The sequence below is a fragment of the Chiloscyllium punctatum genome, chromosome 45 (assembly GCF_047496795.1).
Source record: "Chiloscyllium punctatum isolate Juve2018m chromosome 45, sChiPun1.3, whole genome shotgun sequence".
Classification (NCBI taxonomy): Eukaryota; Metazoa; Chordata; class Chondrichthyes; order Orectolobiformes; family Hemiscylliidae; genus Chiloscyllium; species Chiloscyllium punctatum.
In genome coordinates, this window is record NC_092783.1 from 45,809,120 (window position 1) to 45,881,208 (window position 72,089).

The 72,089-nt window shown below is 38.9% G+C and overlaps 1 protein-coding gene across 3 annotated transcripts; it reads left to right on the plus strand.

Moving 5' to 3' along the window:
* Nucleotides 1–2,565: 2,565 nt before the first annotated feature.
* LOC140467342 (uncharacterized) lies at nt 2,566–27,751 on the plus strand. Of its 3 annotated transcripts, none has more exons than XM_072563640.1 (4): nt 2,566–2,847; nt 8,255–8,436; nt 18,559–18,763; nt 23,723–27,751. In XM_072563640.1, exons 2-4 carry the CDS (start codon nt 8,332–8,334, stop codon nt 25,162–25,164), a joined length of 1,752 nt encoding a protein of 583 aa, XP_072419741.1. In that variant the 5' UTR covers nt 2,566–2,847; nt 8,255–8,331; the 3' UTR covers nt 25,165–27,751. The 3 variants fall into 3 exon arrangements, with proteins under 3 accessions (XP_072419741.1, XP_072419742.1, XP_072419743.1); XM_072563641.1 differs by having other exon boundaries at nt 2,566–2,770; XM_072563642.1 differs by lacking the exon at nt 2,566–2,847 and adding an exon at nt 2,984–3,025.
* The last annotated feature ends 44,338 nt before the right edge of the window (nt 27,752–72,089 follow it).

A 72,089-nucleotide genomic window follows, 5' to 3' on the forward strand; every position in this document is an offset into this window, starting at 1 on the left:
CTCCAAATTAACTGAACTGCCCCCGGACAATTAGGGATGGGCAATAAATGCTGGAGTGGCCAATTATGCTGTCACCCCCTGAATGAATTAAAAAAAACTTCAATTGGCTTAATCCACACTTGTCCATCTTCTGGAAGATGGCTGTCCAGGAAGCTTCTGCATTTACCACCTGTCTCCAATTATGGAAGGAGCTGCCAGAAGAAATGGTGGAGGCTGGTACAAATGCAACATTTAAAAGGCATCTGGATGGGTGTGTGAATAGGAAGGTTTAGAGGATATGGGACTAGATTACGTTAGGATATCTGGTCGGCACAGACGAGTTGGTATCGAAGAGTCTGTTCCTGTGCTGTACATCTCAATGACTCCGGTGTTAAAAGCCAAAATTAAATCAGCTTTGACCAATTTGAATGAAAAGTGATCTCAAAGGGTTGCATCATAAGATATAGGAATAGAATTAGGCCATTTGGCCTATCGTGCCTGATCTGGCACATTTTTGCATATTTCATATACAACTTATTCCTACGCGTAGTGCTAATTTTCTTTAGTTGAGAAACATAAATCACCTTCTGCCTTTTTTTTTGCCCCTGCCCTATTCAGACAACAGAAATTTAAAAAGAAACAAAGTGCTGGAAACACTAAGCAGTTTCGACAGTATCTGTGAGGAGAAATACAGAGTTAACATTTGAAGTCCAGTGTGACAACTCTTCAAAACTGAGCTGGAGTCATGCTTGCCACTGTTTAAGATGGGTGGTAAGAACAAGCTAGGGAACTAAAGACCAGTGAGCCTGACCTTGGTGGTGGGCAAGTTGTTGGAGGGAATCCTGAGGGACAGCATGTACATGTATTTGGAAAGGCAAGGACTAATTAGGGATAGTCAACATGGCTTGGTGCGTGGGAAACCATGTCTCACAAACTTGATTGAATTTTTTTGAGGAAGTAACAAAGAGGATTGATGAGGGCAGAGCAGTAGATGTGATCTATATGCACCTCAGTAAGGCGTTCAACAAGGTTCGCCATGGGAGACTGATTAGCAAGGTTAGATCTCATGGAATACAGGGAGAACGAGCCATTTGGATACAGAACTGGCTCAAAGGTAGAAGACAGAGGGTGGTGGTGGAGGGTTGTTTTTCAGACTGGAGGCCTGTGACCGGTCGAGTGCCACCAGGATCGGTGCTGGGTGCTCTACTTTTTGTCATTTACATAAATGATTTAGATGTGAGCATTAGAGGTATAGTTAATAAGTTTGCAGATGACACCAAAATCGGAGGTGTAATGGATATCAAAGAGGATTACCTCAGATTACAACAGGATCTTGACCAGATGGGCCAAGACGTGGCAGATGGAGTTTAATTCAGATAAATGCGAGGTGCTGCATTTTGGGAAAGCAAATCTTTGCAAGACTTATACACTTTAATGGTTAGGTCCTAGGGAGTGTTGCTGAACCAAGAGACCTTGGAGTGCAGGTTCATAGCTCCTTGAAAGTGGAGTCGCAGGTAGATAGGATAGTGAAGAAGATGTTTGGTATGCTTTCCTTTATTGGTCAAAGTATTGAGTACAGGAGTTGGGAGGTCATGTTGCAGCTGTACAGGACATTGGTTAGGCCATTGCTGGAAAATTGTGTGCAGTTCTGGTCTCCTTCCTATAGGAAAGATATTGTGAAACTTGAAGGGTTCAGAAAAGATTTACAAGGATGTTGCCAGGGTTGGAGGATTTGAGTTATAGGGAGAGGCTGAACAGGCTGGGGCTGTTTTCCCTGGAGTGTCAGAGGCTGAGGGGTGACCTTATAGAGGTTTACAAAATTGAGGGGCATGGATAGGGTAAATAGGCAAAGTCTTTTTCCCTGGGGGTGGGGGAGTCCAGAACTAGAGGGCATAGGTTTAGGGGGAGAGGGGAAAGATATAAAAGAGACCTATGGGGCAACTTTTTCACAGAGCATGGTATGGGTATGGAATGAGCTGCCAGAGAATATGGTGGAGGCTGGTACAATTGCAACATTTAAGAGGCATTTGGATGGGTATATGAATAGGAAAGGTTTGGAGGGATATGGGCCGGGTGCTGGCAAATGGGACTAGATTGGGTTGGGATATCTGGTCGGCATGGACGGGTTGGTCCGAAGGGTCTGTTTGCATGCTTTTCATCTCTGACTCTGACTCGTAATGTTGGCTTCTCTACTCAGATCTGCTTATATTCTTCAATACTATTTTAACATCAAAACTCCCCAGCTATATTGCATTTATTAAAATATGTTACACTATCAGCAACATTAGAAATTTTCTGTGGATAGTTTTTCTCCAGTGGGGCTAGCATGGAATTTGTAACGGTTCATCCTGATAAGGGTAAGGTTTCCACAACTTGACTAAAACATCCACATCTGCCAGCCCCGTTTCTAAAGGGGTATGTCCTAGTAGAAAGAGGCGGACATTCCCAGCGAACTGGTCGGGAGGTATGCTACGAGAAGCGCTGATTGGTTGATGAGCTGAACGAAACTGGATCTGGTTGGATGCGAGTAAGAGAGAGGCGAGGCAAGGTTTTGTTGACTAAGGTGAGTGAGCGGGATGCGTTCGACAGGTTCAGTAAAAATGAAGGAATCTGATTTGTCACCATGTGCAGAGATTCGAGAGGGCTGGTATGTTTATTGCAGGTAGAAAGCCAAAGTTCATTGGCTGGCGCGGAAGGGTGCATCTCTGAAGCTGTAAAGGGAAGGATTAAGCAAAGAATTTAACCAGCGGACGCACTAAAACACGACAATTTACCGGAAGAACCCGCGAGAGTGAGTTTCATTTGTTTTGAATTGTCTATGAGCTCTTTCCAAACGTAGTTGGATTTATCGAGATTGGTTGTATTCAGGTGAGTAAATGATTAAACTGGGAGTCCCTTTCAATGTCATTGAGAGCGCTAAAGAAAACGCTGGGTGAAGTTCTCTTGACTCCGCTCTAAATGAAAGTATGATCGGTTGTCAGGGATAGAAGGCACAGCGTTGTCCGGTGTCGAGGCCAGGGATTTCACAGCAATCAGCGCGCTTCAGGTTTAGTTAAAAAGTTGATGAACTGTATCCCAGGCTGTGCAGCGAATCCGTCGCTGACCTGGGACACTCGATGCGTTCAAGCTTTCCGCGTACTTTAATCTAGCCTAAATGAATGATCTGTGATTAACACTGGATTCTCGATGAACGAGCTGATTGTGTATCGGGGAAAGTTGATTTGCCACCTACTTGAACTATCTCCCGGAAAGTGTTGTACCCAAACTAGATCAACGTCATTCTATTCCAGAGTTAATTTTGCTTGCTCCGAAGTCGTTTCCAGGCTCTTTTTTTTTGTTTCTGTTTAAAAACCCTCAAGTTTCGTTACGATTTGTTGGGCAAAGACTGAGATTTTTGAAACGATGTGGTGGGAAAGTGTGCAGAATGTTCTTGACTCATTATTGTTGGGATCTAAAAGTAACCAAAGCATTAGCCTGAACTATGTATTAATACCCAATTGGTGTATTGTGTAAAGTACACTTCCAGTACTTCGTTTCTACCTTTTTTTAAAAAGCAGATATTCTGTGTTGCAAGGAGTTTTTTTTTAAGAAGGAATGTTCAGTTTGAGCTGAATCTTATCCCCACCTTTTGTCAATACCATCACATGACCTGACATAGTGGGTTGAATACTGGCGGCTCGACTAACCTGATATTGCAGGAGCAATTTGCGTTAATCTTATTGGCTAAAAATGCTGCTTTCTTCGTGCATACCTGAGCATACTTTGCCCCTTCGTTTATTCTAGTGTTCACTGAAAGGAAAGAAGAGGTGTAACCGTGTGGTGGACAAGTTAAATCATCGCGCGTCGTGGGGGAAACGCTCATTTGTTAAATGTTGAATTTGAAGTTCAGACCAAAAGGAGAACCTCTGTTTCTCTCTTCCTCCCTTTTACGTTTCCTGGTGAATAAACGAAATTGAAGGGCTGTTTTAAAACTGGATTCTTCCGCCCTGTTCCCTTTTGAAATTTACAAAGCGATGTTCAAACTGCTTTTTGAAAAAAACATGATAGTCTGATTTAAAAAAAAATGCAGGGGCCATTTAGAATTTTAATAGGATTTTTGTATATTTCCAAAATCAGGTTTGGAGAAACGTGCTGTACAATGTTAATTACAGTCTCCCATAAATGCTCTTTCGTGGTTTGTAAAGGGTTTTCACGCAGTCAAAGCTTTCTAAATCTTTGCATTTTAAGTGGTGTGCCCATTAAGGCAATTCCACGTTGCCCTTCTAATGACTCTCCATTTTATGGCAAGTGCACACTAATCATAGCAGAGACATTTTGATGTATAAATTTGCTGATCTGAGTGTATTTAAATGAGCTCTGATTTATAAGGAGATGTACCCTTTTCAGGTGAATAAAACATTGGTACATCTTTTGCTGTTGAAATAAGCCTTACCAGTATTTAGAATTAGAATTAGCTTTATTGTCACGTGCTCACATGAGGACAGTGAAAAATTTAGATGTTGCCACTTAGGGTGCTATGTTGGCTACAGAAGTATCTAGGTACAGATTCATAAGTACAAATTCTTCGGAGTTGGGGAGGGGTGGCGGGGAAAACAAAAAGTCCAACATGGCAGACCTTTTGTGTCACCTTAGTACAAAATCATATGAATAAATCTGAAAAATAATGAATTTTAAAAGTTCAGAATAACAGTCCTTCCAACCCAATCCGTGCTGGCATCTAGCCTATAGACCGTGCTGGGCTTCACCTCAAGGGCAGAAGTGCGAGGATTCACCTCCAGGCCAGAAGTCTGTGCTGAGGCCAGGAATCTGCACTGGTTCCACCTGAGGCTCTTAAGGGCAGGAGTCCATAATGACTTTGCTTTTAAAAGGACACAAGGTCAGAAGAAAGAAGGGGGGGAAAAAACACAAAAATGGAGGGAGCGGTCAAGCTCCAGTTGAGCAGTCCTACTCTGCTGCCATCTTGGAATTAATTACACACTGATGCAGCAAGCGTAAGAAAGTCTTTAATTAAACTGAAAAATCTAAAAGCCGCTATTTGAGATTTTCATCATTCAGACATTCATGGCTATGCCTTTGGCTGCCATGGCCCTAACTTCTGGATTTCCTCCCTACTAAATCTCACCACCTCTTTAACACTCCTTACTCCTTCAAGACATTTTTTAGAAATCTATCTCTTTGACAAAACCTTTGGCCACACTCCTTTGTGACTTATTGTTAAATTTTATTGTATACTGCTCCAGTGAGGTTACTTGATATTAAGTTAATACAATAAATTGTTGTGGTTAGCTTTATGACATGGTATATTCTGTTGGGCTCATAACCGAAATACATTGAACTTGTGCCACCACTGAATTTACATAGAATATATAAGCAAACTAAACTCCCCAGTGAAAGTTTAGTGCTGATTTGAACTACTGCTGACAGGGAGTCATTTAAAGATTGCATATAATAAATTAAAAATAAACAAATATTGGAAATGCACAGCAGCTTTGCCAATCTCTGAAGAGAAAATCCGAAATATAATTTCCAGTCAAATATTACTTCAGAAAACTGTGTTTTAAGAAGCATGCTATTTGGGATTCGAAGAGGAATCTTATTTGAATCAAGGTTAACCCTGTTTCTCTCTTGAAAAATGCTGACAGTCCGAAGTATTTTCAGAACAAAGAAAGTTCAGAGGAACTGAATAGGTAATTTGCTTCAGTTTTCACAGTGGAAGACCCCAGCAGCATATCAGAACTTCAGAAGACAGGGGTCAGAGGTGAGTGTAGTGGCCATCACTAAGGAGAAGGTACTAGGGAAGATAGAAGATGATCTTTCAAGAATCACAGGGGTCAGGGAGAGTCCCAGAGGACTGGAAAATTACTAAAGTAACACCCGTGTTTAAGAGGGAAGGAAACAGAAGATAGGAAACTGTAGGCCAGTTAGCTCAAATTCAATTATTGGTAAGATTTTACAGTTCATTGTTAAGAATAAGATTGCAGAGTATTTAGAAGTGCATGGTCAATTAGGATTGAGTCAGCACAGCTTCATCAAGGGGAGGTCATGACCAACAAATCTGGTAGAATTCATTTAGGAGGTAACAAGCAAGTTAGATAAAGGAGAGGCAACAGATACAATCTATTTGGGTTTCTAGAAGGCCTTTGTCAAGGTGTCATACAGGAGGCTGCTAAATAAAATAAATTATTAGGGACAAGTACTGATATGGACAGAGGGTTGGTTGTATGACAGAAGGCAGAGAGAGGGGATGAAGATGTCTTTTTCATGATGGCAGCTGGTGACTAGTGGAGTTCTGCAGTGGTCTGTGTCAGGACCACAACTGTTCAAGTTATACGTTAATGATCGGATGAAGGAACTGAGGGCATTATTGCTAAGTTTGCAGATAGCACAAAGATTGGTGGCAGGACAGATGGTACTGAAGTAGAGAGGCAGCAGAAGGATGTGGGCAAAGGAGTGGCAGATGGAATATGATATGAGAGTCTGAGGTTATGCACTTAGGAAGAATAGAGGTGTAGACTATTTTCTACATGGGGGTGCAGCGGTGGTTCACGAGATCAATTCCTGGAATGGCGGTATTGCCACACACTGAAGGACTGGAGCGACTGGGCTTGTATACCCTTGAGTTTAGAAGACTGAGAGGGGATCTGATTGAGACATATAAGATTATTAAAGGATTGGACACTCTGGAGGCAGGAAACATGTTTCTGCTGATAGGTGAGTGCCGAACCAGAGGACACAGCTTAAAAATACAGGGTAGACCATTTAGAACAGATGAGGAGAAACTTCTTCACCCAGAGAATGGTGGCTGTGTGGAATGCTCTGCCCCAGAGGGCAGTGGAGGCCCAGTCTCTGGATTCATTTAAGAAAGAGTTGGATAGAGCTCTCAAGGATTGTGGAATCAAGGGTTATGGAGATGAGGCAGGAACAGGATACTGATTAAGGATGATCAGCCATGATCATATTGAATGGTGGTGCAGGCTCAAAGGGCAGAATGACCTACTCCTGCACCTATTGTCTATAAAGGCTTCAGAAATCAGAAATGCAATGGGACTTGGAAGTCATAGTTCAGGATTCTTTTAAGGTGAATACGCAGGTTCAGTAAACAAGAGCAAAAGTATACTGCTGAGGCTGTTTAAGGCTTTGGGCAGACAGCATTTGGAATATTGTGAGCAATTTTAAGCTTCGCATCTAAGGAGGGATGTGCTAGTGGGGAGGGTACCAGAGGAAGTTTACAAGAATGATTCTGGTAGTGAAGGGCTTTTCATATAAGGAGAGAGTAGGGACTCTGTACTTTTAGTTTAGAAGGATGAGGGGGAACCTCATTGAAACTTACAGATAACTGAGAAGCCTGGATAGAGTGTATATAGAGAAGATGTTTCCACCAGTAGGAGAGACTAGGGCCTGAGGTCACAGCCTCAGTGAAGGGAAGGCACTTTAGAACTAAGATGAGGAGGAATTTCTTCAGCCAGAGGGTCATTAATCTATGGAACTCATTTCCACAGAGGGCTGTGGAGGCCAAGTCATTCATTCTATTTAAGACAGAGATATGTTCTTGATTAGTAAAGGAATCAAAGTTTACAAGGAGAAGGCAGGGCAGTGTGGTTAGAAACATATTTGCCATGATTGAATTTGCTCCATTATTCAATTGGCCAAATGACCTAATTCTGCTCCCAAACTCCTGTGGTCTTATTGCCAGCATCCACAGTATTTTTCTTTAATACAAAGCTTTAAAAGAATCTGTTAAGGCCTCTTGTGGTGCCATGGAACTTTCCTAACCTTTTGTGGATAGTTTGACATTGAGTTCATCTACTCCAGTCTATACTTTCTTGTCATCTTCTACTGCTTAATTCACAATCATTCTCTCTAATCAACTGTGCATAATAATTATCCTGTTCACCCCAATCTCAGATGTAGTTTCCCTCATTGTGCCATTATCAACTGCACTTCTTGGAAACTGGACCACAAAATATTGATGATATGAAATCTGCAACTTTAATAGTGGGTGTTCTTATAGTAAATCCATATCTTATTACATGGAATGGTATATCTAGTTGTAAAACAGGGTGACATTTGATATACTGTACAGTACACAATGGCCATGTGTTAATTCATCTCCAATGTTTTCCTGGCTTTTCTGTTAACAGGAAGTAATATAATTAGAACATATTGTGACTTAACATAATGTGATTTTTAAATGTTTGGTAATTTCTTGTTGAGTTTCTTTTCTGATTTATTCTTTTTACGATGATATTTATATGTTCTTGTTTTCTGATTACAGTGTTTATTGGCTTTTTCTGGTTCTTATTCAAAGTATACCCTTGCCAGGACTAATCCAACTAAGAAGGCCCTAGTGCGATGCCCACAAGTGATACGTGGGCTGGACAATTTCCCATGGATTCCATTGCCAGTGTCAGTATTGTTGGAAGCTGCAACAATGTAATCAGCACTAACTCTGCTTTTGTAAGTCTTTCATATTTTAATAAGAGATAGCAATTTTCCAAGATGGGTGTGATAATTGTATAAAGGAGACAAGATAATCTGACAACAAAATCTCACCACGCTGAACAATTATTACTAATTTTTTTAAGTTGGTAATTTATTTTGTAATAATATTTTCTAATTTAAAAGATTGAAATTTCTGATCTCTTGACCAATTTTTGTGTGACCAACCATAATTTCTGTAGATGTTACATTTAATCCAGTGTTTCATAATCAAAACTGTTCTCTGATTTTTCTTGGGTGGAGCTTCTTATTTCTTTCTTATATGTTTGTATTTTGGGACCTGAGTACAATTGCATAGTAGTAAAAAACTTAATGTGTTTGAATATCTAGTCAACAACATTTGCATGGGTGGCACGGTGGCTCAATGGTTAGCACTGTTGCCTCACAGCACCAGGGTCCCAGGTTCAATCCCAGCCTCGGGTGATTGTCTGTGTGGAGTTTGCACATCCTCCCTGTGTCTGCGTGGGTTTCCACCCACAGTCCAAAGATGTGCAGTTCAGGTGAACTGGCCATGTTAAATTGTCCATAGTGTTGGGTGCATTAGTTAGAGGGAAATGGGTCTGGGTGGGTTACTCTTTGGAGGGTCGGTGTGGTGTTGTTGGGCTGAAGGGCCTGTTTCCACACTGTAGGGAATATAATCTAATGTGTAACATTGCAAAACAATTATTTGCCTAAGCAAGAGGAAAATATTTTTGTTTTGATATCCATAACCTCTCCAACTCCAATTTTGTTGTTTACAACTTCCAAATTCTGATTGGACAAGCCATGTAGCACATCACTGAATGCATGCTATATCAAATACAGAGGAGAGAAAAAGCCTGCAGTGTTTCATCAATACCAGAATTAAGATTTACTTAGATTACTTACAGTGTGGAAACAGACCCTTCGGCCCAGCAAGTCCACACCGACCCTCCAAAGAGCAACCCACCCAGACCCATTCTCCTACACTTACCCCTTCACCTAACACTACAGGCAATTTAACATGGCCAATTCACCTAACCTGCACATTTTTGGACTGTGGGAGGAAACCGGAGCACCCGGGGGAAACCTACGCAGACACGGGGAGAATGTGCAAACTCCACACAGACAGTTGCCTGAGGCAGGAATTGAACCTGGGTCTCTGGTGCAAAATTCCTTAATGTAAAGGAAACTTCAAACTCATCAAGCTAATCAATGTGGAATTGAGATAGGATATAATTTTCAATCGCTGTAAGTCTATAACACAGTTGGACAGATCTGACAGTTTACACACCCAGAATACTAAATCCATATACTTTATGCAAGTCATCTCAATTAATTTTATGAATTGGCCAATGTTTCTACTAATAAAATACACATATTGTCTCTCTTGATTTTTCCAAGTCTCTCTTAATTACCTTGAGTCATTTGGGAGGGAAGCAGGGAAGTTTCAGGGTTTAAAAGTAACAGCTGAGCTGGGGTAGTTGTATACACCACATTTTTGTGTTTGTGAAGATGGTTGTGGTTTTCAAGTACAAAGGGGATTTGTTTATATTATTAAGTTTGTGAATATTGTTTAATTTTCATGCAGAAATAGGAGTAGGACTAATTGGATAGCTCTGTGGAGGTGTCAGCGCAGGTCCGATGTGCTGAGTGATCTCCAATTGTGATTAGCATGAAACGTAAAGCAATCAGTATGTAAAACAGAATTGCTGGGGACTGATTGGTTTCCTTGCTTGTGGTAGCTATTTTTGTGATAACACAAGTTAAAAATGGAACCCTGTTAGATAATTTTGAGAAAGAGATATTAGGATATCCTGTATGTTTAGCTTTTTATTTGGGGCAGTTGGTGATTTCTTACTTTTCACTTGAAGAATGTAGAAGAACCTGTTTTTACTGACCTTTTAGATCATTGAAACTGGTACTTCCAGTTAGGATTTACGTTTGTAGATTAACTGTGGTTCATCTGTTTAACTCCTGGGTCAGCATTTGTTTTTTTTTGTGCTGATTTAAACAACATAATATTCACCTTTTGTAGTTTTTTAAAAAGTGCATGCAGCAACCTGCATTTAACTTTAGCGAATTAACCTATTCTCTTGTACAAAGGTAAAAATCACACAACACCAGGTTATAGTCCAACAGGTTTAATTGGAAGCACACTAGCTTTCGGAGCGACGCTCCTTCATCAGGTGATAGTGGAGGGCTCGATCGTATCACAGAATTTATCGCAAAAATTTACAGTGTGATGTAACTGAAATTATACATTGAAACATCCAAATCATATTCTCTTGTATGTTTCTATTGTAACAAATAGAATCTCTTATATAAATTGTTTCAAATTTGAAACATATCTGAAGCAGAAAGATCAAATCTGATTTACTGAGCAACTAAATTATTTTTTAAGTTTACCAGGCTATAATCAAATAATATTAAAGTCTAACAGATCAGTCTATGACACAGAGGGAGACCACTCAGCTATTGAAACTATATGAGCTCACTCAAGATCCACTTGCTCCAAAAGTATGTAATAATGTCCCTGAACAGATTGGTTAGAAACCATCTAGAGCAATTTCGCCAGTCTGTACTCGAGCCCTGTAATCCTTTCTTTCATACCCAATTCAAGTAATCAATCGCCTGCTTCCACCACATCATAGGTAGGGAGTTCCAAGTCATTGGTACATTTATATTTTATTAAATGGTATCTCTGACTCTCACATCTCCCAGGTGAAAGTGAGGACTGCAGATGCTGGAGACTCAAAGTTGAAAGTGTGTCACTGGAAAAAGCACAGCAGGTAAGGCAGCATCTGTGGAGCAGGAGAGTTGATATTTCGGGCATAAGCCCTTCATCAGGAATGTGGAGGGGAAAGGGGCTGAGAGATAAATGTTGGACTGGGGCTTTAGGGAAGATAGATGGGATGGTAATTGATGGATGCATGGGGAGGTGACCTGTATCCACCTATTCACCATCCCAACTACCGTCCCACCCCACAGCCCCAACCCCACCCCTCTATTTATCTCTCAGCCCTGTTCCCCCTCTATATTCCTGATGAAGGGCTTGTGCCCAAAATGTTGACTCTCCTACTCCTTGGATGCTGCCTGACCTGTTATGCTTTTTCCAGCATCACATTTTTCGACTCTTGTATGCCCCAGAAAAATCTCTTCCTCCAATGTCTGTAGAAGGATTCCTCTTCCTCCAATGTCTGTAGAGGGATTGTCTGTGTCCCCAATCACTTGTATTCTCAGCTAATTGTAACAGATCTTCTTTTGCCCCTGTAATGAAATATACCATAACTTTATAAAACAAACGATGTTGTGAAACTTGGAAGGGTTCGGAAAAGATTTACAAGGATGTTGCCAGGATTGGAGAATTTGAGCTATAGAGAGAGGTTGAATAGACTCGGGCTGTTTTCCCTGGAGTGTTGGAGGTTGAGGGGGTGACCTTATAAAGGCTTCTAAAATCATGAGAGGCATGGATAGGATAAATAGGCAAAGTCTTTTACCCTGAGGTGGGGGAGTCCAGAACTAGAAGCCATAGGTTTAGAGTGAGAGGGGAAAGATATAAAAGAGACCTAAGGGGCAACTTTTTCAAACAGGGTGGTGTGTATGTGGAATGGGCTGCCAGAGGAAATGGTAGGGGCTAGTACAATTGCAATATTTAAAAGGCATCTGGATAGGAATATGAATAGGAAGGGTTTAGAGGGATATGGGCCAGGTGCTGGCAGGTGGACTAGATGGGGTTGGGATATTTGGTCGGTATGAACAAGTTGGACTGAAGGGTCTGTTTCAGTACTGCACATCTCTATGACTCTGTAAACACATGCCCCCTTGCCTTGTTTGCTCCACAGAGACTAACAGCTTCCCTAAGCTAACAGTTCAAAGCTCTTATTCCTGCAACTACTTTCGTAAATCTCCTCTGTTCCTGTCAAGGATCTTCCGGAAGAATATTGACCAGAAGTGGTCACAAGCTCTCCGTGTGATTTAACTTGCGCTTTATAAAGGTCCAGCAAACTTCCCACCTTTTGTAATAAATACCTCTATTTATGAAGTTCAGAAGTGATATGCGTCACTAACTGCTCTCTTAATTTAGTCTATTGCTTTCAAAGATTTATACTTCTCCCCGAGCAGGAAGATTTGTGACAGCCCGTTCACAGTCTCCACTTCCTTTTGTAACCAGGATCAAAGGAACCAGACCAAATCATTTATCAATTCTTAAGCATCATCAGCCTTTCTACGACAGGTTTCTTATCAATTTTTACATTGCTACCAGTATTTTACCAACTTTCTCTAGTATTCTAGATCCACCCTATGCCTGCAAGTATACATTATGTTCCTGTCTTTTAAAATCCATTATTATTCACATGCTATTAAATTATTGGATTCCCTTATGTTAATTAGAATTCTCTCATTTAGCCTTTGGCAATTTTATTTTCCTCATTTCCCAACTAATCCCACAACTGCCCTCAGCAATGTTTTGTTTGCTCATGGGACATGGCTACATGCTTATTGCCTATCACTAGTTGCCCTTGAGAAGATGGTGGTGAGCTGCTACCTTCAACCACTACAGTCTGTGGGCTGTAACTAGACCCTTAATGCTGTTAGGAGGGGAATTACAGGATTTTGACGCAGTGATAGTGAAAGAACAGCAAAATTTTTCCAAGTCAGAAAGGTGAGTGGAAAATTGCAGATGTTTCTTTCCATTTATCTGTCTTTCTAGATGGGTGGGTTTAGAAGGTGCTGTCTAAGGAGCTTTGGAGAATTCCTGCAGTGCTTGGAGACAGTGGCTGCAATGTGTATTGAGTGTTGGTAGTGTGGATGTTGGTGGATACAGTGCCAATCAAATGGGCTGCTTTGTCCTGGCTTATGTCAAGTTTCTTGAGTTGCTGGAGCCCACACTCATCCAAGCAACAGCGGAGTATTCCATCACACCCTGATTTTTGCCTTGTAGATGGTGGACATGATTTGGATGTCAGCGGGTGAAGTAGTCACTACAGAATTCTTAGAATGTGATCTGCTAATGTAGAGACAGTATTTATATGGCAGGTCTTTTCACTTTCTCATCAGAGATAACCCCCAGGATATTGACAATGGGGAATTTGTGGATGGTAATGCTGAATGTCAAAGGATGATGGTTAAATTCTCTTATTGGAGATGTTATTGTGTGGCATGAATGTTACTTGTGACTTGTCAGCCCATCCTTCATAATGTCCAGGTCTGCTGCATTTTGACAGGGATTGCTTCAGTACTTTAAGAGTCACCCATCACCCACTTCTGACCTCATGATGAAGGGAAAGTCATTGAAGCAGCTAAAGTTGGATTGTGCTAGAACACTACCCTGATGAACTATTACAAAGATGTCCTGGAGCTGAATTGACTGACTGACCTCCTACAACCACAACCATCTTCCTTTGTGTCATGTATGACACTAACCACTGGAGAGTTTTGCCCTAATTTTCATTGCCTCCAGTTTTGTTAGAGTTCCTTGATGCCAACTTAGTCAAATGTGGCCTTGGTGTTAAGGGCAGTCACTCTTAGTCCACCTTTGAAATTCAGCTTTTTGGTCCATGTTTGATCCAAGATTGTAAAGTAGTCAGGAGCGGAGTGGCCCTAGTGGAACCCAAACTGAGTGTCAGTGAGCAGGTACTGCTTGATATAACACAGCTGACAACGCCTTCCATCATTTTACTAATGATTGAGAGTAGTCTGATTGTGAAGTAATTGGCTGGGTTGGATTTGTTTTTTTTTGTCAGGAAGTACCTGGACAATTTTTCACATCAGGTAGGTGCCAATATTTAGCTGTAGTTGGCCAGGGCTGTGGCAAGTTCTACAGCACCAAATCTTCAGTACAATTGATGGAATATTTTTCCAGGCCATGGCCATTGCGGCACGCAGTGACAGTGCCAGACAGAATGATATAATGTATCCTCAATGTGAAGACAGGAAATTGCCTCCATGAGGACTGTGCAGTCACTGTTACCAATACTATCATGGACAGTTGCATCTGCAGCAGGTAAATTGGTGAGGATGGGGTCAAGTGTGTTTTCCCTCTTGTTTGTTCCCTCACTACCTGTCACAGTTGCAACCTAGCAGCCATGTCCTATAGGGCTTGACAAGTAGTGCTGTTGCTTAGCCACTCTTTGTGGTGTATATTGAAATTCTTCACTAGGGTTTTTTCCCCTTCATTCTCCAGCTTCCTTGTTATCCAAGGATCTTGGACAATGCTTTCCTTGCCTTTCACTCTTTTGAGCTATACCTAGACTATGCCTAACACTCTTCTATGGAGATCACCTGTTGTTCATTTTGCAGTTTTTCTATCAGTCTTTTGATTTTTTTTTTACTTTGGCTACATTGCCTTTCATCCCAATAAAACTAGCCTACTTCTTATTTAGAGGCCCTAATTTAAGTTATTCTTTGTTGTTTTCCGTTGTTAATCTACACTCTGGAGTGATTATTATTTCTTTATTCACATGTTCTCTCACTGACACTTGAGCCACCTGGCTCACCTCATTCCCCATTGACAGATTCAGTAAATTTTCCTTTCCAGTTGGACTGAGAACATACTGTTAACGGAAATTCTCTTGCATATGTTTCAGAAGTGCCACCTTCCCCTTGCCCTTTATTCTAATACTTACCTAATTGATATTTGGGTAACTAAAGTTGCTCATAATCATCACTCTTCATGATTTTTGCTCATCAATGTTTTCCCTGCAAATCTGCTGCTTGATTTTATATTTATGTCACTATTTGGAGGCCTAGAAAATTTACCCTAATGTTATGCACTTTGTTCAGATTCATTGAATAACTTTACTGTGCTACATAAATGCAAGTTATATATAATAAGATGTTTGTCAGGTGCATTATCAAACAGTCAATATGGATATTAAGCCAGACTGGTACGTTTTTAAGGGAGATTCTTTGAGAAAGAGAGGTTTAGAGAGGGAATTCAGAGCTCATGTTCACCACCAGCTGAAGGCAGAGTTACCAATGCTTGAGCAGTTATTTTCATCAATTTTGCAAAAGGCCAGAATTAGAGGAGTGTACGTATTTCTAGTGAATTTTATAGAGATTGGAAGTGTTGAGGTCCTGAAATAATTTGAGAATGAGAATTCCCATTTGAAATGTACGATACCTTGTGAATTTTTTTTAAGTTCAAAAAATTACGAACAGTTATTTTAAATCTTATAAATTTAAGATATTTTAAGCTAACAGGTGGTTGGGATTGTAATTGTGCTTCCTCTTTCTTTAAGGACTGTAAACACAGTGTTTTGACAATTGATAAACATCTTTCATCCATTGTATTAGGAAGACTTTTAATCCCTTATGGCTATGAATTGGAGGCTGATAAAACACATGATTCAATAGAGCTTTTATTGAGTTAAGCTATGAGGGATTTTTTGCTAAATGTAAGTTTAAAATACAGTATTGAAATGATGTTGGAGTGAAGTGAAATTGTGCCTCATAATGTATGTATACTTTATTGTGCAAACATGAAATGGACTGATTTGAAAGCTGCTCATTATATTAATGTTTGTCTACTTACTGCAAAACAATGTGGCTTAATGCTTCCTACCTAACCTTATCACTCAGAATTATTTACTTAGTCCACCTGCTGAGAGATTGAAGAATCATCTATTTGAATGACTTGAATATTCAGTTCAGATCACCGATGGGGTAGTATTGTGATACCAATGGATTACACTATTGTACAGCTGACATTGAACAATGCAAACAAATACCATATTTATAATGCATTTGGGCAATTTACAAGATTGAGTTACTGTACTTGGATAGACATTATTTTGTATTGGACTGAGGTGTAAAAAGTTAAAAATCCACAACAACAGGTTATAGTCTAACAGGTTTATTTGGAAGCACTCGCTGTCAGAGAGTAGCACTCCGAACGCCAGTGCTTCCAAATAAACCTGTTGGACTATCACCTGGTATTGCAAAGTTTAACTTTGTACTTGACAGAGTAAGGCAAAATCCCAATCTTATTATCATACTTTGTGTTTTGATGAAGCCTTTTAACAACATTTCCTGAGAGAAACAATGAATCCAGTTGAAACATCTGACTGGAAATCCAATTAAAAGTGTGCATTAATCATTTAACTTTGAATTGAATTCCAATTACTCTGAGAAATTTGTAAAATTGTATAAGAATTTCATTTTGATTAACTAGAGAGAGGCAAATGCTCCTTTTGCAGGTGAGTGTCACCAAAATGTTCATAGATGGACAATTCATTATGCAATTCCCTAAGTTGTAAGATTTAATCATTGCTTTGTTCTCCATGGCTGCTTGGATCATTGTTCATAACGATTGAATGCAGGAACATAATCAGACTATATTGAACAAAGTACCTTTTCTGGCTTTATCCCCAAAATGTCATCCATCTCAGTCTGGTAGATTTGGATATTATCTCAAGATAAGTCTTCTCCATGTCTGTGGCTTGGGAGAATCTGCGTGTTCTTCCTATTGACAACAAGCAACAGAAGTATTTTTGTCTATCCCCGTTGAGGTTTAACATTTCTGAAAAGTAAATGAAAATCAAAGGACAAGGAAACATCTGTTGGGCTGTAGTTCCTGGTGACCTGCACATACTTAAAATACTTTATGGAGCATTGCTGAATCTTGAAGACCATATTTAATTTGACGCTTTTCCCTCTATTTTGCTGGTGAGATATGTATTTCTAGCAGTTAGTGGACAAGTAATTTTGTCCATATGAATATTTTGACATAGTTATTGAGTAAATCTTTATTCATGTTAGATTTGTTAATACTTGGGAAATTTACAGGAGGAAATGATAAACCCTGAAAAAAGGAAGACTTGCTCCATAGCTACGAGAGATTATATTCAAACATACAGGATTCCTGTTTATGCTGACCTAGAACTTTAATTGTATCATTTCTGTATGAGCTTTGTCCATGCCTAGCGATGATAATGGGCGAAGCTGTTTGTCAATTAAATCTTTACATAAATTCATCAAATTTGACTCCATATCAAACAAAATAATTTGACTCTGATCCTTCTGGGATGGAACTTCTGCTTCATTTAGTTTAGTCCTGTCTATATTTTCTCTCTCCATTTCATCATATTATGAAACAAAACTAGCTCTGTATCATTGGCAAACTTGCAATATTAATGTACCCATAACCCTTTTCCCCCAGACTTGATGTTGACCCAATTCATTTTGTTTTCATTTCTTTAGGATTTGTGAACAGCTTGTGGGCTGTTCCTCAGATATGGTCTGAGTAGTTCATGTTGTTTGTCAGTATTTATTCTAAAAGGATTGGAGGTGGAGGAAAATGTTTTAGGTTATACAAGTTATAAACTGGAGAATTGCAAGCAAGCAAAATTCAAGGGTGGGAAATGACCAACTGGTCCCTCAAATCTGCCATTCTGGCTGAACCATCCCACTCAACCATTCCTTTGACGAAAATATTTGAAAAGAAATTACCTCATTCTTCCTGTCAGTACAGGAAAGGATTTCTATTGCTCCATGTACTTGTTCACCCATGACCATACAAAATCAGTGTGACAATGAATGTATACAAAGAGATATGTGTGAGGGTTTTAATATCTCTGTTCAAAAATAATATTTCTAAAAAGTTTAAGACCTTGAACTCCTGCAAGTCTTTGTGAGATGTTGGCTTTAGTTAATGATATGAGATGCATATAACACAGAATGATATTTTTTTCAAAATCTCCAATTTCCATGGTTTTTTTGGACTTGCTCTGGCACTTGACTAAAACATTTGATTAAACCAGTTTAAAACAGTCAGGGGTGAGGAGATAGATGAGAGGTATATTTGTTTGGGGTGAAATTCAGGCTGCTCATGCAAAGAATAGATATGGAATTGAAATGTAGGATTTCAACAAAGTCCAATCAAGTTTAATTTGAGCCAGTTTGGATAGGCTTTGTATTGTATGAGAGTTGCTGCTGTTAAAATGTCGAAGTCCTTTATAATGAGCATAGGATCACTGTTTTTCCTTGTGAATAGCAGTAATTCATAAAGCCTGCTTTGGTCAGTGTGGGTCAGTGCTTTTTATCCCTGACTCTTGAATTTCAAACTTAAACAATCCCATACAATGGCACTAAATGTTTGCCTTGATTTTCCTTCAACAGAACGATGAGTACTTGGACTATCTTTCAGCAGAAGAGAGGGAATGTCTCATGTTTCTTGAAGAAACTATTGATGCATTAGATATTGAAGACAATAATGGGTTATCTACTGATGAATTGGAGCAAACCAAACATTCCACTAAAACTGAGAGTGTGCCAGAAAGACCTATCCTGTCACACCCTGAATTAGGATATCGTCAAAGTCCAGGTGAGACTCTGATTTTAAATAGTTATACATGTCTTCATGCAATTGGTGGCACCTTCATTGTGGTTAGAAATATGTTTAAAATAAGGGTAGAAATAGAGTCTTGAGTGAAGAGAGACCAGTGGGATTAGGTTTAGATCATTCCAGCAAATTGCAATAAATCCCTAAAGGGCTAAATGGCTTTCTTTTCTACTGTATATATCCATTTCTGTGGTATGAAATAATTTGGATCCAGAACCTGCATCCTGGAATAATTGCACTTGATAATTATAAACATTTTTGTCATTTTTGTTAGGTTGTACACAACAAGCAGAATATTGATTTTTGTGCACTCTTAAAGGCTATTTCTCTAAGCACTGTATTGTATAGCTGATGAGCAAGACAAGTAATTTCCTTTGACACTATAATGCAGTTATTATTGTCATTGGATAGCTCCCTGGAATTCCACTCCATCAGTTAGATTTTGTTCCTTGACTATTCTATTTCTATATAATGACTCATCCAGCATGGTTATCACTTCTGATGATTCCACTTTGCCACTTCCTTTATATCTCAAGCCTTGCTTTTGGCAGCTTTCACTTCTTCTTAAAAGGTGCTGTTGCTTTATTATAACATCCTCATTACCTTCAATGTGGCAAAGAAAATTCTAGTTCTCATGTAGGTCTTTAAATATGTGGCTCATGACACATACATCTCTAACCTACTTTCCATAGTTTTGTCTTTGTTCTTTTTTTATCATGCTGATATTTGTGACCTATAAATCCTCAGATAATTTAAGCCTGCTAAAGATAATTTTCTGTTCTCTTAATATCTGCAAACAAGCAATTTTTCCCCCTCTCCTCCCCATGGTGCTTTCATAAAACATTCAGTTTGCTATCTTCAGCTTTAACTGGGATCTTGTTTGTTAGCTATAAATTAATTACCACTTAAGTTAAAAGGGTTGTGCATGTCCCAAGTCCCATCCAATAACCTACTCGAGTGTTTAGCCGAGGTACTGAGGTTGTGCTTTAATGATCAAACGGGCTGTGTTTTGAATGAAATGTTAAACTAGTCATGCATACCACTTTAGGCGGATATAAATTATTTGAATGGCTTTACTGTGAAGAAAAGAAGGGGAGTTCCCAGAGTGTCTTGATCATCACTAATGGAAATTAAATGATCATCACATTGCTATTTGTGACATCTTGCTGAGCACAAATTTCCTGCCACATATCCCACATTCCCAAACTGACCATATTTTAAAAAGAACATGAATTTTTTTATTTGTTCATGTGTGATTGTTGCTAGCAAGGCATCATGGATTGCCCATCTCTACTTATTCACTGGTGATGAATGCTAAAAGTGATATTATGCCAATCAAGTGGACTGCTTTGTCCTGGATGATATCAAACTGCTTGAGTGCTGTTAAAGATGAACTTGCCCAAGAATGTGGAGAATATTTCACTACATTCCTATCTTGTAGATGATGAAATGTCTGAGGAAATGGGAGGCGAGCTATTTGTCACAGATTTCCCAGCCTCTGACCTGTTCTTATAACCACAACATTTATGTTGAACATAGAAGAGTACAGCACAGGAACAGGCTCTTCAGCTCACCATATAATATGGAATATGACACCAAATTAAACTAAATCTTTTCACCTGCCCGTGGTCCATATCTTTCCATTCCTTGCTTATTCATGTGCCTATCTAAAAGTCTCTTAAACTCCCCCCATTGTAACTGCCTTCACTACCACAACCCCTGCCAATATGTTCCAGACTCCTACCATGCTGCATTTTTAAAAAAAAATTGCCCCTCACAACTCCTTTGAACTTCCCCTTCTTACCTTAAATGCATGCCCCTTAGTATTAGACATTTCAACTCTAATAAAATGATTTTGACAGTCAACCCTACCTATCATAATTTTATAGACCTCTTTTAAAGTCTCCCCTCAGCCTCTGCCACTACAGAGAAAATAACCTGAGTTTTTCTTGTCTCTACTTCTAGCTCATACCTTCTTATCCAAGCAGCGTCCTGGTAAACCTCTTTTGCACCCTCTCCAAAGGCTCCACCTCCTTCCTGTAATGAGATGACCAGAACTGAATACAATACTCTGTGTGACCTAACCATATGGCTGGTCTGGCTTACTATTTTGAGGGAATTCTATAATGGTAATAACGTTGTTGAATTTAAAGGGTTAGTTATATTTTTTTTTGGGATAGCCACTTCCACCATTTTTGTGTGACATGAACGGCATTGCTATTTTATTCATCAGCAAAGCTTGAATGGTACTGAACTTTGTTAAATCACCAGCAAACATCCTTATCTGACCTTTTTTTGATGAGGGAAATGTCATTCAGAGCCATCTGAAAATGATTGGAAAGAGGGTACTGCCCTAAGCAACTCCTGTGGTAGTTCTAGAGCTGAAATGATTTGCCTCCAACAGCCGTGACTATCTTTCTCTTGTGCTTGGTATGACTGCACTCAATGGGGGAGTTTGTCTTTTTTTTTTAACTTCTATTTCCTTAAAGTTTCTTGATACCATGTGTGATTAAATGTAAACAGGACACACTAAGCAATTTATTTCATCTCTTGAAGTAGATGTGGGCGTTGAAGCTTTACTATAGGCATGGCTAGCTTTGGAGCATTAATCTTCACTACCACATCCAGGATATTGTCAAGGCCTGTAAACTTTTGATGTATCACCTACCATCAGCTGTGTTTTTGAGTGGTTTCAAATTTGGTGAAGTCTGGCAGCTGTGGCACTGTGGGCCTTGGAAGGAGGTAGTGATGGATCACCCATTCAGTATTTCTGCTTGAAAATGGTGGCTTTCTCTTTGGGACTGGTTTTCTGGTCTCTGCCATCATTACAAAACTTCCTTTTGCAAATAATTGTTTAGCAGACCAACACAAACCCTGTCTGGATATAGCAGGACTACCATTCAGTAGTTGAGTGATCACTCAACTATGTCTTTTACAGCATCACTTCTTCTGTTTAGAATGGATGCACTCCTACATAGCTTCACCGGGTTGGCACCTTTCATTTTTAAGTTTGCCTAATGCTGCCTTACATAGCAAGGTGGTAGCCTGGCTTGGTGCTAATGGTAAAGTAAGGGACAAGTCATATCACAAGGTTACAGATTGTAGCTGAGTACTTTGAGCTGTGAATGATGGCCTGTAGCATTTCGTAGATGACTGGTTAGTTGACAGCTGCTAAATCTGTTCTTAAAGTATCCCATGTAATACTGTGTGGTAGTGCTGCACAATATGATGGAATATGTCAAATAACGAATGAGAAAGACTTGCAGAGAGAAATAGAAAGCATGTACTTTTTTTTTCTTCCAGAGCTTTCTTCAAATAGTTGGGTGGTCAATCCAGTTTGATTCTCAAGATTTTCTGGTGTAGCTTAAGTGACTTGCTGGGCTCTTTCACCGTGTAGTCAACAGTCAGCCACACTGCTGTGAAGCTGGAATTATACCTAAGCCAGACTGTCAGGATGACCAATTTCCTTATAGAAGGACATCAAAGATTAATGCAGACTAGGTGACTGCTTTACAGAACACCTCCAGTCCTTGCACAACATGACCCCGACCCTGTAGCTGGTTATTTTAACAAAGTATCCCCAGTTGCCTATTTGTCTGTCCTCAGCATGCTGCTTTGTTCCAGAGGAACAACATCTCATCTTCAGACTAGGCACTTTACAACTACTGGACTGAAGATTATGTTCAGCACCTTCAGGTTGTGAACCCATTCCCATTCCTTCCCTTGCTTTTTCTTTTGGATTTACTTATTGCATTCTCTGTCACCATGTACCCTATACCCAGCAACCCCATTAAATACAACATATGTCCCATTTCCAAGTTTGTTCTTTTCCTTCACCTCCGGTCATCTTCTGTTGTCTCTCTACAGGATGAGTCCTTCTGTATGCTTCCTCAATCCTGTGACATTTAATGCCCCAACACTAACTGTTTCTACATACTGCTACAAACCCATTCTTACAACACTGTCCTTTCTCTTAATAGGAAGAGTAGGCATCTCCATTGTTTTAGTTAAAAAAGTAAGTTACTTTTCAGTACTAATTTAGGTTAAGGGCTAACTACATAATTGAACAATCAGTGTGTTGTTTTAGAGTGAATTGAATGCCAGTTTCACAGGTTAATCTAAAGCAAATGGTGGATACTAATCATAAAATGTTGCGGAAACTAATCAAAAGGGAAGACATTTAAGATTATGTTGATAAGATATAGCAACACCTGAATGGAGACAGTTTAACCTTCTACAAATTTAATTTCTGTAATTGTGAGCCATGGAGCAATGATAGACCATGTGTAAAGGTTTCATGCACTGTATTTTAATATCAGAAATATATTTTTAAACGAAAATGGAAATTGGTGGAAATGCTCAACAGATCTGGCAGCAGCTGTGATGAGAAACAAGAGTTAACTTTTGGATAGAGTGACCTTCCTCAGAATCGTTCTGAGGATGGGTCACTCGACCCGAAACGTTGTTCTAATTTCTCTCCACAGATACTGCCAGACCTGCTGAGATTTTCCATCAATTTCCGTTACTGCAGTTCTTTCATATATAATTTTAAACATTGTTTTGTTTTCTATCTGTGATTATAAATTCCAGCTGCATCTACCATTTTCGTTAAGTAAAATAAATGGTCTTGTTGTCTATTTACAACAATTACGCTAACTTTAAAGTGATAAGCTAGATAAAATATAGATGTGCATTAGCAGCTATATGATGAATTGTATGGTGGAACACTTTTGCCTATATAGGATGGGATATTATCTAACTCGATAGCTCCAAAGGACTATGTGTTAAGATGTTTAGCTGTGCTGAACTTCCAAAAGCTTTTATCTACATGCTAACAGTTATTTGAAATGGTTGTTATATTTAGCTACCATTTAAGTTTTGAAGAATTCTGAATTTATTTAAGTTCTCCTAATTTTGATTTATTTTGAATTCCTTTAATAGAACCTGATGGAAAAATCCCAAGAGCAGTTTTACCAAACAACAAGAACAATAGCACTGAATTCATCTCCCCACAGACAGTGCAGGAAAAATCTGGAGCATATAAATTCCCACGGGCAGTTTCACCACACAGCAATAAAAACTGTACTGATTCCACATCCCCACAGATGGTGCGAGCTAAAACTGGAGCAAATACTTTGCCTAAGTATACCCAAAAACCTAGTGCTGAAAGCAAAAGCATGATACCCAATCAAATATCAGAATCCAGCAGAACTCCCATGCCTTCTGAAGATACAAGGCGAAGATCCAATAGTGCAATAGTTCAGCGTGAATTGGTGGAGTCTATTGAGGAAAAGACCAAGTTAGGTCCTCCCACGGCTCCAAAACCCCGGAAACTGCCATCCAATATCATACTGAAAAGCTTCCAGAAGAGTGATAATCTTATGGTACCTAATAGAAACTCTCAGAATAGCTTTAAGGTACAAAAAGGTGCTGCACAAAATGATGGATATAATTTATCTAGGGACAACAGCACAGATGAGGAAGTAAAACAAGTAAGAATGCAAGCTTTGAGTAAGTTAGGATTGCTGTCAGAGCCAGATGGCCAGAAAACCAATTCAGCAAGTCCTTCAAGTCTAAAAAAAGAGGGGACATCCATTGGTCAGACAGTCACAGCGAGTAATGAAGTTAAACGGAACCAACCAGAAATGTCAGCGAGAAACACCAACAGTCTGAAACGTCCAATTGGAATTGCACCTCCTCTGAACCATTCAGCAGCCACTGCTGCTGACCTTGGCGTGAGTGGCACAGCAAATAAAATGACAAATGTGACTGTGGGGAATGCAAACAGAGTGCAGTGGCAGCTGGGTTCCACAAAATCGAGCAGTTTAAAAAGGTTTACCACAGCCAGTGAAAACGCCCCTCCAACCACGAGCATAGGTTCAGCCCGAACCAGCATGCCAACCACCACGGTCCTTAACCCTGGCATGAGCAAAACACTCCCTCTTGCAAGAAGACCAGCAAATGCAAGCGAGGGAGAAGTGAAAAATATAAATGCAGCACAGTGGCAGTTTGGTGCCACAAAGGCAAGTAGCTTAAAGAGGTTTGGCACCGCTAGTGATCATAATCAGCCCACCTTGCATTCTGATGTTGCTCGAAATACTTCGATTGGTGCTGCCTCTGCTTTTGGTGTGAACACAAACAGTAGGCCCAGACCTGTGTCGATTTGTTCAGAAAAGGATTTGTCAGTCAAACATGGATCTCCATTCGAAGTTTTATCATCTGATAAACCAGGAAGGAAGTCTTTTCCAATTACAATAAACCATATTTCGGCCAAATTTCAGAAATCTCCACCAAAGGCACTTAATGTGCAAGTTGCGCCACCAGGACCATCCAGCAAAGACCACAGAGAAGCACTGAGAAAACTTGGCCTTCTAAAAGAATAGAAATGAGTTTAAAAGGCTGCACAGGATCTCATGGACTTAAGACAGTTCCATCAACATGCTGGAAACCAATTTATCTAAAACAGGCAATAACTTACTGCCACATAAAGCCATAGAGTCATTGCAATCTCTGACATGGGAATGAAGCTGTAGAATTAGAATATGGTTAAAGAGATCAATTTAAAATGAGCTGTTTTATTTTGTGTATTTAAATTAATGTAACTACTGCAATTTTGCCACCTTTTGATATATAAAGCATTTTTTTTTTGCATGTTGACCTTATTCATTTTGTGGGATGTGACCTCTGAATGCTTAGTACAATGCAAGACAGCTTTCCAGTTTTTCAATAGTATGTGTCCAGGGTTGGACTGTTGCCCTATTTGTTGGAATCAATAACCAAGACTTCATGAGAGATTCTATTAACTTTCTTAATGGGAGCAGTCCTATTATTAATGTCAAAGTACAATGAAAGACTTCTGTGTTTTGCAGTAGAAATAACTGTTTCAAAATGCTCTCCTTTTAAAACAATGACTTATGTTGTATGACTCTTCAGAGAAATTTTAGTTTTTATTGAAAGCATTGTTTTAATTATGACACTGTGTAAATGTATAATTAAGTGCATTCTGACTTTTTGTATGTGTGGAACTTTCTGTATAGATACTCTGTGTCTCATTAGAAAAAAATATTCCAACTCTGCCCCATTTCTTTCCAGTATCACTTCACATTTTTTTAATTAATTCTATAATATACCACTAAATCTATCTAAAAATTGACTAATTATGATTATAGTAATTGTCATATACAAATGCTAAATCTAATATGTATTAAGACATTATTTCAGTTTGTAATTTGTAAATGAACTAGTAATTCACTTACCTGCCATAAGTCATGAATTTAAAACATTAATTTCCAAGCAGTACTATAAATCTTTTAGCATAAGTTCCAAGTATATTGTTTTTAAATATTTCCAGCTGATTTTACAATAAATGTTCAAATTTGGTAATAAAATGGTACAGAATACTGTTATCCAATGCTGAAATTTGCTAGATTTCAACAAGGAATACACTGGTGTTGTTTTCTTGAGTTTTCTCTGGCCTTAACTCAAGCCTTTCTACATGACAGCTGCTAAGTGCACAGTAGGCCCTTCCTTTTTCTCTTTTAGCATCTAGTTTCTGTTCTCTTTAGGTAATTTCCTATCCACTACCTGACAGGATGATATTTTGTCAGAACCATAATCTCTTGTCCAATCACCAGGAATAGATTGCATTGGTTTCTTTGAGTATTTAACTAAAATGAATCGCAAATTGTCTGAAATCTGTTTAACTGCTGCAAAGCACCATTGACCACATATATATGTTGCGTTACTGTAACTACATTGAGTTTGACATTGGAAAGCTTGTAGCCATTTATATTGGATATATAAAACAAAGAAATGAACCAGTTAATGTGCAATTGAATATTTGAAGTGGAGGTGCAAGAGAAAATACTTCTGATTAAAATTGCAAGAATTGGCTTGTGCGAGAACCGATTTCTTCTAAAATTTGAATAGCTTTTCAATTTATACTACAGAAAATTAGTGCATGGCTGCATGCCAATAGTGAACGTTCATTTATAGTTAACCAGTTACAATGCTCAGGGTCCTTTTTTTTGTGCTTGATTTAAGGTAAGAATAAGATTGTTACAATTAGCTCTGTGCTTGAATTAATGAGGGGAAATTAAGCCAAGACATCTGGTTACTATCTAACATCTCCCTGAAAGGATGTATACTTACTGCAATTCAATGGCTGAGCATCTTATTCGACAATGTACTCTCATGGTCAAATGGCCTCTGGTGCAGGTGCTGCTCAAGAATGAACAAGTCATTTAGTTAGGATTCCACAGGAGAGCAACATCAAAGGGGAATTGCTAATCTAACTTCATCTGATGACACTTCTCCTCCAGGCTCTCACCATTGATAACTTGGCATCTCCATCTTCAAGATACTCCACCTTCATCTTTTGGAGAGTAGTGTCTTGATTATCTGAATGCTAGTCACAAAATGCCAATTTATTTCTTCATCAAATCCTTATGCAATGAAAACACAGCTTTGATTAATTTCTGATTTTCGTCCTGGATTACTTGTAACAGTGTCTGAAAGAGTAATCTTCCATTCCTAGAGACTCCAAGGTTGTAAGCTGTACATTAAGGAGGAATTAAAATGATTTAAAGAATACATTTTAATTAGTTTAAAAATAACATTTGTGCTTTTCTTAAACCCCCCTCTCCCATTAGTATAGTCACCAAGAATCTTAGCTACATCTAATTTACCTAAGCTCAAAGTATCTAGTTTAATGCAAAATGCTTTAAGTGCTGGGAGGTGGAGGAAGTGAGGTGAAAGTTTAGTGTTTCAGCTTTTTTGATCATGCAAACAAAGTGGTTTTCTGATGAGAATCTTTTTATTGTTTCATAAACCATAACGTTTGAGATTTCTGGAGTCCTTAAACAAAATAATACAATTACCGTGTTGAGTTTTATTCAAGATTTGTCCTGATAATTTACAAGGAAGGGGTGATTATAGATGAATGAGTGACAATTTTCAATTGTTTTTCAACGTAGCTTTATACAAAAAAAACGTGCTGTGACATAGATATGATTTTCAAGTTTTTAATTTGACACTAAGTTGAATGAAGTGTGTTTTCGTGGATCAGACACTTGTTCAAAATAAATCCCAATGGAAGTGTCACAAGTAATTTGTTTTCATGTAAACCGTTCATCATGTGACTTCTGTTTATACAATATGTTGATTGAGATCATTATTCAACAAACTGGAGCTACAATGGTTCCAGTAATATTTGGGGGGAAAAGTGCAAAATACTTATTCTCCTTTACACAATAGTTGTGTAACCTTTCAGTTTCACAATCTGACTGGGACATTGATGATCAACCCCCTCAATATGAAGCAAAATGCTAACTTTAGGAGTTGAGCACATTTTACATTCACAAATGGCTATTATTGCTGCTGTAAAAGAAAATCATTCCCAAGTGTAATTTTAGCACAATGAATATGGTAAAGTGATGGTCTACAGAGATCAAATTTAATATGATTATAAATGGAAATTTGCCTACTGTAAAGTAGATCACTAACCCATTCAGGTTAGGTTCAGTATTTTTCTATTCCCTTCCTAGTACTTTAAGAGCACTTGGATATGGGTAAATGTAAATAGTAAATGTTGCCATTAAACAAGGGTGGGACTATAATTGGTGAGCAGTAAAGCTTGTTGACAGAAGATAACATGGTGGATCTAATTTCCACCGTCAATGGCAAGACCTCTGTTTGAACTTGTAAATTTTCCATTGATCCTTATCCGAGGCCTGCATGGTTGAAATTAGTGAGTCTATTGATAGTTGAATGCCCCACCCATGTTTTTCTATCAACAGTCAGGTGAAGCAAAAACATTTAAAGAAAGCAGGATTTCCCATTCCCAGTAACAAGTAGATGCACAGGCCAATAAATTGCATAATGGGTAGTTCAAACCGTGGATGAAATTAACTAAACCAGACAGAAATGGTATGTAATTGGTTTTTCTGCTCTTTGATATTTGCCCTGTTACAAACCCAAACTAGATTTGTGCTTTAGAGCACTGTTCAATGATCCCCAGGAATAAATGCAGATTAGTGTGGAGTGAAGATCTTCCATGATACTACACAATATCCTAACCCACCAGTTCTTGTTGTATAAGAGCAATTGCAGTACTACTATTCTCATTTTAGTTATACTGTAAGTCTGTACATGATTACTGAGTTTTGATTTTTTGCTTGAAATGTTTTTCCAAAATCATTTATGAATCATAGAATCCCTACAGTGTGGAAACAGGCCTCTTTGGCCCAACAGGTCCACACCAATTCTCCAAAGAGTAACCCACCCAGGCATATTTCCCCTACCCTATTACTCTACATTTACCCCTGACTAATGCACCTAACCTACACATATCCCTGAACATGATGGGCAATTTAGAACAGCAAATTCACCTAATCTGCACATCTTTGGACTGAGAGAGGAAACCCACACAGACACGAGGAAAATGTGTAAAGTCCACATGGACAGAATTTATATTGACCTAAATGTTTTAATATTTGTTTCCATGGCCAAATAACTTTGATTTGTTCTTTTCTCTTGTTGTCATTTAAGACCTTTAAATCTGCATAAATTTAAATCTCCTAAAGATAATTTTCTGTTCTCTTAATCTCTGCTAAAAAGCAACTTTGTCTCCACTCATCTCATTCAGATCTGATATACTCATGATGTACAAATTTAATACAAACAGTACAGTCATTTAGGGATGCTACATTTAATGAAACCAATGAAAAATATTTCAGAACTCCTATTAGAGTATTTTTGATGATGTGAGACTTGACTCATATCCCTCTTCTGCTACCATGTGCAACTGAAACAAGGAGTAAAATAGCAAAAAAGATCCTCCTTTATGAATAACTTATTTAAAGCCAGAGAATATCATTGCTAAATGTTTACTTGATATACACATGCATGTTTAGTCATTTGTTGTCACGTGAGCATTATTGACATCGCTAGCCTTTGTTGCTCACCCCTTGTTGCCCTAATGAAGTTGCTGCTCTTTCTGAACTGTTACAGAATGAGAGTTTAAAGTGCTATTAGTGAGGAAGTTCCAAGATTTTGGTCCAGTTATGAAGGAGAAATAATTATATATTTCCCAGCCAAGGTGATATTTGACTTGTTGGGAATGTGTGGAGGAGATGGTGTTCCTTATTTTCTAAAGTTTTTGAGTTTGGGTTTTTGGAAGCTGCTGTCAAAAAAAGCTGGGGTGAATGCTGCAGTGTATCTTGTAGGTAGTATACATGACAGCTATTTTGTGCATGTGGTAGAGGGAGTGAACATTTAAGGTGATGGATGGACTGCCGATTAAAAACTATGTGGTCAAGTGACCACAGGCACAAAATAGGAAAAGTTGGCCAAATGAAATTAAACAGCAGCCAGCAGTTATCAGCAACACAGAACAGTGGAAACCAAGGTCTAAGAGGTCACAAAAACACATGGGGAGCATCCAGTTACAACTAGCCTGAGGTTGTGTATTGGAGAATTTTCAATCAGACTTCCTGGCACCATAACTTCCAATCAGAGCCTGAGGACATGCACTTTACACCTCACCAATATGGCAACAGTAGCTCAACCCCTTTGGATGCTTGAACCATGCTCATGACCCATTGTTTTGTAACCTTTAAACAATCAGGAAGGTCTGGGGGAGGGGGTGGAATTTAAAAAAAAACCTGGAGCCCTCAGTCAGCAGGGACTCACAGCAGGACTTGTGACAGAAGATTGCGTGCCAACCCAACAAGGTCCAGGGAAAGTATGCCCTGACTACAAGACCCACTATCGTGGAAGACTGCCAGCTCTATATTGGAGAGGAAGGAGATTCCAATGGCCTAAGTCAAAAACGTGGATTGCTGTGAATGATATATTTTCTCAGATTGATAGAGACTAAATATGACCGAATTTGGGAAGTGCTCACAAGGTGTTTTTAATAAAGAATATTTTGTTAATAAAATTAAGTTAAACTGCAAACCAAATTCTGTGTCTCTTTGTCCGCCCCACTGACTTGAGCACTTAACTAAAGTGTTTTTAATACGTAAACTGGTCAAAGTGTCCAAAACACACATAATAAATCTCCTTTGCACTGGATGGCTGTTGGGCTTCTCAACTGCTATTGGAACTGGTTTGGCAAGCATTCAGGATGGTGGGTTGCCATGACCACCTCCAGGCTAATTAGGGCTGGTCATTAAATATTGGACTTGTATATTATTGAATTAAAGACATATCATACAAGCACTGCACTTTCCAACAGCTATTGCAGCAGAGAGGAAATCAAACTTTAATTATGACCAACAATTGCCACGATGAAGTGAAAATGAGTCAGAAATGTTTTCAATTCCTCTTTCGCTATGACAGCTGATGAAAATGCAACAAGCTACTCTGCACAGTCATGTATCTACTTACTGCTATGATAAATTTCAAGAAATAGTTGAAGGTGCTTAATCGTGCAAAGACTATGGGCCCTGATTACATTAATTAGAAATAAATATTTGTGCTCCAGAACTTGCTGCACCACTAGCCAAGCTTTCAAGTACAGATGTAATGCACTGGTGTTTACCTGACAATGTGGAAAACTGCTCAGTTGTGTCCTGTACACGAGAGACAGAGCAAATCTAACTTGGCCAACTACCAGCCAATCAATTTCTGATGAAGGGTTTTTGCCCTAAACATAGATTTTCCTGCTTCTCAGATGCTGCCTGACCTGCTGTGCTTTTCCAGCACCACTCTAACCTTGACTCTAATCTCCAGCATCTGCAGAACCCACTTCCACCTACCAGCCAATCAGTCTACTCTGGATGATCAGTAAAGTGATGGAAGGTGTCATCAACAGTGCTATCAAACTGCTCTGCAATAACCTGCTCAGTGACACCCAGTTTGGATTCTACCAGGGTCACACAGCTCCTGCATTCATTACAGCCTTGATTAAAACATGGACAGACAGCTGAATTCCAGAGTTGAAGTGAGAGTGACACGTGTTTTGCCAAGTGTTGTATCAAGGACCCCTATCAAAACTGGATTCAATGGGAATTGATGATTGGGGCAATACCTGGCACAAAGGAAGATGGTTGTGATTGTTGGGGATCAGTCATCCCAGTTTCAGGAAATTTAGAGTCATAGAGATGCACAGCATGGAAACAGACCCTTCGGTCCAACCTGTCCATGCCGACCAGATATCTCAACCCAATCTAGTCCCACCTGCCAGCACCTGCCCCATATCCCTCCAAACCCTTCCTATTCATATACGCATCTAAATGCCTCTTAAATGTTGCAATTGTAACAGCCTCCACCACTTTTTCTGGCAGCTCATTCCATACATGTACCACCCTCTGTGTGAAAAAGTTGCCTCTTAGGTCTCTTTTATATCTTTCCCCTCTCACCCTAAACCTATGCCCTCTAGTTCTGGACTCCCTGACCCAAGGGAAAAGACTTTGTCTAATTACCCTACCCATGCTCCTCATAACTTTGTAAAGCTCTATAAGGTCATCCCTCAGCTTCCGACAGTCCAGGGAAAACAGCCCTGGAGCCTCTCCCTGTAGCTCAACTCCTCCAAACCTGGCAACATCCTTGTAACTCTTTTCTGAACCTTTTCAAGTTTCACAACATCTTTCCGATAGGAAGGAGACCCTTAGGCCCAGCCAACTTACAGCTGCTTTCCTCCATCACAAGGTCAAAGAACTGGGATGTTCATCAATGATTCAAGATCAATATTTACAGAGAGAGAACTAAATTAAATAATAAGTAATTTGCAACACTATCTCTCATTCTCATAACTGATCTAAATATGAGTGATAGTTAGGACTGCAGATGCTGGAGGTCAGAGTCAAGAGTGTGGTGCTGGAAAAGCACAGGTCAAGCAGCATCCAAGGAGCAGGAGATCAACATGATGTTTTGGACAATAGCCCTTCATCAGGAATGAAGTTTGTGGGCCGGGTGGACTGAGAGATAAATGGGAGGGGGTTTGTGGCTGGAGGGAAGGTAGATGGGAATCTGATAGGTAGGTAAAGGTGCGGGTGGAAATGATAGGTCAGAGGAGAGGGTGGAGCAGATGGGTGGGAACAAAGGAAGATGGACAGGTAGGACCGGTCAAAGGTGCGATGTTGAGTTGGAGGCTTGGGACTGGGATAATGTGAGGGGAGGGAAAATGAGGAGACTAGTGAAATCCACATTGATCCCGTATGGTTGCAGGGTCCCAAAGCAGAATATAAGGCGTTCTTCCTCCAGGCGTCGGGTGGTAAGGGTTTAACAATGGAGGAGGCCCATGACTTGCATGTCCTTGGTGGAGTGGGAGGGGGAATTAAAATGTTCAGCCACAGGGTGATGGGGTTGGATGGTGTTGGTGTCCCAGAAATGTTATCTGAAATGATCCGGGAGTTGGTGTCCTGTCTCCCCGATGCAGAGGAGACCATGTCGGGTGCAATGGGTACAGTAGAGTATGTGCATGGAAGTACAGGTAAATTTCTGTTGGATGTGGCAAGGTCCTTTAGGGCCTTGGATGGAGGTGAAGGGGGAGGTGTGGGCGCAGGTTTTGCACTTTCTGCGATGGCAGGGGAAGGTGCCGGAGGTGGAGCGTGGACTTGTGGGGGGGGTAGGGTGGGGTGGATCTGACGAAGGAGTCATGGAGGGAAAGGTCTCTCCGGAATGCAGATAGGGGTGGGGAAGGAAATATATCCCTAGTGGTGGGATCTATTTTCAGGTGGTAGAAATGGCAGAGGATGATACGATGTATGCGGAGGTTGGTGGGGTAGAAGGTGAGGACCGGGGGGGTTCTGTCCATGTTCTGATTGGAGTGGTGGGGTTCAAGGGTAGAGGAGTGGAAAGTGGAGGATATGCGCTGGAGGGCATCGTGGGGTACATGGGAGGGGAAATTGTGGTCTCCCAGGATGAAGAAGAAGGCAATTTGAGATGTTCCATGGTGGAATTACAGCTGTTTTCCTCCATCACAAGGTCAGAAGTGGAATGTTCATCAATGATTCAAGATCAATATTTACAAAGAGAGAACTAAAATAATGGGTAATTTGCAACATAGTCTGTCATTCACATAACCGATTTTACTATGGATGACAGTGAGGACTGAGGAGGTTGAACAGTTCATGAAATTCACGAACACCAATCATCCTGACCTCAAATTCACCTGGACCATCACGGATACCTCCCTCCCTTTCCTGGACCTCTCCATCTCCATCTCCAGCGACCGAATAGACATGGACGTTTACTACAAACTGAACAGCTCCCACAGCTACCTGGACTACACCTCCTCCCAACCTTGTAAAAACACAATCCCTTATTTGCAATTCCTCCGCCTCTGCTGCATGTTCTCCCAGGAGGATCAATTCCTCCATAGAACATCCCAGATGGCCTCCTTCTTCAAAGACCACAATTTCCCCTCCCACATGGTTGACGATGCTCTCCAGGCGTCCTATCTACCTTCCCTCTTGCCCCACCCCCCTCCCATTTATCTCTCAGCCCCCTGGCCAACAAGCCTTATTCCTGATGAAGGGCTTATGCCCGAAGTGTCACGTCAATTCCCCGCTCCTCAGATGCTGTCTGACCTGCCTTGCTTTTCCAGCACAACAATCTTGACTCTCAATACGCCTGATGCCCATTAACTATTAGAGTGTTATTCTGATCTTCTACAATTAACTATCTGTAACTTAATTAGTTCTGCACAGGGAGTATTTTCAAATCAGCTGCCACACATTTTAATAGAAAAATAGTTCTTTGAAGCAAAATTGAGGGAAAAAAGTTTAATTTCTCTCAAGAACAATGACTTTCATTTACATAGCATCTTTAATGCAGAAAGTGGTACAAGGCACTGAGTGAGGAATAAGAGTGGTGGACTAAATAGTGGAATAAACATCAAGCCAAGTAGAATGTTATGACAAAATGCCTTAGTCTTGTTTTGGTTAGATTTTTGCTGTCTAATCATTAAGAGTTGAAAAGAAAATTAATTCAACAATGTAAGCTACATTTCAGATTTAAATAATTTAAATTGTAATAATATGTTATATTTGTATCCTGTTTACAGAATGTATTAGAATAGACAAAAAGAGGTAAGGGCAATTCAACCGCAACACTTAGAAACAGGTCCAGTCAGAAACTATGTCAGATATTCTTACATTAGAATAGTGATACACTTCAACATGTTTCATTGACTGGGAAGTTCTGTGGAATATTTTGAGGCTTTTTAAGTGGAATATGAATGGCAGCTATTTATTTTTGTTTTCCTTTTTTATTAGTTGGAAATAAAATTGTATTTGTAAAAAATAGACTGTACAATGTAAGATATATAAATTCTAAAAATTCTATTGCTCTTTGGAACATTGAAAGTATACCAAATGTGGCTCTCAATATCTTTCTTACTATTTATGAGTTCAGGGTCTGTTCCTTAAGCAAGGAGTTTTTTTTAAGATAAAAAGAAGTGAACATTTGAAACTTCATGGAAGCTTAACAAATATATTATTTGAACTTGGTGTACTTCTTTTCTGTTGCTTTTGCCAGTTGAAACTCAAAATGGAATGTATATTTGTAAGTATTGTCATAGAGACAGAACAAACATTCTATATACCCTTGTCTTCAGTGAAAATTGTTCCTGAGTTCAGGGAGCAGTATTGCTGGTAACTAGGGTAGTTGCAATGATTGTTATATATTTCTCTTTCATCATACTTTTCTTCCTATTTATTTATAAAGTTCATCAGTTCCAACAAAAGATGTTGCAGAGGCAGCAAAATTACAAATCAAGCAAGATTTAAAAAATGTAGGAATTTGAAAATAGGAATTGAACAAAATTCAGAACTGAAAGTCACAGAAACAAGAAATTTACTACTAAATGCCATCAGCGTGAGGGATATACCATTGTGTCGGTGAATAACGAGTATCTAAGATGCAAATAATCCGACAAAACTACTCAGATTCTCAAGATATAATGATGTAAAGCTGGATAAGGACTCAGAAAAATATCCACTAAGAATGAAGAAAGAAACTCATGAAAAATGAGAAGAGATTGAACCAAAAATCTACCTGTAAAACCACAAACATAAGGAAGTGCTGAAAAAGAGGAGAATTGTGTTTTCAGAATGTTGAAACAATGAAGAATATTTTATCATAATAATTTGACCTTTTCTGCTGACATTGGTTTCTATAGACAGTTTCCTCTTCACTCAGTAGGCAGGGAGATGATGTAATGCCACTGATGAAATTTGTTTGAAAATGGCACAAATGAGGGAATAGATTATGCTGCAACATTCTTGTTTCTTCACTTTGCTGAGATGGTTGAAAAATTTGTATCATTACTGTTTATGGTGTTGATTCACTTCACATTACAGATATTACCTGGGATTTCTACAGAAAACAAAACAGCATTTTTAAAAAAATGTTACCTGAGCTTCACCTTAATCTCAGTTTTAGTGGGTTTCATCACGTAACATAATTAGTTTTTCAAAAAGATCATAATTCTAAGTTCTGATTGTGTAAAGTCATTATTTCCTTTAACTTTTAGTATAAGCATGCCTGAATTGAAAGGTAACACTGAATTTAGAGACATCTTGAAAAGTGGTTAAAAAAATCAAATGGAGGCATTTGCGTGATATTTGATTTACCGTGAAGTTGTTTACCCACTTCTGTCTCATGCTATTTAACATAGACTACCTGTGAAGGTGGAGTTTGAATTAAACTCACATTGAACTCAGCAGAATCAAACCGTGGTATTTCCTCACTCCTTTAAACTTGTCTTCAACCTAAACCCAAGGTTCTCCCAGATTAGTTAAGTTCTTATTATTTTCTACAACTTTGATTATTTCCTTAGCCTTGTTCTAGATGACTAAATAACAGAAATAAAGTGTGGGAGTGCTAAGTAACATGCTCACTTTGCAAGACTCAACAAACTGCCCGAACAAGTGGTGTTGAAATTTAACAAGAATTCTTTGAAAATATGAGTTAAAATGTGCAGATTCCAAAATTAAATGCCAGAGCTTTCAGATAGAATCTGAAAACACAGAAGGCCGTAGCGTATCATGCCTGTGCTCATATGTTTTAAGAGTCCCGCACATACACGATCATTTCTCCCATTCCTCTCGTTGCTTGACTAGATATTTGCTGCAGTTACTGTCACAGTTCCTTCCAAAGATTTCGCTTCCTTGTGAAGATATGAAATGTGTGGTTATATTTGTATGGAACCAGATTTATAGGACAATTATGTCCCCATTTGGTCGATATCAATTTGATAACATCTAACTCCAGTTTGGATCTGACCTGAATAGGTTTAACTTGATTACAACTGCAAGGTGATTATAGCCAACCAGACCTCAATGGCTATTAAGAGAGAAAATTGATTAAATAGATTTAACAATTCTATCTTGTAATCATTGTTATTTACATATTTTTTGTAAATTAAAAAGTGACATTTAGTAAGTTACTGTGCGCATGTTAGTATGATAGGGACTTACTTACATTATTCCAAAAATTGCATCCCTTAGTATTTATGGCCACATCTACCATTGCAACTCCAGCTATCAAAGTACTTCAATAAATAACTAAATTTGTAAGAGTTTTAACTCTCACATTCCAATGAAATCAGGACATGTGAAAGTCACAGCACATGGCCATTGGCAGGAGACCAACAGGAGAAGAGCCTAACTAAGATCAGGGACAGTGCTAATGAAACTCTATGAGAAAAAAGCCCATGAAATAGTGACTGAAGAAATTTGGTTCAGTATGCCGAAGGAGTGGACTGATTTGAAATTAAACTAAATTCAGGAGTGTTGCAAGAATATTCTGCTGTTTAGTCATTGTTTGTGCTGCAAATGCATAATAAAACATTTACAGAGTGTTTGTTTTGCTCAAATGGTGTAAAGGGTAAACACAAAACCTTGTGTGGAGCTGAGCCTAAATCATCAGCAATGATACAGCTCCAGTCCCTGGGCTCAGTAGAGTTAGCGGATCTGAGCCAGGGTGGCTTTCATGGTTTTTACATCTGGAATATGAAAGAGCTGGGGAAATAAGTTTTCATTCCTCCTCCTGATTGTAAAGACAGAACTTCCAATGGAAACTGAAGTTGGTATGAACTTTGGGTAAGGACAATATTCTAGAGTCTTTGAGTCTTAGGGATGTACAGCATGGAAACAAACCCTTTGGTCCAACAAATCCATGCCGACCAAATAGTCCCATTTGCCAGCATTTGCCCCATATCCCTCTAAACCCTTCCTATTCATATACCCATCCAGATACGTTTTAAATGTTGTAATTGTACCGTCTCCACCACTTCCTCTGGCAGTTCATTCCATACACACACCACCTTCTGAAAACGTTGCCCCTTTTAAATCTTTTCCCTCTAACCCTCAGCCTATGCCCTCTAGTTCTGGACTCCCCCACCCCAGGGAAAAAACTTTGGCTATTCACCCTCATGATTTCATAAACCTCTATAAGGTCATTCTTCAGCCTCCGATGCTCCAGGGAAAAGAGCCCCAGCCTATTCAGCCTCTCCCTACGGCCCAAATCCTCTAACCTGGCTTTGAAGCCTTAATGATCAAATAATCTGTGACCCACAGTGGAGCATAAAATTATTAGTATTTGAGTAAGACTATTGGTACTCTTGGAGCTATTAGATAGCAAGACTGAACACCTTCAGGACAAATGACAAAAACATTAGAAAAAAATGCATTTAATGTTGTGACTTGACAATTAGTTGTAAATCATAATAAAACGTTTGCATTGCAACAGAAATGTTGGAGGTTTATTTTATCTTAACTTTCCTATTGTGAAACTGGTAGAATGGCATTGACTATCGACATTTACATTCATTGACTTAATGTGGCATAGGATCTTTGAATTTTACTGGGAAAGAATGCTCCAGTTAAGTTATCTAGCAACACAACTGCCTAGAATATATCTCACACAGCCTTTACCATGTTAAAAAATTAAAGTTACTGTGGATTGTAAAAATTAACCAAGCACAAATTTGAAAGGTATTGATAAAAAGGTCATTCAATCATTGTGCCTGACTAGACTCTTTGACAGAACTATTCAATTAGCTCCAACATAGAGTTGTGTTTACTCCATGCCTTTTCAATTGTTTAGTTTTATTTACATATCCAATTATCTTTTGATACATCCTACTTTATTAACTTTCATTGCAATTTTAATCAAGTAATTCCCTGTATAAAAAACACTCTAATTTTGCCTCTTGATTCTTGTCAATTTTAATATTCTGTCCCCTCGCTATTGTTCCATCCACCTATGGAAACAGTTCACATTATTGTACAAAGTTAAAAATCACACAACACCAGGTTATAGTCCAACAGGTTTAATTGTAAGCACACCAGTTTTCGGAGCGACACTTCTACATCAGGTGATAGTGGAGGACTCAATCCTAACACAGAATTTATAGCAAAAATTTACAGTGTGATGTAACTGAAATTATATTTTGAAAAATACCTTGATTGTCTGTTGAGTCTTTCATCTATTTGAATACCTTGATAGTTTCATGAAAGAAGTAAAACTATCATAGTAACACCTGATAAAGGAGCGACACTCCAAAAGCTAGTGTGCTTCCAATTGAACCTGTTGGGCTATAGCCTGGTGTTGTGTGATTTTTAACTTTGTACACCCCAGTCCAACACCGGCAACTCCAAATCATCACATTATTATAAGATGCTTGGCAAGTGTTAAAGAAAAATCCTTGGTACTTCAAAGGGATGTAATCAGATATAGAGCAAACAAAGTTATTATCCTAGTATTAGAGTCTCATGATAGTCTAATTTAAGGCAGAGAACTATTTCTATCTCAAATAGAAAACACAGGTTAAAAATCAGTAATAGTTGGAAATTAATGCATTGATCATGATGGAGCTCCATTTTTAAGCATACAGGACAAGACAGGTCTAAGCAGTACATTTCATTCACCAGTTTTACTGGATTTTCCTCTTGGAAAGGCAATTACATTTGAAGCCTTAATAGTTCAAATTTCACTATTTCAGATCTGAAACAATTGTCATCAGAAAAGTGGAGTAGAAGTAGGCCTAGAAGCTGCCCCACTACTCTAGATAAAGCTGATTATCTTCCTCAATTCCATATTCCAGCACTACTCCTATAGATCTTTGTTTCCTTCATTCATGGGGTGCAGACATCACTGTCTGAGCCAGTCTAATCCTAATTGTCATTGAGAAGGTGGTAGTGAGCTTTTTTTAAAAATAAATCCAGCTTTCTGCAAATGCTTCAACCACATCCTTTCAACTGATGTACTGGGCCCCACCAACATTGGAAATGGAGATAGTTGTGGAGCCTCCTCCTCCACTGAGTTGTTAATTGTTCTTTAATTACTTGTCTATAACTATCATAACCATCTTACTGTCAACCAACAAAGAGTTTTCCCTTTGTTCAATTGATTCCAGTTCTGCTGGGGCTCTTTGACTCCAAGTGCAGCCTTGATATCAAGGGCAGTCATTCTTACCTGACCTCTGAAATTGGCTATAATGAGCTCAGGAGATGAGTGGCTCTGGTGAAACTCAAAGTGACTGGATATCATTGGCTTGTTGTACATGCATATTAGCTTTCAATGACTTATAGACAAGGACACCTACATCTCTTTGGACATCAACACTTTCTAATCTTGCACCATTTGCGAAACATTCTACACCTTTATTCCATATGCCAAAGTGGTGAACCTCACCCTTACCCACATTTTATCTGCCATGCTCTTGCCCATTCAGTTCGCTTGTCTAAATCCCTTTGGAGCCTCTTTGTATCCACCTCACAACTCACATTTCTACCAGGTTTTGTATCATCTGCAAACCCTGAAAAATTACAATTGGCTTCCATATTTGAAACATTGATATAAATTGTGAATAATGGGGCCTAAGCTCTGATCATGGAGTCATGGAGTCATACAGCAAACTAGCCCACGCCGACCATGTTCCCAAACTAAACTAGTCCCACCTGACTGTGTTGGGCCAATATCCATCCAAACCTTTCTTATTTATGTACTTATCCAGTGTCATTTAAATGTAGTGACTGTATCCACATCCATCACTTCCTCTGGTAGTTCTGCACAAAAACATTGTCCCTCATGTCCTTTATAAATCTTTCTCCTCTCACCTTAAGAATATGCATCCTAGTTTTGAACTCCGCCATCTTAGGGAAAAGACCTTTGCTATTCACCTTATCTGTGCCCCTCATAGTTTTATGAACCTTTATAAGATCACTCCTTAACTTGCTACACTTCAGTGAAATATGTCCCAGCCTATTTTTTATAACTCAAACCCTCCATTCTTGTCAACATGCTGGTAAATATTTTCTGAACCTTCTCCTGTTTAATAATATCCTTCCTATAACAGGGAACCCAGAGCTGGATGCTGTATTCCAGAAGAGGCCATGTCAATATTCTGTACAGCCTCAACATGACCTATACCTACACTAAAGATCTGAGCAATGAAGGCAAGTGTGCTAAATACTTTAACCACCCTATCTACCTGTGATGCAAATTTCAAACAATTTTGTATCCGGACCCCTAGATCATTCAGTTTTACAAGATTAGAGTGGTGCTGGAAAAGCACAGCAGGTCAGGCAGCATTCGAGAAGCAGGAAAATTGATGTTTCGGGCAAAAGCCCTTCATCTTTGACTCTAATCTCCAGCATCTGCAGTACCCACCTTCACTCTGTTTTACAACACTACCCAAATCCTTCTGGTTCGCCTTGATCAAAGTCTGCCAACCTGAGAATGACCCACTCACTCCTTCTCTCTCCATTCTATCTGTCAACCAATTCTCACTCCAAGTTGTCAATAACCTGAATTTGATATTTTAAAAGCCACATTTCTCCAATTAAACATTATGAACACTGAAGCTGTTTTCTTCTGCTGTTGCTCCTACAAATTCTGTTCCTCACTACTGACCTTTTCTCCCTGCCTAGCCAATAATTCAGCCTGGACCAGACATTTACAAAATCTTGGTGTCCCATTTAGTGTCTCTAATCTGAATTTTCAGCATACTGTAAATTCTTACCATCGCCAAGATTGTTTATTTCCACCTCATTGTCAATCTTCAGCAGTTTCAGCTAATCTGTTGCTTAGACCCATGTCCTTCTTGTCTTATTTCTATACTTGCTTATTCCAATCCTCTCTTTGCTAGCCTCCCATCTTTCACTCTTCATAAACTTGAGCTGATTCAAAACTCTGACTTTATCCATTAGGTTCCATTTACTCATCACTCCTGGGCTGTACAGTGGTTCCCAGTCACCCAAAGACTTACTTTAAAATCTTCATCCTTGTTTTCACATTCCACAATGTACTCTTTTGCCCATTTCTCTACCTTCCACCTACCCAGAAACCCTCCAGTAACTGATACGTCCCTCATTCTCTTTATTCTATTGTTGCTGGCTGTTTCTTTAGACATCAAGGGCTTAGGTTTGGAATTGGCTCCCTACTACTCCTCCTTATAAACCACTTCTTTAAAAAAGTTTTTGTTCTCGGGATAAAGGCAACACTGTCAAGACCATATTTGTATCCTATCCCTAATTTCATTACCTACATAGGCTTTAAAGCACAAGAACTTGCTGAAACTCACGATAAGCCTTCTTATTGAACCAAGTCCTTATGCTTTTTGTTGCTTCTACAATGACCACATGGGGAATTCAAGGTTGTTGACTGAACAGTATGTAGGGATGACAAAATACATCGAACACAGGATGGTGTATATCTTGGAGAGAAATTTGTAGGTGATGATTCTGCCTAGGCATTGCTGAGTCTTGTAAATAGAGTCATATAGATGTACGGCACGGAAACAAACCCTTCGATCCAACTCGTCCATGCTGACCAGATATCCCAACCCAACCTAGTGCCACCTGCCAGCACATGGCCCATATCCCTCCAAACCCTTCCTATTCATATACCCATCCAAATGCATTTTAAAAGTTGCAATTATACTAGCCTCCACCATATCCTCTGGCAGCTCATTCCAGACATGTATTACCCTCTGCCTGAAAAAGTTGCCCCTTCGATCTCTTTTATATCTTTTCCCTCTCACCCTAAACCTGTGCCTTCTAGTTCTGAACTTCCCCACCCCAGAGAAAAGACCTTGTCTATTTATCCCATCCATGCCCCTCATGATTTTATAAACCTCTATAAGGTCACTTCTCAGCCTTCGATGCTCCAGGGAAAACAGCCCTAGCCTATTCAACCTCTCCCTATAGCTCAAATCCTCCAACCCAAAGTGGTTAGAGATGATTAGATTAGATTTGGTAACTTAAAGCCAATGATTCAGACATTGGTATCAGCACTAAATTAACAATATTGGAAAATATAAGTAATGGAGAGAATGTGACAAATAAATCATAATTTTACAAACAATGCTTTGCAATTATTCACTTGCTAATAATAATTCTGATGGGTAAATTTCTTTGTTTTAGTACATAGTAGCACGGAAACATAGAGTCATGGAGTCATACAGCACAAAAACAGAGCCTTCAGTTTAACTCGTCCCTGCCGACCAGTTATCCCAGTCTGACCTAGACCCATTTGCCAATTCTTGGCCCATCTCCCTCTAAACCCTTCTCATTCATATACAGAGGAACCTCGATTATCTAGCATTTGATTATCTGGAAATCTGATTATCTGGCAAGATTGCAAGGTCCCAATGCTTAGCTAAACAATGTTATCCGGCATTCGATTATCCAAAGTTCAATTAACCAAACGAAATACTGCCTGCCAGTGTCCTTCAGATAATCAAGGTTTCTCTCTATATATCTGAAGGCCTTTTAAATGTTGTAATTGTACCCAACTCCACCACTTCCTCTGGCAGCTCATTCCAGACATGCACCACCCTCTCTGTGTTACCGCACTGGTCCTTTTCAAATTTTTCCCCTCTCACCTTAAACCTATACCCTCTAGTTTTGGACTCCTCCACTCTAGGAAAAAGACTTTGGCTATTCACCCTATCCATGCCCCTCATGATTTTATAACCTCTATAAAGTCACCCCTCAGCCTCCGACACTCCAGGGAAAAATGTACCAGCTTATTCAACTATAGCTCAAACCCTCCAAACCTGGAAATATCCTTGCAGATCTTTTCTTCACCCTCTCAAGTTGAATAACATCTTTCCTATAGAAGGGTGCTGTAACAGTTTTCCTTTGATTTTTTTAACATTACGTTTGTATCTGTCCCCACTAGAATATGTGTCATTCTTCGCAATGGAAGTTCGTATTCAGCAATTTAATCAAGATCTAAGTCAATAAATGAACTTTCAGTTTTTGTGTTCTTTCAATGGTAATTAGTAAAATGTGGAACTAATGTTATCTTTTCACTCTTATTCAGTGAAACCTTCACAGCTCAAAGTAATTAATTCAGTGTAATATTTCTGCATTTAGCTGACTTGAGAAAAATAATGTCTGGCTTCTCAGGATTAAATTTCTGCAGCAGGTCACCAATAAGGCAGTATGTGTTTTGGAGGGGGTCCACAATTGACTTTCAACATGTTAGACCCTGTACCCTAGAACAACAGCCTAAAGTTCTCATCACTAAATACCTTATGTTAATAATTGGCCAAACTCCCTCACACACGATCATTATAAAGTACTACAGTGCGATGCATTCATTGGCTGATGGAATATTGGAGTCACATGCACATGACCTGAACATTTTTTCTGAGTACTGAGAGCACTGGGTTGATTTTGATAAAGCAAAGTAGGCTTTCGTGCTTTATTCAGTGATTCAATTTGTGCTTTAAGTTGATCTGTGCACCTGTGGACTGGTTTTCGTCAACCTTTATGGAATGGTAACGACAGCAGGGATTAATGTCAATCATGTTGAAAAAACTTCATGATCTGTTTTCTTTTTTTAAAAGACAATATTTTCTTTGTTTTAATCACAAAGATCAGTTAATTCTATGTTGATCGTTGTCTCTGACCATCCATTCAAATTCAGAATTTTGAGGTCAGCACTGTACAGCTTTTAATAAATGTTTGAAAAGTTTATGAATTAAAAAAACTTAACTCAAAACCTCCCAGATGTCCACAGACAGAATGTCGAGATGTGAAGACATGTGCCTACACCTTGGATTTTCTGTTCATTTACAATTTTTTGATAATTTTTAATTTCTGTAATTTCCAAAGATTAGACCTCCAGAATTTTAGCAATTCCCTTTTAATTTCCTTTAGGCTCTGCTAAAGTTGTAAATCACTATTCACATCAAAATCAGCACCTAAAGCACCAGCACAATTTGAACTCAAAATGTTATAGCAAGTAGTGCACTGAAACTGAAAAAAACTAACATCTGTTTCTAGCCATTTGTGTCAAAAATACCCTTACTTCTGTATAATATTATATTAGAGGGGTGTAACATATTAGATAAGATTAGAGCTTTACAGGAGTTCAAATACTGAAATATAATTAAAAATTGCAACAGCTATAAATTCATTTTGGCAATTTCATGTATCAGCATATGAATATTTAAATTATTTGTGAAATATTATTCTGCCTGCTATTTAATTAGCATGATTAACTCTTGTTATAATAATGGACACAAGAATTCAATATCCTAAACAATAATATCAAGATTTAATCATTCACAAATAGATTAGTTAATTCAAAATGAATTTCCAAAACTTGCTATAAAAGTCATTTAAATTGAACTGTTGATATTAATTACATAAAGTTCATTCCGTATTTTTACACTTACTTGATAGGTGATGAGTAACTTGAAATATCATAACTCTGTGGATATCCAAGATTAATGGTGAAACATTATAAATAAGCATAAAGGACACATTATTAGGCTAATCGTAGACCAAGTAAAAGAACGTAATTGAAAGCTTCAGGCTTTTTTCCAAGATAGAATTACTTTTAAAAATGCCTTGAAATAAAACCTTAAATGATATACAAATTGAATGTTTAAGTTGGAAATGCTTTTTTATCATGAATAGTCTTTTGAGAGGGGTTAACTCACGTTGCAGGAAATGTTGCACTGACCATGGATAAAAATGTTGTTACCTTCCACTCTCCCCACCAAATCTCCCACCAAATCCCCCACCCTGGCCGTCTTCACAAGAATTGTATGGATTTAAGAAACTATTTGAAAGTACCCATTTAGTTTTGTTTCAAAATGCTGATATAATAGCATTGTGCACATATGAAAGCAATTTGTTGTTCGTGATGTTGATGCAGGATAAAAAAAGTGTATCACCTTTAAAATCATCAGTTTAAGTATGAGTTTATTAAAACATGTTGTGCAGCTTTGGGAGTGTGGCAGGGGAGATATGATATCTATTGATTCTGGAGTTATGGACCACTATCTTGGAAGCTTGTGGTCAGAGATCTCTGCCATTGATGGAATGTGTCATTCCATTTCAGCACAATTCATTGCAGGAAGCAGTCCACATGATGAACAGTTTATGACTGTGACTAATGAAGATAGAACTGATTAATTATTGCCAGCTGAATTAAGCTGACATGTGACTGTGAGTGAGAACAGTCAATCTACTGTTGCCTCATATTTCATTCTGTGCAATTGAAAAAGAAATACAATACTGTTGTAATATTGTAATTTTCTTCTAAACTGTATCCACACAGTTGATTTTAACATAGGTAAGCACATGTATTTAGATTTGTTAAGGAGAGAGATTGGTGATTCTGTCAAAGTATATCCTGACCACTGAATACTTACCTGACATTGCAGTCTTCTCTTCATTGTGGTAATCTTGAAGATTTACAATTTCTAAATTCCATTTCCAAAGTTAAGGGTTTAATGAAGACCCTATCACCACAGCTAGAAGTATTGCTTATAAAACTAATAGATTATCCAGGCCACAACAACCAATTTGATGTTCACCCAATTGTGATTAAATCACCTGATTCAATTCTAATTTGAACTTTTATTTAACCAATGATAAGTTCTGTGTAAGAGTTGTAGTGACATATCTCTTACTGCAATGGAAATCTTGTACATGTTGTTGATCATGTTTGTCTTCTGGCCACTAATCAAGATAATCTATTGAAGAGGAAGTTCTATGTCCAGGAAAAGAACTGTCAGCAGGTCAATTTGCCTGCACATGTAATTTGCTTCATCTGTGATTGAAGGAGCATTTTTGTTTTTGTAGCCATCTTTAATTTTGTCTGTAGTGTTACGCTAATTTTTAAGTTTCAGTTTAATTTAGAAAGAATGTTGAATGATAAGTTCAGTTCCCATTTTGTCAGTTGGTTTATTTGACTCCATTTTTAAAAAAAATCTAAGTAATTGCTCCGCAGAAAATATGACTGAATCATTGGACACATGTTGAGAGTATTTCATGCAACCATGATGGTTTTCATGGAATTTGATGATCATTGAATCACATAGTGTAGATACAAGCCATTCAACCCATTAGGTCTGCACCAATCATTTGAAGAGCATCCCACTATATCCCTGTAACCCCACATTTACCACAGTTAACCCACCTAGCCTGCATATTCTTGAACACTACAGGGCAATTTAGCATGGCTAATCCACTTAACTTGCACATCTCTGGACTGTAGGAGGAAACCCATGCAGATACAAGGAGAACATGCAAACTCCAAACAGACAGTCGCTCATGGCTGGAATTGAACCTAGGTGAGACAGCATTGCTAACCATTGTATCACCATGCCACCCAACAACAATTTCCCCAACAATAATTTGATGGTCACTGTAAGGTTCTTAATTCCAGAGTTTTATTGAATTCAAATTCTACCATTTCATATTTAAGACTAAATATTCAGGCCCTCAGAATATTATCTGGGTTTATAGATTAGTCTAGCAATATACAACTTGGCCATCACCTTCCCAGACTGAAGGCAATTTTAAAAACGCTTACATCCCAAAAGTGAGATGTCTTAGTATTTTTGAAGTTTCTGTGCAGTCTTACAATTTGTGCTGAGTGATACCTGCTTGTGGATCTCACTTCTGTTTGTCTAGCAGATAGTATTCAGGCCATGAGGGAAAAGGTCTAATTTGTACTGTCCCTAGTAAAATATGTATCATTATCAATACTGTACAGGCAGCTTAACTGGATAATGTTTAATTTTCCTATTTATGGGGCCTTTCTGAATGTAACTTGGCAACTGTATAACAACAGTAACTATAATTCCAAAGGTTCAGAAGTTTGGCATTTATGAAGACATAAAAGGTTGAATAAATTGGAGTAATAAAATAAGGAGGATTTGCTCAAACTATACAAGACATTAGTCAGCCCATAGCTTTAATATTGTGAACAGTTTTATTGAGGGGAAGATATATTAAATTGCAAGGCAGTTAGGAGAAGTTTTGCTAGGCCGATACCAGGTATGAAGGGATTGTCTAATAAGAAGAGCCTGTACTCATTGGTGTATAGAAAAATGAGAGCCAGCATTATTGAAACACACAAGGTTCTTAGGGGACAAGGTAGATATGAAAATGTTGTTTCCCCTTGTGTGACAGTCTTGGATTTGAGGACATAATCTCAGAGTACTGGGTTGGCTATTTAAGACAGAGCTGAGGAACGATTTTTAATACCACTGAGTCGTGAATCTGTGGAATTCTTTACTGCAGAGCGCTGTTGAGGCTTGGCCATTAAGTATATTCAAGGTTGAGGAGAAGCAGATTTTTAATCAATAAAGGAATCAAGAGTTGTGGGAAATAGCAGTAAAAAGGAATTGGGGATTGACAGATCAGCTACCATCTCATTGAATGGAGGAGCAGACTTGATAGGCTGAATGGCTCACTTTCACTCCTATGTGTGATAGTCTTATTCTTTTAGAGGTATTGGGTAGTATTTTGTCTAGGCTACAGGGATCTTACTCACAAGCTGGATAAGATGCAGGGCCCCACGCCATTTCTGATGGAGAAGGATTTCCATACTACATACCCATTAGTTTGCCTCCAGCTGTGTATTTTAGATGTTGCAGTGATGATTGTGCTATTTTCTATAATATCAAATACTGGGTGTGGATATCATGGTATTAGAGAATTTAAAGCTATTAGATACAATTAACTATTATACACCAGCATTATATTCTGCATAAATTCAAGTGTATGTGCTAATATTAAGCATTTAGTTACATCAGTGTTGTATATTTTTAATCGGGTGAAAGGCCTCAATTGACGCCAGATAAGATGAAGTTGAAGATCTTTAAGTCTGAAGGTCAAATGCAGTAAAGTTAGCAAGAACATGTTTTTTGATCCTAAAGTAAATTTGTACCCTGAACTGATCTTGGAGACCTGTTGAATGTGAGAGTGCGATGTGGTTTTTGAGGAGGGGCTCTCTGGATTTGGTGGTTAAAACTAGAGGAAGGGGCATTCAGAAGAAAGGACTTTCAGTGACTTTCAATGGGCCACACTGCTTCTCAATGCTGGGTCCTTCAAATTAGGCATAGATTGCCTTTGAATGAGGCACCCATCTGGGGACCTACAATCAAATGCAGCAAGGTTGCTTAACAGAAGTGATAAGATCCTTCAACGACCATTAATTGCTCAGTTCATGGCTTCAACTAGTGTTCGGTGACTGACCTTCTCTAGATTTACTGATGGTGGTTAATAGGTGAAAACAAAATAGGTGATTTTTGATCAGGAAGGGCTTTTGCCTGAAAAGTCGATTTTCCTGCTTCTCGGATGCTTCCTGACCTGCTGTGCTTTCCTGCACCACTCTAATCTTGACACATTAAATTCCACCTCATGTAAGACATTCACATTTCTGACAATGTTGTCAGAGGTTGACTATATTAGTGACCATCATCTGTGAATTTGTGATTCTACACACAATGACAATTTGACCACCATTGATACACAACTGAAGTATAACAATAAAATAAATTGTAGTCCTTTGCGACCATTATTTTCTAATTGCGTCAGGCCCATGTGTAGTTAAAACCTAGGCATGCTAAATACAAGGAGATGGTATTTAGTTTTATCTTACATTTCCCATGGCTGCTGGAAGCATTCAAGTATGACATCATCTATTTCTATATTGTTTAACTGAATAGATGATAGTGTGCTCCAAATCCCATCCTCACAAATGGAATTTGTAAATAGATATGTGTCATCTCGATTGCATAGAAACGACGTCATTATTTTTCTGTTTTTAAAATAAAGTTCTTTTTGTTTTAGTTGGAAAAAAGTATTAGAACAAATTAATCTGTAAGATCTCACCTGTAGCTTAAGAATTCATGGTAGGAGTGTCTCATTTGATAACAATGTTCCTTGTTTTTTTTCTGGCAGTGCTCAGCCCAATGGAGCAGTGCTAGTGAGCACAGGTTCTAACAGGTTTTTGCAGCTGCACTTTAGCTGAAGGACAGCGCTACAAATCATATTATCTTCAATCTGGTCAGTTGGTAAAAATGTGTCCTTAAACAAACTGTTGTTTATTGCCTGCTAAAATGTCGCTGATCATTTCTCTTTCAGGCATACAAATAGCAGAAACTTTGTACTGTAGACTGAGGTGAGTTTTCCAATCAATGCTGTCAGTGCTCAATAACACGAATGGATCACCGTTGAGGCTATAGCTACAAAGCCCTCTAATTCAAATCTTAAGGAAAAGTTGTGAATTGTACCCTTCAACACATTGAAACCAGAAATGAGGATAGTGTGCTTTTAAAGTTTATGAAGTTGCTTATCCAGACTGGAGCTGCAACAAGCTGACTGATTTTGATTTAACCTGCTTCACTGAGCTATGGTAAGTACCTCTGCTCAAATGGTGGCCTCCTTTTGATTATATATAGATAAGCGTCACTCCTGTGATGCCACCATAACTGACAACAATTTTAACTCAGGACCTTAGGTAGAGGTCACAGTGAGTTTCTCCACCAGACAGAAAAATGAGCCAGGACCAGCAGCAGCTGAGAACATGTAATGATTAAAGTTTAAAGCTTGTCCTCTATGATCAATTGAATATTCCCCTCAGCCCATTAAAGGAAGCTTAAGCCATTCCAACACTCATACCCCTCCCTATTTGTTGGTAAGAATGCCAACTAATCCCACGACTTGTCAATGGTCTGGACTGCTGGACTCTAAGCCTTGTAATTTTCTGCTGCTTCCTGACAATTCAAGCCCAGAACTGGCAAAAAAAGATGCCCCAGTCCTTATTTCCAGAAAATTAAATGCTTAATGTCGAAAACTAGCCAAGATTAAATCAGGCCATTCCCTTTTCATAAATAAGAGATGCTGTTTGATATACTGCATGAAGAAATGTGTTGTGTCTGTGTTGATGGGTATGGTAAATATGACTCTGAATTTGGCACTTCTTTGTTTACACTCCCACTATAAACTAACAAACTTTAAAAAAAAGTCATGTTGGGACAGAGGGAATAGATGTTCCCATCTATCTTCCAGGGCTTCCCTGCAATGAACTCACAACCATTCATCACGTGTTGAACAATCACTAGATTTTTGTAAGATTAATCTGGTAACTAACTCCACTGTTGTTTAAATATGACACAATAAAACAAACATTACTAACACAATCCAGTAGTGTTAATGTAAGAACCGTTCTCTATTTTCTCAATTCAAAATACTGTATTTCTATCTCAGTATTATACTCAACTTCAGCATTTTTAAGTTTCTATAAAGAGAATGGAACAGTTAAGTCAGAATATAAAACAGTAGACAAGCATCAGTGAGTATTCCTTAATACTGTAATGCCACCAGCCAGTTAGTTATAAGTCTAGAACTTAGATTTTAAATTTGGGACAGGACAATAATTTCAAGGTACCTGCAGAAATATTTTGTGCAGATGTCTTTTTTAAAAATTTGTAATAGAGGAAAAGATATTTTTAATTGAATTCTATTTGCCAAAAATCATGCATGTCCTTTCAAAACACCTCGACGACATCAGATGAAATTATGAAGATTTAATTGAACATTCAATAACAGTAGAAATGAATAGCAATCTACCTATCACTGTAATGCACAATGTGAAAAGAAGATTGTCTGGGCAAAACCCAGGATTATGAAAATGACAACCATTGATTACAAAAATTCCCAAAGATCTATTAATCCAGGCATTCTATTATCAGTTCACTTTCAATATTGTTCATATTTGTCAAACAAATCAATGCACATTGAAAAATATTAACTAATCCATGAATTGAAGATCAACCTGAATGGAAAATGATGTCATTATCCTTAACATTCATGGTACATTTCATGGCGACTGTTATATTTATGTTGTCTCAATGTTTTTTTGTGACACTGTAAAAGCAATAAACACAACACACTATTGGATGCCAAGTCTACCAAACTATACATTAGTAGGCAGCAGGTTTTATAAATTTGCTGTGAATGTCTGTAAATATGATTGCATTAGTCTTTAGAGTTCAGCTTTTGATTTGGTTTCAGCTTTTGAAATCATTTAAAAAATATTTTCTCCCATTTTCTCCCATGCATGAGAACAAAAGGCAGAGAATGAAAGCTTTAAAATTTGAAATTTAAATATAGAAATTTTTAGAACAAAAAAAAAGTAATAAAACTGCAAGACAGCACAGGAAGAAAATAGGATAACACCTCCAACATTGTGAAAGTATACGAATTATGCCACAGATGTTAAAAATATTAATGTTGATGTTATAATGCCATAGTTATTTTTGGTGCTTGAGTAATGCTATTACATAGGATGAGAAATTGCTTTCAGTACAAGCTCTGAAAGCAACTTAATTTAGTTATGATTGAGTAATAGAATTTCTCTGGTTAGACGCAGTCTGAGGGTTAAGGCTTCAAAGATAATTCTAAAGGAGTGGTTAAGACTCACTGTTCCATTTACGGTTAACTAGAACATATCATTTTTATAAGATCAAGCTTTGACTGAAAGGTATAATAAAAGCTTTCAATGAATGTCACAGTTTGGATTGGAAGGTTGAATGCAATAAAATTGCCAAAGTCTTATCAAGGAGCAATGGATCTGTTGGAGACGCAAGTTATTGCTTAAGTTTATGTACAGTAGTGACTCTCATGCACGACACTCCCAAAACTATGCAACCATAAACATCATCTAAAAAATAATGAGTGATTTGCGCCCTGCCCAAATAATTGCTATGATGTAACTACATTTGCAGTATCAAACAGGTTTTTAAATATGTTGGTGAGCTTTCAAAGTCCTTATGATGAGAGGAAGCTTCAAAAATATATGCTGCCAATTGGCATATTTTATCAGAGAATAAGGAAAATAAGGACCTTGAACACGTGGAAGAATCTGGAATTGAGACCACTGTCAAAGTTAAGGGTTGCCCATTTAATACAGATTAGATTAGATTAGATTACTTACAGTGTGGAAACAGGCCCTTCGGCCCAACAAGTCCACACCGCCCCGCCGAAGCGTAACCCACCCATACCCCTACATCTACATCTACCCCTTACCTAACACTACGGGCAATTTAGCATGGCCAATTCACCTGACCTGCACATCTTTGGACTGTGGGAGGAAACCGAAGCACCCGGAGGAAACCCACGCAGACACAGGGAGAACGTGCAAACTCCACACAGTCAGTCGCCTGAGGCGGGAATTGAACCCGGGTCTCTGGCGCTGTGAGGCAGCAGTGCTAACCACTGTGCCACCGTGCCGCCCACTAAGAATGTAAGAATGTTTTATTTCACAGAGGGTTGTGAGTCTCTGGAACTCTTCTTCAAAAGACAATGGAAGCATCATCTTGATCAGCAAGTGGGGGGAAGCGTTATTGGGCTAATAGGAACATGGAGTAATCAGATCAGCTATGATCTTATTATATAGAGTCCCTACAGTGTGGAAACAAGCCCTTTGGTCCAACAAGTCCACACCGACCCTCCAAAGAGTATCCCACCCAGGTCCAGTCCCTGAACTGATGCACTTAACCAACATATCCCTGAACACTATGGGATAATTTAGCATGGCCAGTTCACCTAACCTGCACATCTTTGGACTGTGGAAGGAAACCGGAGGACCCAGTGGAAACTCACGCAAATACGAGGAGAATATGCAAACTCCACACAGATAGTCACTCAAGGCTGGAATTGAACTCCGGTCCCTGGCACCGTGAGGCACCAGAGCTAACCACTGAGCCACTGTGCTGGCACCATTATTGAATAGTGAAGCAGACTCAATGGGTTCACTTTTGCTCCTAATTCATATATTCAAAACGTACAGTGCATAACCTCAACAGAGACCGCTAATCCACAACAAATGATAGTTGTTACAATATCATTAAAAATGCAAAATATTTTTAAAAATTGGGAAAGACATTTCTTTACATTTACAGATTAGTTGTCATATCCCTGTGAATAAAGAGGGAAAATAAACTAACTTTTTCTGGCTGTCAGCTGGGCATTAAAATGTTTTGGGAGTGGTTATGAAAGGTTAATGTTCAGTCTCATTCCAGTGCTGGAGTTAGATTGACAAGAAATAAATTAAGGAGTATTAAGTCATAGATCAGGAAGACATTCGAAACATTTCTTACAAAGGCAATGAAATGCCACAGATCTGAGAGATAAACGATGTTTTTCTTCCCCCACAGATGCTGCTTGGCCTGTTGAGTGTCTGCAGCATTTTCTATTCATATTTTGGATTCTGGATTAGAGAATTGTATTGATTAATCTGATACACATATCTCTAATACTCTAATAAAAATGTTACTTTGTTCAGAGGGTGGAAATTCCAAAATATCTATTTCTACCAACAGGCTTTTATTATCTAGTTATTAGTACCTTTTGTGACTCTTTTTGATATATGAGTTTTATAAATTTTTGTAACATATATCTTATAATGTGTGAATGTATGCCACAAATTTAGTAATATATTGTGAATTTTCCAACTTGTGAGAATTTTGTTTCACATCTGAGTCTATTACTTCTCCACATATGAGTTGCAGCAGATTCTCAGCCATTATCAGATCCCTTAAAGAACATAGATAACTACAACAACTTTCCTTCAGTAATCATATCTCCACTCACTATTGTGAATCCAAGACTCTAGAATACTGTGACTATGAATCACAGCTAAGTAGACTGGGTCCTTGTCCATTGTCTGAGGTCAAACTAACCATGTTCATCGTGTGTAGTGTTGTTTTGTAGTGTTCTGAATGGTACATAGGTAGCTGCTAACACCAATCTGCAACCTGAAAGTTCAGCTGTAAAAAGGACAGGATATTGTTGACAGTTGAAGTACAGGCTTGGGATTTCACATCTTGTGGTTCCTGTCCGGGTCTTATACACGTTAGCTTTCAAAGAAGGTTGCACTGCTTTTGCTTGAATGCTCCAGGTACAGTAATCTTATTGATCTTCTTTCAGGACTGAGACTTAGTATTAAAATTCCTAAGTGAGACATTCAAAGCGTGCTTGTAACATTTCCTTTTAAATATCAGAACTCAAGCTTTTCATAGAAGAGTTGTATTGGTAAAAAAATAATCAAGCATTCTGATTGTGACTATCTCAATGTGGCATGTCTGCCCAGACAAGTTCCTCAGTTTCTAGTCTTTTGCCCTGCCATCTAATCTACAGAAGTTTCCACAGACAACTCAAATGTAACAGTTACATTTCTTGAGATGACACTGTCCAAGGTTTTCATGCATAGATTAAAGTGGACAGGACCAATGTTCTGCAGATTTCAGTTAGGTGATCACAATCTTATCCATTTTCTAGATTGATGTTTGAGGTCTGCTGAAGGTTACACAAACTTCATCAGTTCTGGCATACATTATTCTTTGATAATAAATAACTTTGGAGATTTATAAAGGTACATTGTACATTGTACATTGGTCAGTTAATATTATGCAAAGCAGCCTAGCTTTGGACAATCCAGTATTAATATTTTCTGCCAAGATAGAGAAGTGCATCTTATACCAACCTTCTTCTGGTCACAAACTCCAAGTGCCCATAGCTCAGCATTCATCAGGCTTACCTATTGGTTCTAGGGAAAGCACAAAGTTTATCTAAAAAAAACTACTAGGCATTGGTTCTTACATCACTCTTTCCTGATTGTGATAGATGGGCAATACATCAAATAAGATACTTAGATGCAATCCAAATTCATTGCTTAAGATCCACCTGCAATATCAAGTGTCAAAGCAAAGCACTGAACACCAAATTTCTTACAAGGCACCAAATACCCAGTGCTGAGAATGTGCATTCAGCAGAGATCACCTTTGCTCAGTTGGCTATATGGCCTGCATGAAGGATTGCCATGTGTGGAGAGGAGGATCTTACAGTCAGCTAAGTGTGGAAACCTACACCATAGGATGTTCTAAACTGAAATACAAAATCATGCTAAAGCCAATCTCAGCTCCTATAATTTGGCCGTCCATATCAGTGAGCTAAACAATATCGGACAGGTCCAAATGAAGATGTCTCTGTCTATCAAGCTATCTGAATACTTATAGAGGGCATATCAAAGACTGTGTATGACACGAGTGCATTCTACTAAGACAATGTCTTCATCTAAGCCTTCAGCTGGACTTCTCATACAATTCTGCCACTAATCTTGCTATAGCCCACATCGCTCAGACCCTTAAAGATTCTGTCTAATGTATTTTCCTGTTATTTTGTCTTCAGATAATTCTGCAATAGGTATTGATCTTTGCACATTGCAATTCCTCAGTATTCTACATCAAGCTCCAGGTTTTAGAAGAAACTGGTGGCTCAGCTGCGCCAAGACTAGGCTGAATTTCTCCACTGTGGTTCTGAGTTAAATGAAACTAATAGCTCACAAACTGTCATCTGTTGCTTTTGTATGTGAGATATTTACTTTCAATTTTATTTATATTCATATTTTTGTTAACAGGATAAACATTTTTTTCTGTGCTTTATCAATTGTTTTTGCTTGATGCCCTCACAATTTACCAACAGGTAACCACTGCTGCTTTCTCTGTTTATTTGGGTGAAATATAGGACTTTTGTGAATTTGAACTTATACCTGTCAAGGCCTGTTAGTTGTGTGTGTAATTAATAAGGCACTTTTCTGAAATAAAGAACATGTTTTTTTAGAAATGTTCAGTCGACAATTTATTTTATTCATTCATTGATACGTTTGTCAGTATCAAGGTCTACATTTCCCAATTATTCATGAGAAAATGGCGGTAGACTATCATCTTGAACCATTAATGCACAATCCATGTAGTGAAGTTACTCCCACAATGTTGCAGGGACCTTTCATGAATTTAAGTAGTGAGCACATCCAGCTTCAAGTTTAATTTGAATTATAATATTTTCCCATTCTTGAGATTTAGGTAATACCGTTAATGACAGCACTAATTACCTATCCCTATAAGCCCTTGAAAAGGGTGTTGCTGGGCTTTCTTTTTGAATCACTGCAGTCCTTATAGAAAATATATTCTTATTCTATAGAGAGTTTCAGAAGGTGGAACCTGTGCTGACAAAGATCCAGTAATATGTGTCTAAGTCAGTGTTAATGTCCCCATCTGATTGAATTCTGACTTATCCAAGTGAAATCTGGCTTGATAAGTTTAATTTTTGCAATTTGGTTACCATGGTGATCAATCACTAAATATGGATGTAGGTTTGCTTGCAGTGCTGGAAGGTTTATTCTCAGGCATTTTGTCACCATACTAGGTAACATCTTCAGTGAACCTCTGGATGAAGCCTCATCCGGAGGCTCACTGAAGATGATACCTAGTATGATGATGAAATGTCTGAAAATAAGCCTTCCAGCTTGGCGAGCAAACTGACATCCAGAACATCAACCTGAGCTACAAATCTTCTCAAAACTCGCTAATCACTAAATATATTTGCAAAAGGCTGTCAATGTGTTTTTAACAAGAGAGAAAATGCTTATTACACAAAAGAACAATTGACAGTTTTGTAAAGACTATAAACAATAAATAGAATAACGAAACCTATTTTCCCAGCAATATTCTTTACAGAAGCTGAATCCCATTGAATTATCACTCTAATCTTCACTTTAAAATTTCTCACTCCATCAATAAGATCTTTTTCAGCAAATGTCCACACATTCACCAAGTGTGATTCTCCCCAAGGCACATAGACACAGGTTAACTCACTGACATTTTGTACTGAACTCCAAGAAAAGCTCAGGAGCTGCACTCTCTAGGCAAGAGGTGACTATTCCATCACACACCTGACATGAGCCTTATGAATGGTGGACAAATATTGGGAGTCAGGAGATGAATTACTTACAGCAGAATCCACAGCTACTAACCTGTCCTTATAGCTACAGATTTTATATGGCTGGTCCAGCTGAATTTCTTGTCGATGGTAACTTCAGGATGTTGCTCATAAGAAATGTAACAATGGTAATGCCATTGAATAATGAAGGAAGGTGGTTGTAATCTTTGTTGGAGATGGTCATATCTGGCACTTGGTGGCATGAACGTTGCTTGCCACATATCACCCCAAACCTAAATGTTGTCCAGATCCTTTTGCATATACAAATGGCTTCAGTATCTGAGGAATGGTGAATGGGATTAATCATTGTGCAATCAACTGTGAATATCTCTACTTCTGACGTTTTGGAGAAAGGGTTACTCAGATCTGTTCAAAATCTATCCTATTTAGCATGTTGGTGATGCTATATATCACGATGGAGAGTATCCTTAATGAGAGATCATCTTTTCTCCACAAGGACTGTAAAATTATCATTCATACCAATATTACCATGGGCATATGCATCCGTGGCAGGTAACTTTCCCTCGAAGTTGCTCAGATGTGTGCATCTTCAGCAGCTCCAATGTTCCATGCACGATGATTGGTGAGCCAATATGGATTGCAGCATTGACTTCCTGTTCCAGAGGATGCTGCCACACAAGGACCTCAGAGGCCTGTGTAGAAGAAAACAACATTAAAGGGGACTCTGGTAGATTGGCGGAGACAAAGTCAAGTAGAGATTTCCGTCTTATTGGTTCTCTTACCAACTTCTGCACACCCAGTCTAGAAGCCCGTGATAATTGATATTGTACTCTTCCATTAACCCATTCTGTGCCTAGTCAGAGTCAGTGTTTATTCTAATTGAGGTTCAGCATGGAGAGGTACTGATTTATCGGCCGAGGAATAAGGTCTATCAGCAATAGGTTTTCTTGCTTATGGTTGGTCTGATGCTATGAAACTTCATGGGAGCTGGAGTCAATGTTGAGGACTCTCAGAAGAGCTCCTTTCTGACTGTGCAGCCAGCTCTGAGGGGTCTCCCAAGGGTGATGATGGCAGTGTCTGATAGTCAACACGGTTTTGTGAAGGGTAGGTCACGCCTCATAAACCTTATTGAGTTCTTTAAGATGGTGACTAAACAGGTGGATGAGGGTAAAGCGGTTGATGTGCTGTATAAGGATTTTAGTAAGGCGTTTGGTAAGGTTCCCAATGGTAGGCTATTGCACAAAATACAGAGGCTTGGGATTGAGGCTTGAGATTTAGCGGTTTGGATCAGAAATTGGCTAGCTGAAAGAAGACAGAAAGTGGTGGTTGATGGGAAATGTTCATCCCGGAGTTCAGTTACTCGTGGTGTACCGCAAGGATCTGTTTTGGGGTCACTGCTGTTTGTCATTTTATCAATTACCTATATGAGGGCGCAGAAGGATGGGTTAGTAAATTTGTGGATTAAGGTTGGTGGAGTAGTGGATAGTGTTGAAGATGTTGCAGGTTTCAGAGGGACATAGATAAGCTGCAGAGCTGGGCTTAGAGGTGGCAAATGGAGTTATTGTGGAAAAGTATGAGATAATTCACTTCGAAAGGAGTGACAGGAATGCAGAGTACTGGACAAATTGTAAGATTCTTGATTGTGAGGATGAGAAAAGGGATCTTGGTGTCCATGTACATAGATCCCTGAAAGTTGCCACCTAAGTTGATAGGGTTGTTAAGAAGACAAATGGTGTGTTAAATTGTGTTTCGGAGCCACAAGGTCATATTTCAGCTATACAAAAGTCTGGTGTGGCTGCACTTGGAATATTGAGTACAGTTCTGGTCACTGGGAAGGATGTGGAAGCTTTGGAAAGGTTTCAAAGGAGATTTACTAGGATGTTGCCTGGTGTGGATGAAAGGTCTTATGAGGAAAGGCTGACGAACCTGAGGCTGTTTTCGTTAGAGAGAAGAAGGTGCAGAGGTGTCGTAATTGAGACATATAAGATAATCAGAGGGTTAGAAAGGGTAAGCAGTGAGAGCCTTTTTGCTCGGATGGTGATGGTTAGTACAAGGAGACATAGCTTTAAATTGAGGGATGATAAATATAGGACAGATGTTAGAGGTAGTTTCTTTACTCAGAGAATAGTAGGGGTGTGGAATGCACTGCCTGCAACAATAGTAGACTCGCCAACTTTAAGCACATTTAAATGGTCATTGGATAAATATATGGATGATAATGGAATAGTGTAGGTTAGATGGGTTTCCGATTGGTTCCACAGGTCGGTGTAACATACGGGGCCGAAGGGCCTGTACTGCGCTGTAATGTTCTATGTTCTATCAAGCCAGTACAGGCATAGATACATAGAGATGTACAGCATGGAAACAAACCATTTGGTCCAACTTGTCCATGCTAACCAGATATCCTAAATTAATCTAGTCCTATTTGCCAGCACTTGACCTATATCCCTCTAACCCTTCCTATTCATGTACCCATCCAGATGCCTTTTAAATATTATAATTGTACCAGCAGTGGAGATGTTTGTGATATAATTAGATCTGGCAACTGTTGTGGACCAGACCAAACCCCTTCAAAATGTATTAAGAGTATAGTCTAGACCCTAGCTTTTTCTTTCTTAAAAGGTAAGTGTAAGGCATTGTGTTCCAGATGCAATTTGATTGGTCAAACTACCAGGCTTGAAACAAAACAAACTTTATTCATATATGATATTTAAAATACAAACAAAACTTAAAGAAAATAATTGGCTTAACTGTAGCTATCGAAATGCTTAATAAAATAATGGATATATTAACTACTACTAATTAACTATTCCAAAATAGTAAAAACCCATGAACACACCTTTGGCAAAAGCAAATTCAGTAAAATAGATTGACTTACATGCAATTCTAGCAGCAGGAAGAAAACACCAGCATTTACCTGTAACAGAGAAAAGAGTAAGGCCTTCCACATCTGGCTTCAAGATCCCAGCAACAGCGGCTGAAAGCTAAAACTAAAAAAAACCTGACAGTGTCAGAGTTTGATTCTACCTGTTCAGGCTGCTTCTATTATTCCAAATTAAAAAGAGCCCAAGGCCCCACAAGTTGTTTACTTTATTGGCTTTGAGCAGACTGCTCACACCTCTGCCTCAACTTTTATTCATACAACAAAAGACAACAAACACCCTTAACACCATAGCATTGTCACACAATGGAAAGACTTGAATTTTTGTGGTTTGCATTGATGGACTGAATGGCAATCCTCATGTTTAATTTTCTGGGAATCTTGTAAATAATTGAATTAAAATGTTGGAAGTGCCAAACAAGATGACTTTCAAATAAGAAAGTTACCCAGGTTGCAATTAGTTCTGTGCTTCAAAGTTCTTGAAATCATTTTTTGAAGTGTCTCCTCTTATTTCTTCACTGATGTTCAATACAGGGATAAAGAAAATTCCTACAATGCTTTGAAACGTAAAAGGAAGGCTGATAAAATATCTTAGAAACTGGGCTTTGGCTTTTGAATTTAACAATGTGGAAAACAAAATGCTGTCATTACAATGGAATGAGCAGAATCTGGCACACCTCACATTCCACACTCGTTGACTTGGGCTGTCAACAACTAACCTCACCCAAATCTGAAAAACTGTACAGTCTTACAAAGATACTCGATGTTCGTCTGTATGTGCAGATGCCATCAAATCTGTAATGAAGCATGCATTCTGTCATAGTGTTAGGGCATGATTTGATAAAATATCGAAACTTTATACAACATAGTAACTAGAACATGGAGAGTAAGGTTTATGAATAATTAAGCATAAAGCAGAACATACTTGAGTTTGCAATACAATTGGTTGTGAAAGCAGGGCACAGAAGAGGCATTGTGAGGTAAGAAACTAAGAGAAGATCAATTTAGCTAATTACTGAAAATTAATGCCTTGTTTGTAGTAAGCCCTACGCTATACTTTCATACACACACTCCCTGTCAACAAAGGTACATTCTGGGTTTCATTTCCTTCTGAAAGCTTATTATGGTGTGGAGCAGTATTTAGAGAGTGGAAGTGACATTACAACCCCCCCCCCCACCCCCAACCCCTCACCCCCCACACTCCTCCACCAACTCTGTCCCTCTCACTGGCCACTGCTTCAGTCTGATCTTATCCCTGACATCATATTTACTCCTGAGATGAGCTTGCAATCTATATCTTCTTCATTAACATTATTGCCTATTTTTATCATTCATAATGTTGTGCCCTTTTTATCTTTGTGTTCATCCCAGTCTATGCTGCATATTTCATAACTTGCAAAGTGTTCCATTCATCCATCACTTCTATACTTGTTAACCTAACTTGGCTTCATTATGACAACTCCTTTTTTTTGATATTCCTAACTTCATATTCAAGTACAAGTCTCTTACTGAGATATTTGTATCATTGGTAGTCACAGGAGAGGATCCGGAAGACTGGAGGTTGATGAACGTGGTGCCAGTATTTCAGAAAGGTGGGAAAGACAAGCCAGGGAACTATAGACCAGTGAGCCTGACATTGTTGGTTGGCAAGTTGTTGGAGGGAATTGTGAGGGACAGGATTTACATGTATTTAGAAAGGCAAGGACTGATTAGAGATAGTCAGCATGGCTTTGTGTGCGGGAAATCATGTCTCACAAACTTGACTGAGTTTTTTGAAAAAATGTAACAAAGAGGATTGATGAGGGCAGAGCAGTGGACGTGGTCTAGGCAGACTTCAGTAAGGCATTTGACAAGGTCCCTCATGGTAGACTGGTTAGCAAAGATAGATCTCATGGAATACAGGGAGAACTAGCCATTTGGATAGAGAACTGGCTCAAAGGTAGAAGACAGAGAGGGTGGTGGTGGAGGCCTGTGACCAGTGGAGTGCCACAAGGATTGGTGCTGGGTCCACTACTTTTCATCATTTATATAAATGATTTGGATGTGAGCATAAGAAGTATAGTTAGTAAGTTTGCAGATGACACCAAAATTGGAAGTTTAGTGAACAGCGAAGAAGGTTATCTCAGATTACAATGGGATATTGATCAGATGGGCCAATGAGCTGGGAAATGGCAGATGGAGTTTAATCTAGGTTAAAGAGAGGTGTTGCATTTTGGGAAAGCAAATCTTAGCAGGACTTCTACACTTAATGGTAAGATCCTAGGGAGTGTTGCTGAACAAAGAGACCTTGGTTCAAAGATCCTTCAAAGTGGAGTCACAGGTAGATAGGATAGTGAAGAAGGCGTTTGATATGCTTTCCTTTATTGGTTGCAGTATTGAATACAGGCATTGGGAGGTCATGTTGCAGCTGTAGAGAACCTTGGTTAGGCCACTGTTGGAATATTGCATGCAATTCTGGTCTTCCTATCGGAAAGATTTTGTGAAACTTGAAAGAGTTCAGAAAAGATTTACAAGGACGTTGCCAGGATTGGAGGATTTGAACTATAGGAAGAGATTGAACAGGCTGGGGCTGTTTTCTTTGGAGCATTAGAGGCTGAGGGTGACCTTATAAAAGTTTATAAAATCATGAGGGGCATGATTGGATAAATAGACAAAGTCTTTCCCTGGGGTTGGGGAGTCCAGAACTAGAGACATAGGTTTAGGGTGAGAGGGGAAAGATATAAAAGAGACCTAAGGGGCAACTTTTTCACGCAGAGGGTGGTACGTGTATGGAATGAGCTGCAGAGGAAGTGGTGGAAGTTGGTACAATTTCAACATTTAAAAGGCATTTGGATGGGTATATGAATAGGAAGGGTTTGGAGGGATATGGGCTGGCTGCTAGCAGGTGGGCCTAGATTGGGTTGGGATATCTGGTCGGCATGGACGAGTTGGACCAAAAGGTCTGTTTCCGTGCTGTACATCTCTATGACTCTATGACTCTATATACATGGCCTTGTCTCTTCTTGTTCCACTAGCATCTATTGTGAAAAGGCACTTCTAGATAACAGCGATCAATTTATGATTGAAAGGCAGGAGATTAGAGATTAGTATTTTAAATTTAAACAAGGACAACTATACACTACAACTATACAACTGAGCAAGCTGAAATGAACTGCAACACTAGACTAGGGGATAGATATAAGCAGATATTACAGAATACTCTGTATAATTACTGTACACAGTACTTCAATATGGCCAAATTAAAGTTTTCGACAACTTCAACATGACTGGCCAACTTTTGTACTGAGTGTCCTGACTGATGAAGGAAAGCGTGTGTCTTCTTTACCACCTCATACACTTGTGTTGCCACTTTCAGGGAGCTACAGATTTGCACCCCAAGATGCCTTCATATATCAGTGATTCTAATGATCCTGCCATTTTCTGTATTATTTGCTCTTTAATTTGACCTCCCAAAATGCATCACCTCACACTTGTCCAGATTAAACACCATCTGCTATTTCTCTGCGCAACTTTCCAATTGATCTATAACCTGCTGTATCCTTTGACATTCTTCCTCACTATCCATAACTCCAACAATTTTCATGTTCCTGCAAAGTTAATAATCACACCACATACATTTTCATTCAAATCATTTATATAAATTACAAACAATAAAGGTCACAGCACTGATCTTTGCAGAGCACCGCTGGTCCCAGACCTCCAATCAGAGAAAATCCCCTCCACAGATATCCACTGGTTCAATGGCCAACCTAAGTTTGTATTCAATTTATTAATTCAGCATGGATTCCAAATGACTTAATCTTCTGGACAAGACTACCATGAGGGAGCTTGTCAAATGCTTTGGTAAAGTCCTTGTAGACAACATCCCACCCTCATCAATTATCTTTGTCGCATCTTTGAAAAACTCCATCAAATTTGTTAGACAAGATCTCCCCTGCACAAAACCAAGCTGACTATCCCTAATAAGTCCATTCATTCTGAAATGCAAGTAAATCCTGTGCCTAAGAAACTTTTCCAAGAATTTCCCTACCACTGATGTGAAGCTCAATAGCCTGTGGTTTCCTGAATTATTGCTGTAGTTTAGGTTAGATTAGATTACTTACAGTGTGGAAAAGAGGCCCTTCAGCCCAACAAGTCCACACCGACCCTCTGAAGTGCAACCCACCGACATCAGATGTGGCTTTACCTTCAAACAGTCTCTCCCAAACTAATTTGTCCAGTTCCTGCCTAATACTGATGAAATTAACCTTCCCCCAGTTTGGAATTTTTACCCAAAGACCAGTCTTAGCTTTATTCTTAATTATCTTAAAGCTTATGGAATTATGAGCAGTGTTCCTAAAATTCTCCCCAACTGAAACTTTAAACACCTGACCAGGTCTAGTATGGCCCCTTCCCTTGTTGGACAATCTACGTTTTATTTAAACAAACTCCCCCTGGATGCACTTAACAAACTCTGCCCCATTTAAGCCCCTTGCACCAGGGGAGCCCTGGTCAATGTTGGGAAGTTAAAATCACCCACTACAACAACCCTGCTGTTTTTACATCTTTCTATGAGCTGCTTACATATCTGTTCCTCTACCCCCTGCTAGCTATTTGGAGGCCTACAGTATAACCTCATCATAGTGATTACAGTTTTCATTTTCCTGAGTTCGACCCATTTGGCTTCACTTGATGAGCCCTCCAAGATGTCCGTTCTTAATACAGCTGTGACATTCTCCTTAATCAGTAATGTAGCTCCCTCACCCCTTTGACATCCCTCTCTATCACATTTAAACCCTGAGATATTGAACTTCCAGTCTTGCCTTTCTTTCAACAAACTTTGGTAATGCCTGCGACATCATAGTACCATGTACTAATCCAAGCATCTGCCTCACCTATTCTACTCCTTGCAATGAAATGAATACACTTCAGACCATCAGTCCCACTATGTTCATTAACCTGACCCTGCCTGTCCTTCCTATTAGACATACATGAATCTATTAGTTACAACAGAACAACATGCACACAGTAGAATGTTATATTTCAAGTAATCCCAAGTAAGATGGGAGAATGAGAATTTTATATTCACAGGTTAAATGCTATTATAGTGATGATATCATAAATATTTCTCTTAAAGCATATTGACCTGCTGGCTCTGACATATAGCACTGTGGTGCAGCTGGGTTTTTAATAGCTTATTACACCTACATATCCTCCCTTGGCCAGAAAAATCAAATACATATTTTGGAATATTAAATTTTGCCATTATGCTTTTACAAAAAAGTTATATTTTTAAATAATACATCTTAAGAAGTTTGTTTGTAATATTCCAGCTTCAATTTTTTTTTCTAAATGTTGTCATTTGGTTCACTATCTAAAAATTTATAAGTGAAAAATAATCAGAATGTTTAGGTTTCTGGTTTGCTCTGTGCAAATCCTTCCATGTAATTAGATGGCTTCTGCTTGAAAATCCCCTTGACCTGGCTTCAGATTCAAAGAGCTGTCAGCAGAAGGAAAATCGATGACACAAAAATTACTCGGTCTTCGTAGGCAGTTTTCTTTGAGGGTGATGAAGTGTTGTTGCTTTTAGCTGAGTACAAACAGCAGCCACTATATTCACCCACCCCTACTCTAAATGCCAGCCTGGATTACAAGGTGGTCTATATTCCAAAAATCGTGTTTTTTTGTTCGAAAATGAGTTCTTTATTTATTCAGTATTTGATTCTGAAAGATAGCATTAAAATATCTCTGATTATGCTCAAGCAACCTTTCAAAAACTTCACTGAAATCCAACAGTGAATACTGGTAATTTCACCAGTCACTATAATTATCTTCAGGGGTTTGATTTGAAATCTCAGTGCTTATGCAGCTGAAATTTCAAAAGGTGGGATGACCGGCCATTTTAATTCTCCAATTTAGTAGAACAGAACTTCAAAAAGTGATGTGTTAAATTATACCAAAGTGGAGTGTTCCCACATTAACATTAAAGTATGACTTGGGTTGTATTGATTACATTGCTGAGTCACTTTACACTGTGATAAACAAGACTCTAATACAATATAATAATGAATGAGAGATTAGAAAGTGAGAAAGGCCTGGAACAGGTAAAAAGCTTTTAAGTGGATAATTAACTGGTTGAGTCCAGTAGACAACAGGAGAGCTGTTAAGAGACACATAGTAACATGGAAGGAGATTGCCAGTGGGATACTTTAGGTATCAGTTTGAGTTCGGTGTCTATTTTGCTGCTTATTACTGACTTAGAAGAAGCTGTCTGAATTTGCCAAAACATCACATTGTACAGGTCATGAGCAGCAGTTGCTAAGCAGCTGGACAGTTGATATATTTGACTAAACAGGTGGGGAATTCAATATAGTATTCCTGATGAAGGGCTTTTGCCCGAAATGTCGATTTTACTGCTCCTCGGATGCTGCCAGAACTGCAGTGCTCTTCCAGCACCACTAATTCAGAATCTGGTTTCCAGCATTTGCAGCCATTGTTTTTACCCAGTACTGAATATAGACTAATATTTTAATAAAAATTATTTTCAGCAGTTAACAAATATGCAAATTCCAAAAGTGTTGAAGTTTGGGAAGAGTAGGTTTAAATAAAAGAGATAATCACAAAAATAACATGCATGGAGATCTGTGGGTAATTTTTAGAGTTGTTTGGTAGGCTAAATTGCATGATTTTTATTTTTGTCGAGTTCAACTGAGAGTGACGTAAAATAGACTGCGAATGCACCTATACATCATTGCACAAAGTCAATGCCCCGTGTCATTAAAATACCCTGAAATCATCAGCACAATGTACAATGGAGATGAAAAACTTAAAAGCAGGAGCTTAGGTGGGGAATTCAAATGTTAGAACAGAAATCCCTGAAATTAATAGTCAGTGAGGAACTCTTGTCCAGCCTCCCCTTGAGCATCATAGACTATTCTCACTACAATTAGTTTAGCAGCCAACAGCAACACCCATATTTTTCCCATCAGTATTTTTATGGTCTGCACATTATTGCATCTCAATAAAGCACTTGTATTCTAATTCTATGTGAATGAATTCTTAGTAACATTAACTGACCTGTGAATTCCTTGCACTTTTGTTGATCTTTGCTCATTTGCTGTTTGTTCCTAAAATGAATACTGTGAGATAGGAAAGTGAGTGCTTTCGGTTTGTTCTTGACAATTTTAGTGCAGCATTTAAGTAACAGCTTTCTTGTGGAGATTTTGACTGTTCATAGGAGTGATTATTCATTTACTGTTTGTGATTTGGCAGCCCAAAATCTATCAGAAGGATATTATTCTACATAGGTCTCTTATCTCTGCTACTTAGCAGAGGGGGAGGATGGTAAGTGCAAAGGCAACGTGGATACCAGGGCGTTTCAACCACTCAAAGATAGAATGTCTTGTGTATTCTATTCCCACCCACACACATGAAGTGGCAATTGTAGATTCTTTTGAAAGCTGGAATGTTGCTTGAAATGTGATTTCGTCAAAAGCTCTTTCCATATTCTAAATGTTTGTGGACTGAGAGCTCCATTGGCAGTGGATTGGCAGGACAAAAGAGTTGACCTTGACGGAAGATAACAGTGAAAGGATCCCTTCAAATCATGCTGCTCCACTGTTCATGTAGTTTGTTGGACCAGCCACAGCTACATTAAAATTTGACAATGAAGATACTCTGAAGAAGAGTCACTGAACTTGATATACCAACTCTATTTTCCCTTCACAGTTGCTGCCAGAATGCTGAGTTTCTCCAGCAGTTTTTGTTTTGTGGCAATGATATGCCAATAGGTCAGCAGGAAGGTATTTGACAGAGTTGTGAATCTCTCAGATACAAAATGCAAAATCTGGACATTACTCCCAGAGGCTGCCAAAGGCGTTTTTTTCACTTTGCCCATTGCCGCCTCCTTTTTTGTGCACCATTACCTATTTTGTCAGTTAGTCTCGCCTGCCCTCCATCCTCCTTTTCTTCTTGCCTCTCCTCCCAAATTTTCCAGCCTTTGTACTTATTTAAATAGCGTTACATATCAGTTCTGCTGAAAAGTAATTGATCTGACATATTGGCCCTAACAGAACCTTCAACACTGTTAAGTGTCAGGGGAATACTTTGCTGTTGGGAAACCCACATAGTTTCCCAACAGCAAAGTATTTCCCTGGAAGAATGGGTTTCCCTCAGATCCTGAAGAGTGACAGGGTCTGAACAACATTCTTATAGCCAGCAAATTGAAAGGGAATGTCAGAGATGGGAGAAATCAGAAAACTTGGGCTGATGAGAGATTGTGGTTGGGTGAGATGACTTCTGAGGAGATCGGAGATTGTGTTTGGGTGGAGCATCTTTTGTTGGGGGTTCTATATACCATTTCTACCACAAGGTTCAGTGGGGAAGGGGTGTGTGAGGTTCGGGTAGGATGTCATGTAAGTAGGACTCTGTCAAGTTAGATCGAACACCAGAGTGTAACAGGCGCTTGAAGTTCTTGTCTTCCTTGGGCTGAGAAGGCCTTATTCCTCCATGGGGGAGGACGCAGGAGGGGAGAAAATGTTGGGTTATAAAGCAAAATGATATGGAAGTATTGCATGGTAACTGTTTTGATAATATCCACAGTGGTACAGAAAGGGATAGATTATAGTAGCATAAAGAAATAACACCAAACAGAGTCAGAGTGGAAAAAATTGTAAAAAGGCAAAATTAATGATTCTTTACTTAAATGCATACAGTATGTGGAATAATTAATGGCACGAATAGAAGTTATGGATATGATATTGTAGTCTTTACACAGACAGGCTTACAAAGACATCAAAGTTGGAAACTAAATATTCAGTGGTGTGTGACTCCTCAAAAGGACAGGCAGGAAGGGAACTTTGCTAGTACAAAGAGTAAATACAATACCAAGAATTGACCTGGGATCCTATTATGCAAAATCCATATAGGGTGGAGGTATGAAGTAATAAAGAGAAAAGGATACTGGTAGGAATAGTGAACAGAACCCCCAACGGTAGGTGTCCTATAGGACAGAGAATAAATTATGAAATAATAAGAGCATGTATGAAAGGTAGTGCAATAATCATGAGGATGTTTAATCTACATGTAGATTGGGAAAATCAAATTGGTAAAGGCAACCATGAGGAACAAATTTATAAAGTGCATTCGGGACAGTTTCCAGGAACAACATCATTGTGAATCCAAACAGGAATCTGGATTCCTTGGATGTGGAATAAGGCAGGATTATTAAACAATCTTAGAGTAAAAGATCCATTAGGAAACAGTGACCGTGACATGGTAGAATTTAGCATTCAGTTTTAGAACAGGAAACCATCTGTCCATTTACAATGACTGTTTGCAAGGCAACCTTTGGAAATTCTGAGTCCATTGGATCAATGGGGTGGGTGAACATGGAGGAATGTGCACATTTCAGGGTTCAGCAATAGTCAGAGGCAGAGCCTGAGGTTCACTGCATGAAAGATACATCGGAGCACTGCATGTTTTAGATATTAACATACAGTGTGCAATCCAAATCCTGGCCTCAAGCACTCTTGATCACATCATGCAGCATCACAGAATCAATCCACTAATGGCCGTAATGAACAGAGCAACATATCGCAGCCTGCAACAAGTCCCATTAGTTACCAAGTAGCAATCACCTTGCAATTTCCCTGACCCTGCACATAATGCAGCAAGGCTCACTTCACAACTTGGACTCTGAGGGTGCTAGACCAGACTCTCCATGACTGGAACTATCCTGTCCATGAAGGCAGCCAGACAGTCACATGCTTTTGTGTTGGGTTCCCCAGTGCCCCCGATAAACCTGACTGCTGTACCCAGTAAAGTCATGAATTGATGATGAAGCCATGGGCTCCTCTCCTGCCTAGGGCTGAGCATATGCCTGAATCTCTGGCAACCCTCTGTGTGCCTGAAACTTGGAACATTTCTTCCTCATCCAGCTGCAGAGATGTGGCAGGATATTGAGTTGGATGATCAGCCATGATCATATTGAATGTTTCTACATGCTCACCAGCAGATTCTCCAAACTCCAATCTAGATAACATACCATCTGAGCTGTCAGTATCTTAGCTGGTTGGCTAGATGCACAATGATCTTTTAGAGATGGCACTGGCGACAGTGGGATACCCCAGCAGTGATGAGTAATTTCACCTTTGACAAGTGCGCGAATCAGAGGAGTATGAGATGAGTGGCATACCAAGGGTGTGGTGCTTAGTTACTGAGTTGCATTTAGGACAACATTGTGAGAGAACTTGAAAGACCTTACAGAGAGAAACCTTCCATGAAACTTAATAAAAATGATACCTTGCAATTTCTGATAGGATTCAGCCCTATTTCATTCAATGAGGATCAGAAAATTGAAACTACCTGAAAATTAAATCTATGTTCTGAAAGTATATTTATCTTAGTAGAACTGAAAGCAGATTTTTAAGAGGTAGTTGCTGATGACTAGAATCCAAGATCCACTGCTGATGATTAATCATCTCTCGGTAGGTGTTTGCTGCCACCTTATGGTGCAAGATCTATCATGCAGTAAAACATTAAAAATAACCCATTCCTCACTGCACTTTGCAATGAAGATAATATGACACATATAAAAATGCTGCTTTAAATTACTTAAAAGCATGAAAAAATGAATTTCCAGGAATTTCCTGAATGATCCCGCCACTCTGCTGACATAGTACTGCTGCCTCACAGCACCAGGAATCCAGGTTCGATTCCAGCCTCGGGCGACTGCCTGCATGGAGTTTGCACATTCTCCCCGTGTCTGTGTGGGTTTCCTCCAGTTTCTCCGGTTTCCTCCCACAATCCAAAGATGAGCAGGCTAGATAAATTGGCCATGCTAAATTGCCCATATTGTTCAGGGATGTGTAGGATAAACATAGAGTAATAAGGCAGGGGAATTGGTTTCGGAGGGATACTCTTTGGAGGGTCGGTGTGGACTTGTTGGGCCAAAGGGCCTGTTTCCACACTGTAGGGATCCAATAACTTTGACAGAAATCCCAATAATATTGATTAAGAAATGTTTATATCAAATGTTTGTGGAAATTGTGAGGCTGGAACTGAATGTTGCTGGTAAAAATGTATTCTCTAAATAAATCAATCTTGAATTTCCTTTTGTCAAAAAGTTAGAAATTTATTTTAGTGTAGTCTTAAGTACATTAAGGGCAAAAAGCAACTGGGGGAGAATACTGCCCCTTAAAGATCAATGAGGTCATCTATGTGTGGAACCACAGGATGTGGGAGAGATACAAAATGAATATTTTGCATCAGTGTTTATATTACAGAAAGACATGGAAGTTAGGGAGCTTGGGGAGATAAATGTTGATGTCGTGAAAGTAGTCCACATTACAGAAGAGGAGGTGCTAGAGATCTTAAAAAGCATAAAGTAGATAAATCCGGACCTATGGTAAGGCCCTTGGTAGGTAGTGTT

Bases quoted from the DNA above. Each gene is read 5' to 3' on its own strand.
- LOC140467342 (XM_072563640.1), top strand. From the start codon at position 8,332: ATGCCCACAAGTGATACGTGGGCTGGACAATTTCCCATGGATTCCATT. The intron at 8,437-18,558 runs GTAAGTCTTTCA...TTCCTTCAACAG, and splicing joins TCAGCACTAACTCTGCTTTT to AACGATGAGTACTTGGACTA. The intron at 18,764-23,722 runs GTGAGACTCTGA...TTCCTTTAATAG, and splicing joins AGGATATCGTCAAAGTCCAG to AACCTGATGGAAAAATCCCA.